The sequence below is a fragment of the Carcharodon carcharias genome, chromosome 12 (assembly GCF_017639515.1).
Source record: "Carcharodon carcharias isolate sCarCar2 chromosome 12, sCarCar2.pri, whole genome shotgun sequence".
NCBI classification, from domain to species: Eukaryota; Metazoa; Chordata; class Chondrichthyes; order Lamniformes; family Lamnidae; genus Carcharodon; species Carcharodon carcharias.
The window spans coordinates 149,747,101-149,819,189 of record NC_054478.1 but is presented as its reverse complement, the minus strand read 5'-3'; positions in this window follow the sequence as shown (position 1 = coordinate 149,819,189).

Below are 72,089 nucleotides of genomic sequence, written 5' to 3'. Positions count from 1 at the left end.
TGACTTTATTTACCCTGTGCCAGTTTGCCCGGGGTTCAGGTAGTAATCCCGGGATTATTACCTTGTAGGTTCTGCTTTCTAATTTAGTTCCTAACTGTTCAAATTCTTTCAGCAGAACCTCCTTTCTAGTCCTATCAGTATTGTTGGTACCGACATGGACGACAACAACTGGATCCCTACCCCCTCCTACTCTAAGTTCCTTTTCAGCCCTGAGGAGATGTCCTTAACCCTGGCACCGGGCAGGCAACACAGTCTTCAGGACTCATGCTCACGGCTGCAGAGAACAGTACCCATCCCCTTAATTATACTGTCCCCTACCACTACTACATTCCCATTTCCTCCCCCCACCACTTGAATGGTTCCCTGAAATACGGTGCCGTGGTCAGTTCGTTCATCCTCCCTGCAGTCCCCACTCTCACCCACACAGCTTGCAAGACCCTCATAACTGTTGGACAGCTGAGGGGCTGAGGCTCCCCAAACGCTACCCCCTGGGTCCCCATACCTGCCTCACCTGCAGTCATACCCTCCTGACCCTGATCACAGACCAAATTTGAATTACCTAAACCTGTGTGGTGTGACTGCCTCCTGGAGCAGAGTGTCCAGGTAAATCTCCCCCTCCCTGATGTGAGGCTATGTCTGCAGCTCAGACTCCAGCTCCTTAACGTGGATCCGAAGTTCCTCGAGCTGCAAACATTTACTCCAGATGTGTTCATTCTGGTTCACCTTGGTGACAAGCAACAACCCACATGCTGCAGCAGCAATACATCACCCATCCTGCCATTGATATTGTATTTTATTCAATTTATTAATGAATTACTCTACTATCCCCACTTTTTAGATTTTATTATAATTAATTTTTATACACACCAGTATTGATCTTATACTTAACAAGCTAACTTTAAGAAAAGGAGAAAAAATAACTAGAGCTCTGAAAACAAACTAAATACCCTACTTCACTTTAAAGACTAGAAATTATTACCAATTCTACTCACCAATCAGCTGCTCTTCATGTTCGTTTCCCTCTCGCGCTTTCTAATGATCTCACATTCTTCTCTCTCTCTCTCACTGTGAATGACCAGGCTGTATTTCTCTCACTCTCTCACTGTAAATGACCACGCTGTTACTCTCATACTATCACATTGTAAATGACCACATTGTTTCTCTCACACTCTCTCACTGTAAATGGCCCAGCTGTTTCTCTCATATACTCTCACTATAAATGACCACGCTGTTTCTCTCAAACTCTCTCACTGTAAATGACCATTCTGTTTCTCTCACACTCTCTCACTGTAAATGACCACACTGTTTATCTCACACTCTCTCACTGTAAATGACCACACTGTTACTCTTACATTCTCTCGCTGTAAATGGCCCCACTGTTTCTCTCACACTCTCTCGCTGTAAATGGCCCCACTGTTTCTCTTACATGATCTGTAAATGACCATGCTGTTTACTTCAAACTCTCTCTCTGTAAATGACCATGCTGTTTCTCTCACATTCTCTGGAAATGGCGACACTGTTTCTCTTAGACGACCTTGCTGTAAATGACCATGCTGTTTCCCTCACATTCTCTCTCGCTGTAAATGGCCCCGCTGTTTCTCTCACACTCTCTCGCTGTAAATGGCCCCACTGTTTCTCTCACATGATCTGTAAATGACCATGCTGTTTACTTCAAACTCTCTCTCTGTAAAAGACCACGCTGTTTCTCTCACACTCTCTGGAAATGGAGACACTGTTTCTCTTAGACGACCTTGCTGTAAATGACCATGCTGTTTCCCTCACATTCTCTCTCGCTGTAAATGGCCCCGCTGTTTCTCTCACGCTCTCACTGTAAATAACCACACTGTTTCTCTCACACTCTCTTGCTGTAAATACCCACAATGTTACTGTAATGCTCTCTCCTTGTAAATGAACCTACTGATTCTCTCACACTCTCTCGCTGTAAATGACCAAGCTGTTCTCTCACACTCTCTGCAAATGACCACACTGTTATCTAATACTCTCTTACTGTAAATGATCCTGCTGTTTCTCTCACACTCTCTCACTGTAAATGACCACACTGTTTCTCTAATACTCTCTTATTGTAAATAACCAAGCTGTTTCTCTCACACTCTCTCACTGTAAATGAACAAGCTGTTTCTCTCACTCTCACTGTAAATGACCACGCCGTTTCTCTCACTCTCACTGTAAATGACCACGCTGTTTCTCTCACTCTCTCACTGTGAATAACCACACTGTTTCTCTCATACTCTCTCCCTCTAAATGACCAAGCTGTTTCACTTATACTCTCTCACTGCAAATAACCACGCTGTTTCTCTAACACTGTCTCACTGTAAATGACCACGCTGTTTCTCTCACACTCTCTCACTGTAAATGACCACGCTGTTTCTCTCACACTCTCTCACTGTAAATGGCCCAGCTGTTTCTCTCATACTCATTCCTCATAAATGAACACACTGTTTCTCTCACACTCTCTCACTGTAAATGACCACGCTGTTTCTCTCACAGTCTCTCACTGTAAAGAGCCCAGCTGTTTCTCTCATACTCATTCCTCATAAATAAACACACTGTTTCTCTCACACTCGCTCACTGTAAAGGCCCAAATGTTTCTCTCATACTCTCTCAATGTAAATGACCACGCTGTTTCCCTCATACTCTCTCACTTTAAATGGCCCAGCTGTTTCTCTCATACTCTCTCACTGTAAATGGCCCAGCTGTTTCTCTCATACTCTCTCACCGTAAATCACCCAGCTGTTTCTCTCATACTCTCTCTGTAAATGACCACACTGTTTCTCTCACACTGTCTCACTGTAAATGACCACGACGTTTCTCTCACACTCTCACTGTAAATGACCACATTGTTTCTCTCTCACACTCTCACTGTAAATGACCACACGGTTTCTCTCATTCTCTCACTGTAAATGACCCCAATGTTTCTCTCAAACTCTCTCACTGTAAATGACCCCAATGTTTCTCTCACACCCTTTCACTGTAAATGACCACGCTGTTTATCTCACACTCTCTCACTGTAATTGACCACGCCGTTTCTCTCACACTCTCACTGTAAATGACCACATTGTTTCTCTCTCTCACTCTGTCACTGTAAATGACCACACTGCTTCTCTCACACTGTAAATGACCACGCTGTTTCCCTCTCTCTCTCACTGTAAATGACCATGCTGTTTCTCTCACTCTCTCACTTTAATGACCATGCTGTTTCTCTCACACTCTCTCACTGTAAATGACCACACTGTTTCTCTCACACTCTCTCACTGTAAATGACCACACTGTTTCTCTCACAAGCACTCACTGTAAATGCCCATGCAGTTTCTCTCACTTACACACTGTAATTGACCACGCCGTTTCTCTTACCCTCTCACTATAAATGACCACGCTGTTTCCCTCTCTCACTCACTGTAAATTACAATGCTATTTGTCTCACTCTCTCACTTTATTGACCATGCTGTTTCGCTCATTCTCACTGTAAATGAACACGTTGTTTCTCTCACATTCTCTCAACGTAAATGACCACAATGTTTCTCTCACACTCTGCCACTGTAAATGACCACGCTGTTTCACTCACACTCTCTCGCTGTAAATGACAACAATGTTTCTCTCACACACTCTTACTGTAAATTACCACACTGTTACTCTCTCATTGTCTCACTGTAAATGACCACGCTATTTCCCTCTCTCTCTCACTGTAAATGAACACGCAATTTCTCTCACTCCCTCACTTTAATGACCATGCTGTTTCTCTCACTCTCTCACTGTAAATGACCACGCTGTTTCTCTCACAGTCTCTCACTGTAAAGAGCCCAGCTGTTTCTCTCATACTCATTCCTCATAAATAAACACACTGTTTCTCTCACACTCGCTCACTGTAAAGGCCCAAATGTTTCTCTCATACTCTCTCAATGTAAATGACCACGCTGTTTCCCTCATACTCTCTCACTTTAAATGGCCCAGCTGTTTCTCTCATACTCTCTCACTGTAAATGGCCCAGCTGTTTCTCTCATACTCTCTCACCGTAAATCACCCAGCTGTTTCTCTCATACTCTCTCACTGTAAATGACCACACTGTTTCTCTCACACTGTCTCACTGTAAATGACCACGACGTTTCTCTCACACTCTCACTGTAAATGACCACATTGTTTCTCTCTCACACTCTCACTGTAAATGACCACACGGTTTCTCTCATTCTCTCACTGTAAATGACCCCAATGTTTCTCTCAAACTCTCTCACTGTAAATGACCCCAATGTTTCTCTCACACCCTTTCACTGTAAATGACCACGCTGTTTATCTCACACTCTCTCACTGTAATTGACCACGCCGTTTCTCTCACACTCTCACTGTAAATGACCACATTGTTTCTCTCTCACACTCTGTCACTGTAAATGACCACACTGCTTCTCTCACACTGTAAATGACCACGCTGTTTCCCTCTCTCTCTCACTGTAAATGACCATGCTGTTTCTCTCACTCTCTCACTTTAATGACCATGCTGTTTCTCTCACACTCTCTCACTGTAAATGACCACACTGTTTCTCTCACACTCTCTCACTGTAAATGACCACACTGTTTCTCTCACAAGCACTCACTGTAAATGCCCATGCAGTTTCTCTCACTTACACACTGTAATTGACCACGCCGTTTCTCTTACCCTCTCACTATAAATGACCACGCTGTTTCCCTCTCTCACTCACTGTAAATTACAATGCTGTTTGTCTCACTCTCTCACTTTATTGACCATGCTGTTTCGCTCATTCTCACTGTAAATGAACACGTTGTTTCTCTCACATTCTCTCAATGTAAATGACCACAATGTTTCTCTCACACTCTGCCACTGTAAATGACCACGCTGTTTCACTCACACTCTCTCGCTGTAAATGACAACAATGTTTCTCTCACACACTCTTACTGTAAATTACCACACTGTTACTCTCTCATTGTCTCACTGTAAATGACCACGCTATTTCCCTCTCTCTCTCATTGTAAATGAACACGCAATTTCTCTCACTCCCTCACTTTAATGACCATGCTGTTTCTCTCACTCTCTCACTGTAAATGACCACGCTGTTTCTCTCACACTCTCACTGTAAATGACCAAATTGTTTCTCTCTCACACTCTCTCACTGTAAATGACCCCAATGTTTCTCTCACACCCTGTCACTGTAAATGACCACGCTGTTTCCCTCACACACTCTCACTGTAAATGACCACGCTGGTTCCCTCACACACTCTCACTGTAAATGACCACGCTGGTTCCCTCACACACTCTCACTGTAAATGACCACGCTGTTTCCCTCACACACTCTCTTTCTCCCTCTCTTTCTCACTGTAAATGAACACGCTGTTTCTCTCACTCTCTTACTTTAATGACCATGCTGTTTCTCTCACTCTCTCACTGTAAATGACCACACTGTTTCTCTCACACTCTCACTGTAAATGATCACATTGTTTCTCTCTCAGACTCTCTCACTGTAAATGACCACATGGTTTCTCTCACTCTCTCATTGTAAATGAATACATTATTTCTCTCACACTCTCACACTGTAAATGATCCCAATGTTTCTCTCACACCCTGTCACTGTAAATGACCACGCTGTTTCCCTCACAATCTCTCACTGTAATTTACCACGCCGTTTCTCTCACACTCTCGCTGTAACTGACCACATTGTTTCACTCTCACACTCTCTCACTGTAAAGGACCACACTGTTTCTCTCACAGTCTCTTACTGTAAATGACCACACTGTTTCTCTCACACTCTCTCACTGTAAATGACCACACTGTTTCCCACTCTCTCTCACTGTAAATGACTACGCTGTTTCTCTCACTCTCTCACTTTAATGACCATGCTGTTTCTCTCACACTCTCTCACTATAAATGACCACACTGTTTCTCTTACAGTCTCACTGTAAATGACAACAATGTTTCTTTCACACAGTCTTACTGTAAATGACCACGCTGGTTCCCTCACACACTCTCACTGTAAATGACCATGCTGTTTCCCTCACACACTCTCACTCTAAATGACCACGCTGTTTCCCTCACACACTCTCACTGTAAATGACCACGCTGTTTCCCTCACACACTCTGTAAATGACCACGCTGGTTCCCTCACAATCTCTCACTGTAATTTACCACGCCGTTTCTCTCACACTCTCGCTGTAACTGACCACATTGTTTCACTCTCACACTCTCTCACTGTAAAGGACCACACTGTTACTCTCACTCTCTCACTGTAAATGACCACACTGTTAATCTCTCACTCCCTCACTGTAAATGACCACACTGTTAATCTCACTCACTCAATGTAAATGAACACATAGATTCTCTCACACTCTCTCTCTGTAAATGATCACACTCTTCCTCTCACAATCTCTCACTGTAAATGACCACACTGTTTCTCTCACACTCTCTCACTGTAAATGACCACACTGTTTCTCTCACACTCTCTCACTGTAAATGACTACACTGTTTCTCTCACTCTCTCACTTTAATGACCATGCTGTTTCTCTCACACTCTGTCACTGTAAATGACCACGCTTTTTCTCTCACACTCTCTCACTGTAAATGAAAAACTGTTTCTCTTACACTCTCACTGTAAATGACAACAATGTTTCTTTCACACACTCTTACTGTAAATGACCACGCTGTTTCCCTCATACTCTCTCACTGTAAATGACCACGCTGTTTCTCACACTCTCTCACTTTAATGACCATGCTGTTTCTCTCCCTCTCTCACTGTAAATGACCACACTGTTTCTCTCACACTCTCTCACTGTAAATGACCACGCTGTTTCTCTCACTCTCTCACTGTAAATGACCACGCTGTTTCTCTCACACTCTCTCACTGTAAATGGCCCAGCTGTTTCTCTCATACTCATTCCTCATAAATGAACACACTGTTTCTCTCACACTCGCTCACTGTAAATGGCCCAGCTGTTTCTCTCACACTCTCACTGTAAATGACCACACGGTTTCTCTCATTCTCTCACTGTAAATGACCCCAATGTTTCTCTCTCACACCCTTTCACTGTAAATGACCACACTGTTTATCTCACACTCTCTCACTGTAATTGACCACGCCGTTTCTCTCACACTCTCACTGTAAATGACCACATTGTTTCTCTCTCACACTCTGTCACTGTAAATGACCACACTGCTTCTCTCACACTGTAAATGAGCACGCTGTTTCCCTCTCTCTCACTGTAAATGACCATGATGTTTCTCTCACTCTCTCACTTTAATGACCATGCTGTTTCTCTCACACTCTCTCACTGTAAATGACCAAGCTGTTTCTCTTACACTCTCACTGTAAATGCCCATGCAGTTTCTCTCACTTACACAATGTAATTGACCACGCTGTTTCTCTTACCCTCTCACTATAAATGACCACGCTGTTTCCCTCACTCACTCACGGTAAATTACAATGCTGTTTGTCTCACTCTCTCACTTTAATGACCATGCTGTTTCGCTCATTCTCTCACTGTAAATGAACACGTTGTCTCTCTCACATTCTCTCATTGTAAATGACCACAATGTTTCTCTCACACTCTGCCACTGTAAATGACCATGCTGTTTCACTCACACTCTCTCGCTGTAAATGACAACAATGCTTCTCTCACACACTCTTACTGTAAATGACCACGCTGTTTCCCTCATAATCTCTCACTGTAAATGACCACGCTGTTTCTCTCACACTCTCTCACTGTAAATGACCACGCTGTTTCTCTCACACTATCGCACTGTAAATGACCACACTGTTACTCTCTCATTGTCTCACTGTAAATGACCACGCTATTTCCCTCTCTTTCTCACTGTAAATGAACACGCTGTTTCTCTCACTCTCTCACTTTAATGACCATGCTGTTTCTCTCACTCTCTCACTGTAAATGACCACGCTGTTTATCTCACACTCTCACTGTAAATGATCACATTGTTTCTCTCTCAGACTCTCTCACTGTAAATGACCACATGGTTTCTCTCACTCTCTCATTGTAAATGAATACATTATTTCTCTCACACTCTCACACTGTAAATGATCCCAATGTTTCTCTCACACCCTGTCACTGTAAATGACCACGCTGTTTCCCTCACAATCTCTCACTGTAATTTACCACGCCGTTTCTCTCACACTCTCGCTGTAACTGACCACATTGTTTCACTCTCACACTCTCTCACTGTAAAGGACCACACTGTTTCTCTCACAGTCTCTTACTGTAAATGACCACACTGTTTCTCTCACACTCTCTCACTGTAAATGACCACACTGTTTCCCACTCTCTCTCACTGTAAATGACTACGCTGTTTCTCTCACCCTCTCACTTTAATGACCATGCTGTTTCTCTCACACTCTGTCACTATAAATGACCACACTGTTTCTCTTACAGTCTCACTGTAAATGACAACAATGTTTCTTTCACACACTCTTACTGTAAATGACCACGCTGTTTCCCTCATACTCTCTCAATGTAAATGACAACGCTGTTTCTCTCACACTCTCTCACTGTAAATGACCACGCAGTTTCTCTCACACTCTCACTGTAAATGACCACGCTGTTTCTCTCAAACTCTCTCACTGTAAATGACCACACTGTTACTCTCTCATTGTCTCACTGTAAATGACCACGCTATTTCCCTCTCTCTCTCACTGTAAATGAACACGCTGTTTCTCACAGTCTCTCACTTTAATGACCATGCTGTTTCTCACACTCTCTCACTGTAAATGACCACACTGTTTCTCTCACACTCTCTCACTGTAAATGACCCAGATGTTTCTCTCATACTCACTCCTTGTAAATGACCACACTGTTTCTCTCACACTCGCTCACTGTAAATGGCCCAGCAGTTTCTCTCATATTCTCTCAATGTTAATGACCATGCTGTTTCCCTCATACTCACTTAAGGTAAAAGGGCCAGCTGTTTCTATCATACTCTCTCACTGTAAATGACCACACCATTTCTCTCTAACACTCACTCACTGTAAATGACCACATTGTTTCTCTCACTCTCTCATTGTAAATGAATACATTATTTCTCTCACACTCTCTCACTGTAAATGACCCCAATGTTTCTAGCACACCCTTTCACTCTAGTGACCACGATGTTTCCCTCACACACTCTCACTGTAAATGACCACGCTGTTTCTCTCACACTCTCTCACTGTAATTTACCACACTATTTCTCTCACACTCTCGCTGTAATTGAGCACATTGTTTCACTCTCACACTCTCTCACTGTAAAGGACCACACTGTTTCTCTCACACTCTCTCACTGTAAATGACAACGCTGTTTCTCTCACTTTAATGACCATGCTGTTTCTCTCACACTGTCACTGTAAATGACCACACTGTTTCTCTCACACTCTCTCACTGTAAATGAAAAACTGTTTCTCTTACACTCTCACTGTAAATGACCACACTGTTTCTCTCACAAGCTCTCACTGTAAATGCCCATGCTGTTTCTCTCACTCTCTCACTGTAAATGACCAAGCCAATTCTCTCAAACTCTCACTATAAATGACCATGCTGTTTCCCTCTCTCTCTCACTGTAAATTACCACGCTGTTTTTCTCATTCTCTCACTGTAAATGACCACACTGTTTCTCTCACACTCTCTCACTGTAAATGACCACGCTGTTTCTCTCACACACTCACTGTAAATGACCACACTGTTTCTCTCACACTCGCTCACTGTAAATGGCCCAGCTGTTTCTCTCATATTCTCACTGTAAATGACCATGCTGTTTCCGTCATACTCTCTCACTGTAAATGGCCCAGCTGTATCAATCATACTCTCTCACTGTAAATGACCACACTGTTTCTCTCACACTGTCTCACTGTAAATGACCACGCCGTTTCTCTCACACTCTTACTGTAAATGAGCACATTGTTTCTCTCTCACACTCTCTCACTGTAAATGACCATATGGTTTCTCTCACTCTCTCATTGTAAATGACCACACTGTTTCTCTCACACTCTCTCACTGTAAATGACAACGCTGTTTCTCTCACTCTCTGACTTTAATGACCATGCTGTTTCTCTCACTCTCTCACTTTAATGACCATGCTGTTTCTCTCAAATACTCACTGTAAATGACCACGCCATTTCTCTCACATTCTCATTATAAATGACCACGCTGTTTACCTCTCTCTCTCTCACTGTAAATGACCACGCTGTTTCTCTCACTCTCTCACTGTAAATGACCACGCTGTTTCTCTCACACTCTCTCACTGTAAATGAACACGCTGTTTCTCTCACTCTCTCACTGTAAATGACCTCACTGTTTCTCTCACACTCTCACTTTAATGACCATGCTGTTTCACTCACTCTCTCACTCTAAATGACCACACTGTTTCTCTCACACTCTCTCACTCTAAATGGCCCAGCTGTTTCTCTCATACTCATTCCTCATAAATGAACACACTGTTTCTCTCACACTCGCTCACTGTAAAGGCCCAACTGTTACTCTCATACGCATTCCTCATAAATGAACACACTGTTTCACTCACACTCGCTCACTGTAAATGGCCCAGCTGTTTCTCTCATACTCATTCCTCATAAATGAACACTCTGTTTCTCTCACACTTGCACACTTTAAAGGCCCAACTGTTTCTCTCATACTCTCTCAATGTAAATGACCACGCTGTTTCCCTCATACTCCCTCACTGTAAATGGCCCAGCTGTTTCTCTCACACTCTCTCACTGTAAATGATCACATGGTTTCTCTCATTCTCTCACTGTAAATGACCACGCTGTTTCTCTCACACTCTCTCACTGCAAATGATCACATGGTTTCTCTCATTCTCTCACTGTAAATGACCACGCTGTTTCCCTCACACTCACTCACTGTAAATGACCACGCTGTTTATCTCACACTCTCTCACTGTAATTGACTACGCCGTTTCCCTCACACGCTCACTGTAAATGACCACACTGCTTCTCTCACAGTATAAATGACCAAGCTGTTTCCCTCTCTCTCTCACTGTAAATGACCACGCTGTTTCTCTCACACTCTCTCACTGTTAATGACCACGCTGTTTCTCTCACACTCTGTCACTGTAAATGACTACACGGTTTCTCTCAAACTCTCTCACTGTAAATGACCAAGCTGTTTCTCTTACACTCTCTCACTGTAAATGACCACACTGTTTCTCTCATAAACTCTCTCACTATAAATGCCCATGCTGTTTCTCTCAATTACTCAATGTAATTGACCACGCCGTTTTTCTCACACTCTCACTATAAATGACCACGCTGTTTCCCTCTCTCTCTCACTGTAAATTACCACGCTGTTTCTCTCAATCTCTCACTTTAATGACCATGCTGTTTCTCTCATTCTCTCACTGTAAATGAACACGTTGTTTCTCTCACATTCTCTCATTGTAAATGACCACAATATTTCTCTCACACTCTGTCACTGTAAATGATCACGCTGTTTCTCTCATACTCTCACACTGTAAATGACCACGCTGTTTCTCTCACAAGCTCTCACTGTAAATGCCCATGCTGTTTCTCTCACATACTCACTGTAATTGACCACGCCGTTCCTCTTACACTCTCACTATAAATGACCATGCTGTTTCCCTCTCACACTCACTGTAAAATACCACGCTGTTTCTCTCACTCTCTCACTTTAATGACCTTGCTGTTTCTCACATTCTCTCACTGTAAATGAACACGTCGTTTCACTCACTTTATCTCATTGTAAATGACCACAATGTTTCTCTCACACTCTGTCACTGTAAATGACCACACTGTTTCACTCAAAATCTCTAGATGTAAATGACAACAATGTTTCTCTCACAAACTCTGACTGTAAATGACCACGGTGTTTCCCTCATACTCTCTCACTATAAATGACCACGCTGTTTCTCTCACAAACTCACTGTAAATGACCACGCTGTTTCTCTCACACTATCCCACTGTAAATGACCACACTGTTATTCTCTCACTGTTGCACTGTAAATGACCAAGCTGTTTCCCTCTCTCACTCACTGTAAATGAACACGCTGTTTCTCCCACTCTCTCACTTTAATGACGATGCTGTTTCTCTCACTCTCTCACTGTAAATGACCACACTGTTTCTCTCACACTCTCTCACTGTAAATGACCACGCTATTTCTCTCACACTCTCACTGTAAATGCCCGTGCTGTTTCTTTCACTTACGCAATGTAATTGACCACACCGCTTCTCTCACACTCTCACACTGTAAATGACCACGCTGTTTCCCTCTCTCTCTCACTGTAAATGACCACGCTGTTTCTCTCACTCACTCACTGTAAATGACCTCGCTGTTTCTCTCACTCACTCAATGTAAATGACCACGCTGTTTCTCTCACTCACTCACTGTAAGTGACCACACTGTTACTCTCTCACTCTCTCACTGTAAATGACCACGATGTTTCTCTCACAATCCCTCACTGCAAATGCCCACGCTGTTTCTCTCACAAACTCACTGTAATTGACCACTCCGTTTCTCTCACTCTCTCACTGTAAACGACCACGCTATTTCTCTCACACTCTCACTGTAAATGCCCGTGATGTTTCTCTCACTTACGCAATGTAATTGACCACACCGCTTCTCTCACACTCTCACTGTAAATGACCAAATTGTTTCACTCTCACACTCTCTCACTCTAAATGACCACACTGTTTCTCTCACACTCTCTCACTGTAAATGACCACGCTGTTTCTCTCACACACTCACTCTAAATGACCACACTGTTTCTCTCACACTCGCGCACTGTAAATGGCCCAGCTGTTTCTCTCATATTCTCACTGTAAATGACCATGCTGTTTCCCTCATACTCTCTCACTGTAAATGGCCCAGCTGTATCAATCATACTCTCTCACTGTAAATGACCTCACTGTTTCTCTCACAATGTCTCACTGTAAAGGACCACGCCGTTTCTCTCACACTCTTACTGTAAATGAGCACATTGTTTCTCTCTCACACTCTCTCACTGTAAATGACCATATGGTTTCTCTCACCCTCTCATTGTAAATGACCACACTGTTTCTCTCACACTTTCTCACTGTAAATGACAACACTGTTTCTCTCACTCTCTCACTTTAATGACCATGCTGTTTCTCTCACTCTCTCACTTTAATGACCATGCTGTTTCTCTCACTTAGTCACTGTAAATGACCACGCCATTTCTCTCACATTCTCACTATAACTGACCACGCTGTTTCCCTCTCTCTCTCTCACTGTAAATGACCACGCTGTTTCTCTCAAACTCTCTCACTGTAAATGACCACGCTGTTTCTCTCACACTCTTACTGTAAATGAACACGCTGTTTCTCTCACTCTCTCACTGTAAATGACCTCACTGTTTCTCTCACTCTCTCACTTTAATGCCCATGCTGTTTCTCTCACTCTCTCACTGTAAATAACCACACTGTTTCTCTCACACTCACTCACTCTAAATGGCCCAGCTGTTTCTCTCATACTCATTCCTCATAAATGAACACCCTGTTTCTCTCACACTCGCTCACTGTAAAGGCCCAACTGTTACTCTCATACGCATTCCTCATAAATGAACACACTGTTTCACTCACACTCGCTCACTGTAAATGGCCCAGCTGTTTCTCTCATACTCATTCCTCATAAATGAACACACTGTTTCTCTCACACTTGCTCACTTTAAAGGCCCAACTGTTTCTCTCATACTCTCTCAATGTAAATGACCACGCTGTTTCCCTCATACTCCCTCACTGTAAATGGCCCAGCTGTTTCTCTCACACTCTCTCACTGTAAATGATCACATGGTTTCTCTCATTCTCTCACTGTAAATGACCACGCTGTTTCTCTCACACTCTCTCACTGCAAATGATCACATGGTTTCTCTCATTCTCTCACTGTAAATGACCACACTGTTTATCTCACACTCTCTCACTGTAAATGATCACATGGTTTCTCTCATTCTCTCACTGTAAATGACCACGCTGTTTCCCTCACACTCACTCACTGTAAATGACCACACTGTTTCTCTCACAAACTCTCTCACTATAAATGCCCATGCTCTTTCTCTCAATAACTCACTGTAATTGACCATGCCGTTTTTCTCACACTCTCACTATAAATGACCACGCTGTTACCCTCTCTTTCTCAATGTAAATTACCACGCTGTTTCTCTCACTCTCTCACTTGAATGACCATGCTGTTTCGCTCATTCTCTCACTGTAAATGAACACCTTGTTTCTCTCACATTCTCTCATTGTAAATGACCACAATGTTTCTCTTACACTCTGTCACTGTAAATGACCACGCTGTTTCTCTCACACTCGCTCACTGTAAATGGCCCAGCTGTTTCTCTCACATACTCACTGTAATTGACCACGCCGTTCCTCTTACACTCTCACTATAAATGACCATGCTGTTTCCCTCTCTCACTCACTGCAAATTACCACGCTGTTTCTCTCACTCTCTCACTTTAATGACCTTGCTGTTTCTCTCATTCTCTCACTGTAAATGAACACGTTGTTTCTCTCACATTATCTCATTGTAAATGACCACAATGTTTCTCTCACACTCTGTCACTGTAAATGACCACACTGTTTCACTCACAATCTCTAGATGTAAATAACAACAATGTTTCTCTCACAAACTCTTACTGTAAATGACCACCGTGTTTCCCTCATACTCTCACACTGTAAATGACCACGCTGTTTCTCTCACAATCTCTCACTGCAAACGCCCACGCTGTTTCTCTCACATACTCACTGTAATTGACCCACGCCGTTTCTCTCACACTCTCACTGTAAATGACCACGCTGTTTCTCTCACACCCTCACTGTAAATGACCACGCTGTTTCTCTCAAACTATCCCACTGTAAATGACCACACTGTTACTCTCTCACTGTCGCACTGTAAATGACCACGCTGTTTCCCTCTCTCACTCACTGTAAATGACCACGCTGTTTCTCTCACACTCTCACTGTAAATGACCATGCTGTTTCTCTCACACTATCCCACTGTAAATGACCACACTGTTACTCTCTCACTGTCGCACTGTAAATGACCACGCTGTTTCCCTCGCTCACTCACTGTAAAAGAACACGCTGTTTCTCTCACTCTCTCACTTTAATGACCATGATGTTTCTCTCACTCTCTCACTGTAAATGACCACACTGTTTCTCTCAAACTATCCCACTGTAAATGACCACGCTGTTTCTCTCACGCTCTCACTGTAAATGCCTGTGCTGTTTCTCTCACTTACGCAATGTCATTGACCACACCGCTTCTCTCACACTCTCACTGTAAATGACCAAATTGTTTCACTCTCACACTCTCTCACTGTAAATGACCACACTGTTTCTCTCACACTCTCACACTGTAAATGACCACGCTGTTTCTCTCACAATCTCTCACTGCAAACGCCCACGCTGTTTCTCTCACATACTCACTGTAATTGACCCACGCCGTTTCTCTCACACTATCACTGTAAATGACCACGCTGTTTCTCTCACACCCTCACTGTAAATGACCACGCAGTTTCTCTCAAACTATCCCACTGTAAATGACCACACTGTTACTCTCTCACTGTCGCACTGTAAATGACCACGCTGTTTCCCTCTCTCACTCACTGTAAATGACCACGCTGTTTCTCTCACACTCTCACTGTAAATGACCATGCTGTTTCTCTCACACTATCCCACTGTAAATGACCACACTGTTACTCTCTCACTGTCGCACTGTAAATGACCACGCTGTTTCCCTCTCTCACTCACTGTAAATGACCACGCTGTTTCTCTCACACTCTCACTGTAAATGACCATGCTGTTTCTCTCACACTATCCCACTGTAAATGACCACACTGTTACTCTCTCACTGTCGCACTGTAAATGACCACGCTGTTTCCCTCGCTCACTCACTGTAAAAGAACACGCTGTTTCTCTCACTCTCTCACTTTAATGACCATGCTGTTTCTCTCACTCTCTCACTGTAAATGACCACACTGTTTCTCTCACATTCTCTCACTTTAAATGACCACGCTATTTCTCTCACACTCTCAATGTAAATGCCCGTGCTGTTTCTCTCACTTACGCAATGTAATTGACCACACCGCTTCTCTCACACTCTCACTGTAAATGACCAAATTGTTTCACTCTCACACTCTCTCACTGTAAATGACCACACTGTTTCTCTCACACTCTCACACTGTAAATGACCACGCGGTTTCCCTCTCTCTCTCACTGTAAATGAACACGCTGTTTCTCTCACTCACTCACTGTAAATGACCACACTGTTTCTCTCACTCACTCACTGTAAGTGACCACACTGTTACGCTCTCAATCTCTCACTGTAAATGACCACGCTGTTTCTCTCACAATCTCTCACTGCAAATGCCCACGCTGTTTCTCTCACATACTCACTGTAATTGACCACGCCGTTTCTCTCACTCTCTCACTGTAAATGACCACGCTATTTCTCTCACACTCTCACTGTAAATGCCCGTGCTGTTTCTCTCACTTACGCAATGTAATTGACCACACCGCTTCTCTCACACTCTCACTGTAAATGACCAAATTGTTTCACTCTCATACTCTCTCACTGTAAATGACCACACTGTTTCTCTCACACACTCACTGTAAATGACCACACTGTTTCTCTCACACTCGCTCACTGTAAATGGCCCAGCTGTTTCCCTCATACTCTCTCACTGTAAATGGCCCAGCTGTATCAATCATACTCTCTCACTGTAAATGAAAACACTGTTTCTCTCACACTGTCTCACTGTAAATGACCACGCCGTTTCTCTCACACTCTTACTGTAAATGAGCACATTGTTTCTCTCTCACACTCTCTCACTGTAAATGACCATATGGTTTCTCTCACTCTCTCATTGTAAATGACCACACTGTTTCTCTCACACTCTCTCACTGTAATTGACAATGCTGTTTCTCTCACTCTCTTACTTTAATGACCATGCTAATTCTCTCAATCTCTCACTTTAATGACCATGCTGTTTCTCTCACTTAATCACTGTAAATGACCACGCCATTTCTCTCACATTCTCACTATAAATGACCACGCTGTTTCCCTCTCTCTCTCACACTGTAAATGACCACGCTGTTTCTCTCACACTCTCTCACTGTAAATGACCACGCTGTTTCTCTCACACTCTCACTGTAAATGACCACGCTGTTTCTCTCACACTCTCTCACTGTAAATGAACACGCTGTTTCTCTCACTTTCTCACTTTAATGACCATGCTGTTTCTCTCACTCTCTCACTGTAAATGACCACACTGTTTCTCTCACACTCTCTCACTGTAAATGACCACGCTATTTCTCTAAGACTCTCACTGTAAATGCCCGTGCTGTTTCTCTCACTTACGCAATGTAATTGACCACACCGCTTCTCTCACACTCTCACTGTAAATGACCAAATTGTTTCACTCTCACACTCTCTCACTGTAAATGACCACACTGTTTCTCTCACACTGTAAATGACCACGCTGTTTCCCTCTCTCTCTCACTGTAAATGACCACGCTGTTTCTCTCACACTCCCTCACTGTAAATGACCACGCTGTTTCTCTCACACTCTCACTGTAAATGAACACGCTGTTTCTCTCACTCTCTCACTGTAAATGACCTCACTGTTTCTCTCACTCTCTCACTTTAATGCCCATGCTGTTTCTCTCACTCTCTCACTGTAAATGACCACACTGTTTCTCTCACACTCACTCACTCTAAATGGCCCAGCTGTTTCTCTCATACTCATTCCTCGTAAATGAACACACTGTTTCTCTCACACTCGCTCACTATAAAGGCCCAACTGTTACTCTCATACGCATTCCTCATAAATGAACACACTGTTTCACTCACACTCGCTCACTGTAAATGGCCCAGCTGTTTCTCTCATACTCATTCCTCATAAATGAACACACTGTTTCTCTCACACTTGCTCACTTTAAAGGCCCAACTGTTTCTCTCATACTCTCTCAATGTAAATGACCACGCTGTTTCCCTCATACTCCCTCACTGTAAATGGCCCAGCTGTTTCTCTCACACTCTCTCACTGTAAATGATCACATGGTTTCTCTCATTCTCTCACTGTAAATTACCACGCTGTTTCTCTCACACTCTCTCACTGCAAATGATCACATGTTTCTCTCATTCTCTCACTGTGAATGACCACGCTGTTTCTCTCACACTCTCTCACTGCAAATGATCACGTGGTTTCTCTCATTCTCTCACTGTAAATGACCACGCTGTTTCCCTCACACTCACTCACTGTAAATGACCACACTGTTTCTCTCACAAACTCTTTCATTATAAAAGCCCATGCTCTTTCTCTCAATAACTCACTGTAATTGACCATGCCGTTTTTCTCACACTCTCACTATAAATGACCACGCTGTTACCTTCTCTCTCTCAATGTAAATTACCACGCTGTTTCTCTCACTCTCTCACTTGAATGACCATGCTGTTTCGCTCATTCTCTCACTGTAAATGAACACCTTGTTTCTCTCACATTCTCTCATTGTAAATGACCACAATGTTTCTCTCACACTCTGTCACTGTAAATGATCACGCTGTTTCTCTCACACTCTCTCACTGTAAATGACCACTCTCTTTCTCTCACACTCTCACTGTAAATGCCCGTGCTGTTTCTCTCACTTACACAATGTAATTGACCACACCGCTTCTCTCACACTCTCACTGTAAATGACCAAATTGTTTCACTCTCACACTCTCTCACTGTAAATGACCACACTGTTTCTCTCACACTCTCACACTGTAAATGACCACGCTAATTCTCTCACAATCTCTCACTGCAAACGCCCACGCTGTTTCTCTCACATACTCACTGTAATTGACCCACGCCATTTCTCTCACACTCTCACTGTAAATGACCACGCTGTTTCTCTCACACCCTCACTGTAAATGACCACGCTGTTTCTCTCACACTATCGCACTGTAAATGACCACACTGTTACTCTCTCACTGTCGCACTGTAAATGACCACGCTGTTTCCCTCTCTCACTCACTGTAAATGACCACGCTGTTTCTCTCACACTCTCACTGTAAATGACCATGCTGTTTCTCTCACACTATCCCACTGTAAATGACAACACTGTTACTCTCTCACTGTCGCACTGTAAATGACCAACCTGTTTCCCTCGCTCACTCACTGTAAAAGAACACGCTGTTTCTCTCACTCTCTCACTTTAATGACCATGCTGTTTCTCTCACTCTCTCACTGTAAATGACCACACTGTTTCTCTCACACTCGCTCACTTTAAATGACCACTCTATTTCTCTCACACTCTCACTGTAAATGCCCGTGCTGTTTCTCTCACTTACGCAATGTAATTGACCACACCGCTTCTCTCACACTCTCACTGTAAATGACCACACTGTTTCTCTCACACTCTCACACTGTAAATGACCACGCTGTTTCCCGCTCTCTCTCACTGTAAATGACCACGCTGTTTCTCTTACTCACTCACTGTAAATGACCACGCTGTTTCTCTCACTCACTCACTGTAAATGACCACGCTTGTTCTCTCACTCACTCACTGTAAGTGACCACACTGTTACGCTCTCAATCTCTCACTGGAAATGACCACGCTGTTTCTCTCACAATCTCTCACTGCAAATGCCCACGCTGTTTCTCTCACATACTCACTGTAATTGACTACGCCGTTTCTCTCACTCTCTCACTGTAAATGACCACGCTATTTCTCACACACTCTCACTGTAAATGCCCGTGCTGTTTCTCTCACTTACGCAATGTAATTGACCACACCGCTTCTCTCACACTCTCACTGTAAATGACCAAATTGTTTCACTCTCACACTCTCTCACTGTAAATGACCACACTGTTTCTCTCACACACTCACTGTAAATGACCACACTGTTTCTCTCACACTCGCTCACTGTAAATGGCCCAGCTGTTTCTCTCATATTCTCACTGTAAATGGCCATGCTGTTTCCCTCATACTCTCTCACTGTAAATGGCCCAGCTGTATCAATCATACTCTCTCACTGTAAATGACCACACTGTTTCTCTCACACTGTCTCACTGTAAATGACCGAGCCGTTTCTCTCACACCCTTACTGTAAATGAGCACATTGTTTCTCTCTCACACTCTCTCACTGTAAATGACCATATGGTTTCTCTCACTCTCTCATTGTAAATGACCACACTGTTTCTCTCACACTCTCTCACTGTAATTGACAATGCTGTTTCTCTCACTCTCTCACTTTAATGACCATGCTAATTCTCTCAATCTCTCACTTTAATGACGACGCCATTTCTCTCACATTCTCACTATAAATGACCACGCTGTTTCCCTCTCTCTCTCACACTGTAAATGACCACGCTGTTTCTCTCACACTCTCTCACTGTAAATGACCACGCTGTTTCTCTCACACTCTCACTGTAAATGACCACGCTGTTTCTCTCACACTCTCTCACTGTAAATGAACACGCTGTTTCTCTCACTCTCTCACTTTAATGACCATGCTGTTTCTCTCACTCTCTCACTGTAAATGACCACACTGTTTCTCTCACACTCTCTCACTGTAAATGACCACGCTATTTCTCTCACACTCTCACTGTAAATGCCCGTGCTGTTTCTCTCACTTACGCAATGTAATTGACCACACCGCTTCTCTCACACTCTCACTGTAAATGACCAAATTGTTTCACTCTCACACTCTCTCACTGTAAATGACCACAATGTTTCTCTCACACTGTAAATGACCACGCTGTTTCTCTCACTCACACACTGTAAATGACCACGCTGTTTCTCTCACTCACTCACTGTAAATGACCGCACTGTTTCTCTCTCTCTCTCACTGTAAATGACCACACTGTTTCTCTCACACTCTCACACTGTAAATGACCACGCTGTTTCTCTCACAATCTCTCACTACAAACGCACACGCTGTTTCTCTCACATACTCACTTTAATTGACCCACGCCATTTCTCTCACACTCTCACTGTAAATGACCACGCTGTTTCTCTCACACCCTCACTGTAAATGACCACGCTGTTTCTCTCACACTATCCCACTGTAAATGACCACACTGTTACTCTCTCACTGTCGCACTGTAAATGACCACGCTGTTTCCCTCTCTCACTCACTGTAAATGACCATGCTGTTTCTCTCACACTATCCCACTGTAAATGACAACACTGTTACTCTCTCACTGTCGCACTGTAAATGACCAAGCTGTTTCCCTCGCTCACTCACTGTAAAAGAACACGCTGTTTCTCTCACTCTCTCACTTTAATGACCATGCTGTTTCTCTCACTCTCTCACTGTAAATGACCACACTGTTTCTCTCACACTCTCTCACTTTAAATGACCACGCTATTTCTCTCACACTCTCACTGTAAATGCCCGTGCTGTTGCTCTCACTTACGCAATGTAATTGACCACACCGCTTCTCTCACACTCTCACTGTAAATGACCAAATTGTTTCACTCTCACACTCTCTCACTGTAAATGACCACACTGTTTCTCTCACACTCTCACACTGTAAATGAACACGCTGTTTCCCACTCTCTCTCACTGTAAATGACCACGCTGTTTCTCTCACTCACTCACTGTAAATGACCATGCTGGTTCTCTCACTCACTCACTGTAAGTGACCACACTGTTACGCTCTCAATCTCTCACTGTAACTGACCACGCTGTTTCTCTCACAATCTCTCACTGCAAATGCGCACGCTGTTTCTCTCACATACTCACTGTAATTGACTACGCCGTTTCTCTCACTCTCTCACTGTAAATGACCACGCTATTTCTCACACACTCCCACTGTAAATGCCCATGCTGTTTCTCTCACTTACGCAATGTAATTGACCACACCGCTTCTCTCACACTCTCACTGTAAATGACCAGATCGTTTCACTCTCACACTCTCTCACTGTAAATGACCACACTGTTTCTCTCACACACTCACTGTAAATGACCACACTGTTTCTCTCACACTCGCTCACTGTAAATGGCCCAGCTGTTTCTCTCATATTCTCACTGTAAATGGCCATGCTGTTTCCCTCATACTCTCTCACTGTAAATGGCCCAGCTGTATCAATCATACTCTCTCACTGTAAATGACCACACTGTTTCTCTCACACTGTCTCACTGTAAATGACCACGCCGTTTCTCTCACACCCTTACTGTAAATGAGCACATTGTTTCTCTCTCACACTCTCTCACTGTAAATGACCATATGGTTTCTCTCACTCTCTCATTGTAAATGACCACACTGTTTCTCTCACACTCTCTCAATGTAAATGACAACGCTGTTTCTCTCACTCTCTCACTTTAATGACCATGCTGTTTCTCTCACTCTCTCACTTTAATGACCATGCTATTTCTCTCACTTACTCACTGTAAATGACCACGCCATTTCTCTCACATTCTCACTATAAATGACCACGCTGTTTCCCTCTCTTTCTCTCAGTGTAAATGACCACGCTGTTTCTCTCACACTCTCTCACTGTAAATGACCACGCTGTTTCTCTCACTCTCTCACTGTAAATGACCACGCTGTTTCTCTCACACTCTCAGTGTAAATGACCACACTGTTTCTCTCACACTCACTCACTCTAAATGGCCCAGCTGTTTCTCTCATACTCATTCCTCATAAATGAACACACCGTTTCTCTCAAACTCGCTCACTGTAAAGGCCCAACTGTTACTCTCATACGCATTCCTCTTAAATGAACAGTGTTTCTCTCACACTTGCTCACTTTAAAGGCCCAACTGTTTCTCTCATATTCTCTCAATGTAAATGACCACGCTGTTTCCCTCATACTCCCTCACTGTAAATGGACCAGCTGTTTCTCTCACACTCTCTCACTGTAAATGATCACATGGTTTCTCTCATTCTCTCACTGTAAATGACCACGCTGTTTCCCTCACACTCACTCACTGTAAATGACCACACTGTTTCTCTCACAAACTCTCTCACTATAAATGCCCATGCTCTTTCTCTCAATAACTCACTGTAATTGACCATGCCGTTTTTCTCACACTCTCACTATAAATGACCACGCTGTTACCCTCTCTCTCTCAATGTAAATTACCACGCTGTTTCTCTCACTCTCTCACTTGAATTACCATGCTGTTTCGCTCATTCTCTCACTGTAAATGAACACCTTGTTTCTCTCACATTCTCTCATTGTAAATGACCACAATGTTTCTCTCACACTCTGTCACTGTAAATGATCACGCTGTTTCTCTCACACTCTCTCACTGTAAATGACCACTCTCTTTCTCTCACACTCTCACTGTAAATGCCCGTGCTGTTTCTCTCACTTACACAATGTAATTGACCACACCGCTTCTCTCACACTCTCACTGTAAATGACCAAATTGTTTCACTCTCACACTCTCTCACTGTAAATGACCACACTGTTTCTCTCACACTCTCACATTGTAAATGACCACGCTAATTCTCTCACAATCTCTCACTGCAAACGCCCACGCTGTTTCTCTCACATACTCACTGTAATTGACCCACGCCATTTCTCTCACACTCTCACTGTAAATGACCACGCTGTTTCTCTCACACCCTCACTGTAAATGACCACGCTGTTTCTCTCACACTATCGCACTGTAAATGACCACACTGTTACTCTCTCACTGTCGCACTGTAAATGACCACGCTGTTTCCCTCTCTCACTCACTGTAAATGACCACGCTGTTTCTCTCACACTCTCACTGTAAATGACCATGCTGTTTCTCTCACACTATCCCACTGTAAATGACAACACTGTTACTCTCTCACTGTCGCACTGTAAATGACCAACCTGTTTCCCTCGCTCACTCACTGTAAAAGAACACGCTGTTTCTCTCACTCTCTCACTTTAATGACCATGCTGTTTCTCTCACTCTCTCACTGTAAATGACCACACTGTTTCTCTCACACTCGCTCACTTTAAATGACCACTCTATTTCTCTCACACTCTCACTGTAAATGCCCGTGCTGTTTCTCTCACTTACGCAATGTAATTGACCACACCGCTTCTCTCACACTCTCACTGTAAATGACCACACTGTTTCTCTCACACTCTCACACTGTAAATGACCACGCTGTTTCCCGCTCTCTCTCACTGTAAATGACCACGCTGTTTCTCTTACTCACTCACTGTAAATGACCACGCTGTTTCTCTCACTCACTCACTGTAAATGACCACGCTTGTTCTCTCACTCACTCACTGTAAGTGACCACACTGTTACGCTCTCAATCTCTCACTGGAAATGACCACGCTGTTTCTCTCACAATCTCTCACTGCAAATGCCCACGCTGTTTCTCTCACATACTCACTGTAATTGACTACACCGTTTCTCTCACTCTCTCACTGTAAATGACCACGCTATTTCTCACACACTCTCACTGTAAATGCCCGTGCTGTTTCTCTCACTTACGCAATGTAATTGACCACACCGCTTCTCTCACACTCTCACTGTAAATGACCAAATTGTTTCACTCTCACACTCTCTCACTGTAAATGACCACACTGTTTCTCTCACACACTCACTGTAAATGACCACACTGTTTCTCTCACACTCTCTCACTGTAAATGGCCCAGCTGTATCAATCATACTCTCTCACTGTAAATGACCACACTGTTTCTCTCACACTGTCTCACTGTAAATGACCATGCCGTTTCTCTCACACTCTTACTGTAAATGAGCACATTGTTTCTCTCTCACACTCTCTCACTGTAAATGACCATATGGTTTCTCTCACTCTCTCATTGTAAATGACCACACTGTTTCTCTCACACTCTCTCACTGTAATTGACAATGCTGTTTCTCTCACTCTCTCACTTTAATGACCATGCTAATTCTCTCAATCTCTCACTTTAATGACGACGCCATTTCTCTCACGTTCTCACTATAAATGACCACGCTGTTTCCCTCTCTCTCTCACACTGTAAATGACCACGCTGTTTCTCTCACACTCTCTCACTGTAAATGACCACGCTGTTTCTCTCACACTCTCACTGTAAATGACCACGCTGTTTCTCTCACACTCTCTCACTGTAAATGAACACGCTGTTTCTCTCACTCTCTCACTTTAATGACCATGCTGTTTCTCTCACTCTCTCACTGTAAATGACCACACTGTTTCTCTCACACTCTCTCACTGTAAATGACCACGCTATTTCTCTCACACTCTCACTGTAAATGCCCGTGCTGTTTCTCTCACTTACGCAATGTAATTGACCACACCGCTTCTCTCACACTCTCACTGTAAATGACCAAATTGTTTCACTCTCACACTCTCTCACTGTAAATGACCACAATGTTTCTCTCACACTGTAAATGACCACGCTGTTTCTCTCACTCACACACTGTAAATGACCACGCTGTTTCTCTCACTCACTCACTGTAAATGACCGCACTGTTTCTCTCTCTCTCTCACTGTAAATGACCACACTATTTCTCTCACACTCTCACACTGTAAATGACCACGCTGTTTCTCTCACAATCTCTCACTACAAACGCACACGCTGTTTCTCTCACATACTCACTTTAATTGACCCACGCCATTTCTCTCACACTCTCACTGTAAATGACCACGCTGTTTCTCTCACACCCTCACTGTAAATGACCACGCTGTTTCTCTCACACTATCCCACTGTAAATGACCACACTGTTACTCTCTCACTGTTGCACTGTAAATGACCACGCTGTTTCCCTCTCTCACTCACTGTAAATGACCATGCTGTTTCTCTCACACTATCCCACTGTAAATGACAACACTGTTACTCTCTCACTGTCGCACTGTAAATGACCAAGCTGTTTCCCTCGCTCACTCACTGTAAAAGAACACGCTGTTTCTCTCACTCTCTCACTTTAATGACCATGCTGTTTCTCTCACTCTCTCACTGTAAATGACCACACTGTTTCTCTCACACTCTCTCACTTTAAATGACCACGCTATTTCTCTCACACTCTCACTGTAAATGCCCGTGCTGTTTCTCTCACTTACGCAATGTAATTGACCACACCGCTTCTCTCACACTCTCACTGTAAATGACCAAATTGTTTCACTCTCACACTCTCTCACTGTAAATGACCACACTGTTTCTCTCACACTCTCACACTGTAAATGAACACGCTGTTTCCCACTCTCTCTCACTGTAAATGACCACGCTGTTTCTCTCACTCACTCACTGTAAATGACCATGCTGGTTCTCTCACTCACTCACTGTAAGTGACCACACTGTTACGCTCTCAATCTCTCACTGTAACTGACCACGCTGTTTCTCTCACAATCTCTCACTGCAAATGCGCACGCTGTTTCTCTCACATACTCACTGTAATTGACTACGCCGTTTCTCTCACTCTCTCACTGTAAATGACCACGCTATTTCTCACACACTCCCACTGTAAATGCCCATGCTGTTTCTCTCACTTACGCAATGTAATTGACCACACCGCTTCTCTCACACTCTCACTGTAAATGACCAGATCGTTTCACTCTCACACTCTCTCACTGTAAATGACCACACTGTTTCTCTCACACACTCACTGTAAATGACCACACTGTTTCTCTCACACTCGCTCACTGTAAATGGCCCAGCTGTTTCTCTCATATTCTCACTGTAAATGGCCATGCTGTTTCCCTCATACTCTCTCACTGTAAATGGCCCAGCTGTATCAATCATACTCTCTCACTGTAAATGACCACACTGTTTCTCTCACACTGTCTCACTGTAAATGACCACGCCGTTTCTCTCACACCCTTACTGTAAATGAGCACATTGTTTCTCTCTCACACTCTCTCACTGTAAATGACCATATGGTTTCTCTCACTCTCTCATTGTAAATGACCACACTGTTTCTCTCACACTCTCTCACTGTAAATGACAACGCTGTTTCTCTCACTCTCTCACTTTAATGACCATGCTGTTTCTCTCACTCTCTCACTTTAATGACCATGCTATTTCTCTCACTTACTCACTGTAAATGACCACGCCATTTCTCTCACATTCTCATTATAAATGACCACGCTGTTTCCCTCTCTTTCTCTCAGTGTAAATGACCACGCTGTTTCTCTCACACTCTCTCACTGTAAATGACCACGCTGTTTCTCTCACTCTCTCACTGTAAATGACCACGCTGTTTCTCTCACACTCTCAGTGTAAATGACCACACTGTTTCTCTCACACTCACTCACTCTAAATGGCCCAGCTGTTTCTCTCATACTCATTCCTCATAAATGAACACACCGTTTCTCTCAAACTCGCTCACTGTAAAGGCCCAACTGTTACTCTCATACGCATTCCTCTTAAATGAACACAGTGTTTCTCTCACACTTGCTCACTTTAAAGGCCCAACTGTTTCTCTCATATTCTCTCAATGTAAATGACCACGCTGTTTCCCTCATACTCCCTCACTGTAAATGGACCAGCTGTTTCTCTCACACTCTCTCACTGTAAATGATCACATGGTTTCTCTCATTCTCTCACTGTAAATGACCACGCTGTTTCCCTCACACTCACTCACTGTAAATGACCACACTGTTTCTCTCACAAACTCTCTCACTATAAATGCCCATGCTCTTTCTCTCAATAACTCACTGTAATTGACCATGCCGTTTTTCTCACACTCTCACTATAAATGACCACGCTGTTACCCTCTCTCTCTCAATGTAAATTACCACGCTGTTTCTCTCACTCTCTCACTTGAATTACCATGCTGTTTCGCTCATTCTCTCACTGTAAATGAACACCTTGTTTCTCTCACATTCTCTCATTGTAAATGACCACAATGTTTCTCTCACACTCTGTCACTGTAAATGATCACGCTGTTTCTCTCACACTCTCTCACTGTAAATGACCACTCTCTTTCTCTCACACTCTCACTGTAAATGCCCGTGCTGTTTCTCTCACTTACACAATGTAATTGACCACACCGCTTCTCTCACACTCTCACTGTAAATGACCAAATTGTTTCACTCTCACACTCTCTCACTGTAAATGACCACACTGTTTCTCTCACACTCTCACATTGTAAATGACCACGCTAATTCTCTCACAATCTCTCACTGCAAACGCCCACGCTGTTTCTCTCACATACTCACTGTAATTGACCCACGCCATTTCTCTCACACTCTCACTGTAAATGACCACGCTGTTTCTCTCACACCCTCACTGTAAATGACCACGCTGTTTCTCTCACACTATCGCACTGTAAATGACCACACTGTTACTCTCTCACTGTCGCACTGTAAATGACCACGCTGTTTCCCTCTCTCACTCACTGTAAATGACCACGCTGTTTCTCTCACACTCTCACTGTAAATGACCATGCTGTTTCTCTCACACTATCCCACTGTAAATGACAACACTGTTACTCTCTCACTGTCGCACTGTAAATGACCAACCTGTTTCCCTCGCTCACTCACTGTAAAAGAACACGCTGTTTCTCTCACTCTCTCACTTTAATGACCATGCTGTTTCTCTCACTCTCTCACTGTAAATGACCACACTGTTTCTCTCACACTCGCTCACTTTAAATGACCACTCTATTTCTCTCACACTCTCACTGTAAATGCCCGTGCTGTTTCTCTCACTTACGCAATGTAATTGACCACACCGCTTCTCTCACACTCTCACTGTAAATGACCACACTGTTTCTCTCACACTCTCACACTGTAAATGACCACGCTGTTTCCCGCTCTCTCTCACTGTAAATGACCACGCTGTTTCTCTTACTCACTCACTGTAAATGACCACGCTGTTTCTCTCACTCACTCACTGTAAATGACCACGCTTGTTCTCTCACTCACTCACTGTAAGTGACCACACTGTTACGCTCTCAATCTCTCACTGGAAATGACCACGCTGTTTCTCTCACAATCTCTCACTGCAAATGCCCACGCTGTTTCTCTCACATACTTACTGTAATTGACTACGCCGTTTCTCTCACTCTCTCACTGTAAATGACCACGCTATTTCTCACACACTCTCACTGTAAATGCCCGTGCTGTTTCTCTCACTTACGCAATGTAATTGACCACACCGCTTCTCTCACACTCTCACTGTAAATGACCAAATTGTTTCACTCTCACACTCTCTCACTGTAAATGACCACACTGTTTCTCTCACACACTCACTGTAAATGACCACACTGTTTCTCTCACACTCTCTCACTGTAAATGGCCCAGCTGTATCAATCATACTCTCTCACTGTAAATGACCACACTGTTTCTCTCACACTGTCTCACTGTAAATGACCATGCCGTTTCTCTCACACTCTTACTGTAAATGAGCACATTGTTTCTCTCTCACACTCTCTCACTGTAAATGACCATATGGTTTCTCTCACTCTCTCATTGTAAATGACCACACTGTTTCTCTCACACTCTCTCACTGTAATTGACAATGCTGTTTCTCTCACTCTCTCACTTTAATGACCATGCTAATTCTCTCAATCTCTCACTTTAATGACGACGCCATTTCTCTCACATTCTCACTATAAATGACCACGCTGTTTCCCTCTCTCTCTCACACTGTAAATGACCACGCTGTTTCTCTCACACTCTCTCACTGTAAATGACCACGCTGTTTCTCTCACACTCTCACTGTAAATGACCACGCTGTTTCTCTCACACTCTCTCACTGTAAATGAACACGCTGTTTCTCTCACTCTCTCACTTTAATGACCATGCTGTTTCTCTCACTCTCTCACTGTAAATGACCACACTGTTTCTCTCACACTCTCTCACTGTAAATGACCACGCTATTTCTCTCACACTCTCACTGTAAATGCCCGTGCTGTTTCTCTCACTTACGCAATGTAATTGACCACACCGCTTCTCTCACACTCTCACTGTAAATGACCAAATTGTTTCACTCTCACACTCTCTCACTGTAAATGACCACAATGTTTCTCTCACACTGTAAATGACCACGCTGTTTCTCTCACTCACACACTGTAAATGACCACGCTGTTTCTCTCACTCACTCACTGTAAATGACCGCACTGTTTCTCTCTCTCTCTCACTGTAAATGACCACACTGTTTCTCTCACACTCTCACACTGTAAATGACCACGCTGTTTCTCTCACAATCTCTCACTACAAACGCACACGCTGTTTCTCTCACATACTCACTTTAATTGACCCACGCCATTTCTCTCACACTCTCACTGTAAATGACCACGCTGTTTCTCTCACACCCTCACTGTAAATGACCACGCTGTTTCTCTCACACTATCCCACTGTAAATGACCACACTGTTACTCTCTCACTGTTGCACTGTAAATGACCACGCTGTTTCCCTCTCTCACTCACTGTAAATGACCATGCTGTTTCTCTCACACTATCCCACTGTAAATGACAACACTGTTACTCTCTCACTGTCGCACTGTAAATGACCAAGCTGTTTCCCTCGCTCACTCACTGTAAAAGAACACGCTGTTTCTCTCACTCTCTCACTTTAATGACCATGCTGTTTCTCTCACTCTCTCACTGTAAATGACCACACTGTTTCTCTCACACTCTCTCACTTTAAATGACCACGCTATTTCTCTCACACTCTCACTGTAAATGCCCGTGCTGTTTCTCTCACTTACGCAATGTAATTGACCACACCGCTTCTCTCACACTCTCACTGTAAATGACCAAATTGTTTCACTCTCACACTCTCTCACTGTAAATGACCACACTGTTTCTCTCACACTCTCACACTGTAAATGAACACGCTGTTTCCCACTCTCTCTCACTGTAAATGACCACGCTGTTTCTCTCACTCACTCACTGTAAATGACCATGCTGGTTCTCTCACTCACTCACTGTAAGTGACCACACTGTTACGCTCTCAATCTCTCACTGTAACTGACCACGCTGTTTCTCTCACAATCTCTCACTGCAAATGCGCACGCTGTTTCTCTCACATACTCACTGTAATTGACTACGCCGTTTCTCTCACTCTCTCACTGTAAATGACCACGCTATTTCTCACACACTCCCACTGTAAATGCCCATGCTGTTTCTCTCACTTACGCAATGTAATTGACCACACCGCTTCTCTCACACTCTCACTGTAAATGACCAGATCGTTTCACTCTCACACTCTCTCACTGTAAATGACCACACTGTTTCTCTCACACACTCACTGTAAATGACCACACTGTTTCTCTCACACTCGCTCACTGTAAATGGCCCAGCTGTTTCTCTCATATTCTCACTGTAAATGGCCATGCTGTTTCCCTCATACTCTCTCACTGTAAATGGCCCAGCTGTATCAATCATACTCTCTCACTGCAAATGACCACACTGTTTCTCTCACACTGTCTCACTGTAAATGACCACGCCGTTTCTCTCACACCCTTACTGTAAATGAGCACATTGTTTCTCTCTCACACTCTCTCACTGTAAATGACCATATGGTTTCTCTCACTCTCTCATTGTAAATGACCACACTGTTTCTCTCACACTCTCTCACTGTAAATGACAACGCTGTTTCTCTCACTCTCTCACTTTAATGACCATGCTGTTTCTCTCACTCTCTCACTTTAATGACCATGCTATTTCTCTCACTTACTCACTGTAAATGACCACGCCATTTCTCTCACATTCTCATTATAAATGACCACGCTGTTTCCCTCTCTTTCTCTCAGTGTAAATGACCACGCTGTTTCTCTCACACTCTCTCACTGTAAATGACCACGCTGTTTCTCTCACTCTCTCACTGTAAATGACCACGCTGTTTCTCTCACACTCTCAGTGTAAATGACCACACTGTTTCTCTCACACTCACTCACTCTAAATGGCCCAGCTGTTTCTCTCATACTCATTCCTCATAAATGAACACACCGTTTCTCTCAAACTCGCTCACTGTAAAGGCCCAACTGTTACTCTCATACGCATTCCTCTTAAATGAACACAGTGTTTCTCTCACACTTGCTCACTTTAAAGGCCCAACTGTTTCTCTCATATTCTCTCAATGTAAATGACCACGCTGTTTCCCTCATACTCCCTCACTGTAAATGGACCAGCTGTTTCTCTCACACTCTCTCACTGTAAATGATCACATGGTTTCTCTCATTCTCTCACTGTAAATGACCACGCTGTTTCCCTCACACTCACTCACTGTAAATGACCACACTGTTTCTCTCACAAACTCTCTCACTATAAATGCCCATGCTCTTTCTCTCAATAACTCACTGTAATTGACCATGCCGTTTTTCTCACACTCTCACTATAAATGACCACGCTGTTACCCTCTCTCTCTCAATGTAAATTACCACGCTGTTTCTCTCACTCTCTCACTTGAATTACCATGCTGTTTCGCTCATTCTCTCACTGTAAATTAACACCTTGTTTCTCTCACATTCTCTCATTGTAAATGACCACAATGTTTCTCTCACACTCTCTCACTGTAAATGACCACGCTCTTTCTCTCACACTCTCACTGTAAATGCCCGTGCTGTTTCTCTCACTTACGCAATGTCATTGACCACACCGCTTCTCTCACACTCTCACTGTAAATGACCAAATTGTTTCACTCTCACAATCTCTCACTGTAAATGACCACACTGTTTCTCTCACACTCTCACACTGTAAATGACCACGCTGTTTCTCTAACAATCTCTCACTACAAACGCCCACGCTGTTTCTCTCACATACTCACTGTAATTGACCCACGCCATTTCTCTCACACTCTCACTGTAAATGACCACGCTGTTTCTCTCACTCCCTCACTGTAAATGACCACGCTGTTTCTCTCACACTATCCCACTGTAAATGACCACACTGTTACTCTCTCTCTGTCGCACTGTAAATGACCACGCTGTTTCCCTCTCTCACTCACTGTAAATGACCACGCTGTTTCTCTCACACTCTCACTGTAAATGACCATGCTGTTTCTCTCACACTATCCCACTGTAAATGACAACACTGTTACTCTCTCACTGTCGCACTGTAAATGACCAAGCTGTTTCCCTCGCTCACTCACTGTAAAAGAACACGCTGTTTCTCTCACTCTCTCACTTTAATGACCATGCTGTTTCTCTCACTCTCTCACTGTAAATGACCACACTGTTTCTCTCACACTCTCTCACTTTAAATGACCACGCTATTTCTCTCACACTCTCACTGTAAATGCCCGTGCTGTTTCTCTCACTTACGCAATGTAATTGACCACACCGCTTCTCTCACACTCTCACTGTAAATGACCAAATTGTTTCACTCTCACACTCTCTCACTGTAAATGACCACACTGTTTCTCTCACACTCTCACACTGTAAATGACCACGCTGTTTCCCACTCTCTCTCACTGTAAATGACCACGCTGTTTCTCTTACTCACTCACTGTAAATGACCACGCTGTTTCTCTCACTCACTCACTGTAAATGACCATGCTGTTTCTCTCACTCACTCACTGTAAGTGACCACACTGTTACGCTCTCAATCTCTCACTGTAAATGACCACGCTGTTTCTCTCACAATCTCTCACTGCAAATGCGCACGCTGTTTCTCTCACATACTCACTGTAATTGACTACGCCGTTTCTCTCACTCTCTCACTGTAAATGACCACGCTATTTCTCACACACTCTCACTGTAAATGCCCGTGCTGTTTCTCTCACTTACGCAATGTAATTGACCACACCGCTTCTCTCACACTGTCACTGTAAATGACCAAATTGTTTCACTCTCACACTCTCTCACTGTAAATGACCACACTGTTTCTCTCACACTGTCTCACTGTAAATGACCACGCCGTTTCTCTCACACTCTTACTGTAAATGAGCACATTGTTTCTCTCTCACACTCTCTCACTGTAAATGACCATATGGTATCTCGCACTCTCTCATTGTAAATGACCGCACTGTTTCTCTCACACTCTCTCACTGTAATTGACAATGCTGTTTCTCTCACTCTCTCACTTTAATGACCATGCTAATTCTCTCAATCTGTCACTTTAATGACCATGCTGTTTCTCTCACTTAATCACTGTAAATGACCACGCCATTTCTCTCACATTCTCACTATAAATGACCACGCTGTTTCCCTCTCTCTCTCACACTGTAAATGACCACGCTGTTTCTCTCACACTCTCTCACTGTAAATGACCACGCTGTTTCTCTCACACTCTCACTGTAAATGACCACGCTGTTTCTCTCACACTCTCTCACTGTAAATGAACACGCTGTTTCTCTCACTCTCTCACTTTAATGACCATGCTGTTTCTCTCACTCTCTCACTGTAAATGACCACACTGTTTCTCTCACACTCTCTCACTGTAAATGACCACGCTATTTCTCTAAGACTCTCACTGTAAATGCCCGTGCTGTTTCTCTCACTTACGCAATGTAATTGACCACACCGCTTCTCTCACACTCTCACCGTAAATGACCAAATTGTTTCACTCTCACACTCTCTCACTGTAAATGACCACAATGTTTCTCTCACACTGTAAATGACCACGCTGTTTCCCTCTCTCTCTCACTGTAAATGACCACGCTGTTTCTCTCACTCACACACTGTAAATGACCACGCTGTTTCTCTCACTCACTCACTGTAAATGACCGCGCTGTTTCTCTCTCTCACTCACTGTAAATGACCACGCTGTTTCTCTCACACTATCACACTGTAACTGACCACAGTTACTCTCTCACTGTCGCACTTCAAATGACCACGCTGTTTCCCTCTCTCACTCACTGTAAATGAACACGCTGTTTCTTTCACACACTCACTGTAAATGACCACACTGTTTCTCTCACACTCGCTCACTGTAAATGGCCCAGCTGTTTCTCTCATATTCTCACTGTAAGTGACCATGCTGTTTCCCTCTTACTCTCTCACTGTAAATGGCCCAGGGTATCAATCATACTCTCTCACTGTAAATGACCACACTGTTTCTCTCACACTGTCTCACTGTAAATGACCACGCCGTTTCTCTCACACTCTTACTGTAAATGAGCACATTGTTTCTCTCTCACACTCTCTCACTGTAAATGACGATATGGTTTCTCTCACTCTCTCATTGTAAATGACCACACTGTTTCTCTCACACTCTCTCACTGTAAATGGACAACGCTGTTTCTCTCACTCTCTCACTTTAATGACCATGCTGTTTCTCTCACTCTCTCACTTTAATGACCATGCTGTTTCTCTCACTTACTCACTGTAAATGACCACGCCATTTCTCTCACATTCTCACTATAAATGACCACGCTGTTTCCCTCTCTTTCTCTCACTGTAAATGACCACGCTGTTTCTCTCACACTCTCTCACTGTAAATGACCACGCTGTTTCTCTCACACTCTCACTGTAAATGACCACACTGTTTCTCTCACACTCGCTCACTCTAAATGGCCCAGCTGTTCCTCTCATACTCATTCCTCATAAATGAACACACTGTTTCTCTCACACTCGCTCACTGTAAAGGCCCAACTGTTACTCTCATACGCATTCCTCATAAATGAACACACTGCTTCACTCACACTCGCTCACTGTAAATGGCACAGCTGTTTCTCTCATACTCATTCCTCATAAATGAACACAGTGTTTCTCTCACACTTGCTCACTTTAAAGGCCCAACTGTTTCTCTCATATTCTCTCAATGTAAATGACCACACTGTTTCCCTCATACTCCCTCACTGTAAATGGCCCAGCTGTTTCTCTCACACTCTCTCACTGTAAATGATCACATGGTTTCTCTCATTCTCTCACTGTAAATGACCACGCTGTTTCTCTCACACTCTCTCACTGCAAATGATCACATGGTTTCTCTCATTCTCTCACTGTAAATGACCACACTGTTTCCCTCACACTCACTCACTGTAAATGACCACGCTGTTTATCTCACACTCTCTCACTGTAATTGACTACGCCGTTTCCCTCACACGCTCACTGTAAATGACCACACTGCTTCTCTCACAGTATAAATGACCAAGCTGTTTCCCTCTCTCTTTCACTGTAAATGACCATGCTGTTTCTCTTACACTCTCTCACTGTAAATGACCACACTGTTTCTCTCACAAACTCACTCACTATAAATGCCCATGCTGTTTCTTTCAATTACTCACTGTAATTGACCACGCCGTTTTTCTCACACTCTCACTATAAATGACCATGCTGTTTCCCTCTCTCTCTCACTGTAAATTACCACGCTGTTTCTCTCACTCTCTCACTTTAATGACCATGCTGTTTCGCTCATTCTCTCACTGTAAATGAACACGTTGTTTCTCTCACATTATCTCATTGTAAATGACCACAATGTTTCTCTCACACTCTGTCACTGTAAATGACCACACTGTTTCACTCACAATCTCTAGATGCAAATGACAACATTGTTTCTCTCACAAACTCTTACTGTAAATGACCACGCTGTTTCCCTCATACTCTCTCACTGTAAATGACCACACTGTTACTCTCTCACTGTCGCACTGTAAATCACCACGCTGTTTCCCTCTCTCACTCACTGTAAATGAACACGCTGTTTCTCTCACACACTCACTGTCAATGACCACACTGTTTCTCTCACACTCGCTCACTGTAAATGGCCCAGCTGTTTCTCTCATATTCTCACTGTAAATGGCCATGCTGTTTCCCTCTTACTCTCTCACTGTAAATGGCCCAGGGTATAAATGATACTCTCTCACTGTAAATGACCACACTCTTTCTCTCACACTGTCTCACTGTAAATGACCACGCCGTTTCTCTCACACTCTTACTGTAAATGAGCACATTGTTTCTCTCTCACACTCTCTCACTGTAATTGACAATGCTGTTTCTCTCACTCTCTCACTTTAATGACCATGCTAATTCTCTCAATCTCTCACTTTAATGACCATGCTGTTGCTCTCACTTAATCACTGTAAATGACCACGCCATTTCTCTCACATTCTCACTATAAATGACCACGCTGTTTCCCTCTCTCTCTCACACTGTAAATGACCACGCTGTTTCTCTCACACTCTCTCACTGTAAATGACCACGCCATTTCTCTCACATTCTCACTATAAATGACCACGCTGTTTCCCTCTCTCTCTCACACTGTAAATGACCACGCTGTTTCTCTCACACTCTCTCACTGTAAATGACCACGCTGTTTCTCTCACACTCTCACTGTAAATGACCACGCTGTTTCTCTCACACTCTCTCACTGTAAATGAAAACGCTGTTTCTCTCACTCTCTCACTTTAATGACCATGCTGTTTCTCTCACTCTCTCACTGTAAATGACCACACTGTTTCTCTCACACTCTCTCACTGTAAATGACCACGCTATTTCTCTCACACTCTCACTTTAAATGCCCGTGCTGTTTCTCTCACTTACGCAATGTAATTGACCACACCGCTTCTCTCACACTCTCACTGTAAATGACCAAATTGTTTCACTCTCACACTCTCACTGTAAATGACCACACTGTTTCTCTCACACTCTCACACTGTAAATGACCACGCTGTTTTCCTCTCTCTCTCAGTGTAAATGACCACGCTGATTCTCTCGCTCACACACTGTACATGACCACGCTGTTTCTCTCACTCACTCACTGTAAATGACCGCGCTGTTTCTCTCACTCACACTGTAAATGACCACGCTGTTTCTCTCACACTATCACACTGTAAATGACCACACTGTTACTCTCTCACTGTCGCACTGTAAATGACCATGCTGTTTCCCTCTCTCACTCACTGTAAATGACCACAATGTTTCTCTCACACTCGCTCACTGCAAATGGCCCAGCTGTTTCTCTCATATTCTCACTGTAAATGACCATGCTGTTTCCCTCTTACTCTCTCACTGTAAATGGCCCAGCTGTATCAATCATACTCTCTCACTGTAAATGACCACACTGTTTCTCTCACACTGTCTCACTGTAAATGACCACGCCATTTCTCTCACACTCTTACTGTAAATGAGCACATTGTTTCTCTCTCACACTCTCTCACTGTAAATGACGATATGGTTTCTCTCACTCTCTCATTGTAAATGACCACACTGTTTCTCTCACACTCTCTCACTGTAAATGACAACGCTGTTTCTCTCACTCTCTCACTTTAATGACCATGCTGTTTCTCTCACTCTCTCACTTTAATGACCATGCTGTTTCTCTCACTTACTCACTGTAAATGACCACGCCATTTCTCTCACATTCTCACTATAAATGACCACGCTGTTTCCCTCTCTTTCTCTCACTGTAAATGACCACGCTGTTTCTCTCACACTCTCTCACTGTAAATGACCACGCTGTTTCTCTCACTCTCTCACTGTAAATGACCACGCTGTTTCTCTCACACTCTCACTGTAAATGACCACGCTGTTTCTCTCACTCTCTCAGTGTAAATGACCACACTGTTTCTCTCACACTCACTCACTCTAAATGGCCCAGCTCTTTCTCTCATACTCATTCCTCATAAATGAACACTCTGTTTCTCTCACACTCGCTCACTGTAAAGGCCCAACTGTTACTCTCATATGCATTCCTCATAAATGAACACACTGCTTCACTCACACTCGCTCACTGTAAATGGCCCAGCTGTTTCTCTCATACTCATTCCTCATAAATGAACACACTGTTTCTCTCACACTTGCTCACTTTAGAGGCCCAACTGTTTCTCTCATATTCTCTCAATGTAAATGACCACGCTGTTTCCCTCATACTCCCTCACTGTAAATGGCCCAGCTGTTTCTCTCACACTCTCTCACTGTAAATGATCACATGGTTTCTCTCATTCTCTCACTGTAAATGACCACGCTGTTTCTCTCACACTCTCTCACTGCAAATGATCACATGGTTTCTCTCATTCTCTCACTGTAAATGACCACACTGTTTCCCTCACACTCACTCACTGTAAATGACCACGCTGTTTATTTCACACTCTCTCACTGTAATTGACTACGCAGTTTCCCTCACACGCGCACTGTAAATGACCACACTGCTTCTCTCACAGTATAAATGACCAAGCTGTTTCCCTCTCTCTCTCACTGTAAATGACCACGCTGTTTCTCTTACACTCTCTCACTGTAAATGACCACACTGTTTCTCTCACAAACTCACTCACTATAAATGCCCATGCTGTTTCTTTCAATTATTCACTGTAATTGACCACGCCGTTTTTCTCACACTCTCACTATAAATGACCACGCTGTTTCCCTCTCTCTCTCACTGTAAATTACCACGCTGTTTCTCTCACTCTCTCACTTTAATGACCATGCTGTTTCGCTCATTCTCTCACTGTAAATGACCACAATGTTTCTCTCACACTCTGTCACTGTAAATGACCACACTGTTTCACTCACAATCTCTAGATGCAAATGGCAACATTGTTTCTCTCACAAACTCTTACTGTAAATGACCACGCTGTTTCCCTCATACTCACTCACTGTAAATGACCACGCTGTTTCTCTCACACTCTCACTTTAATGACCATGCTGTTTTCCTCATACTCTCTCACTGTAAATGACCACGCTGTTTCTCTCACACTCTCACTTTAATGACCATGCTGTTTCTCTCACTCTCTCACTTTAATGACCATGCTGTTTCTCTCACTTACTCACTGTAAATCACCACGCCATTTCTCTCACATTCTCACTATAAATGACCACGCTGTTTCCCTCTCTCTCTCACTGTAAATGACCACGCTGTTTCTCTCATACTCTCTCACTGTAAATGACCACGCTGTTTCTCTCATACTCTCTCACTGTAAATGACCACGCTGTTTCTCTCACACTCTCACTGTAAATGACCACACTGTTTCTCTCACACTCACTCACTCTAAATGGCCCAGCTGTTTCTCTCATACTCATTCCTCATAAATGAACACACTGTTTCTCTCACACTCGCTCACTGTAAAGGCCCAACTGTTAATCTCGTACGCATTCCTCATAAATGAACACACTGCTTCACTCACACTCGCTCATTGTAAATGGCCCAGCTGTTTCTCTCATACTCATTCCTCATAAATAAACAAACTGTTTCTCTCACACTTGCTCACTTTAGAGGCCCAACTGTTTCTCTCATATTCTCTCCATGTAAATGACCACGTTGTTTCCCTCATACTCCCTCACTGTAAATGGCATAGCTGTTTCTCTCACACTCTCTCACTGTAAATGATCACATGGTTTCTCTCATTCTCTCACTGTAAATGACCACGCTGTTTCTCTCACACTCTCTCACTGCAAATGATCACATGGTTTCTCTCATTCTCTCACTGTAAATGACCACACTGTTTCCCTCACACTCACTCACTGTAAATGACCACGCTGTTTATCTCACACTCTCTCACTGTAATTGACAACGCCATTTCCCTCACACGCGCACTGTAAATGACCACACTGCTTCTCTCACAGTATAAATGACCAAGCTGTTTCCCTCTCTCTCTCACTGTAAATGACCACGCTGTTTCTTTACACTCTCTCACTGTAAATGACCACACTGTTTCTCTCACAAACTCACTCACTATAAATGCCCATGCTGTTTCTTTCAATTACTCACTGTAATTGACCGCGCCGTTTTTCTCACACTCTCACTATAAATGACCACGCTGTTTCCCTCTCTCTCTCATTGTAAATTACCACGCTGTTTCTCTCACTCTCTCACTTTAATGACCATGCTGTTTCGCTCATTCTCTCACTGTAAATGAACACGTTGTTTCTCTCACATTATCTCATTGTAAATGACCACAATGTTTCTCTCACACTCTGTCACTGTAAATGACCACACTGTTTCACTCACAATCTCTAGATGCAAATGACAACATTGTTTCTCTCACAAACTCTTACTGTAAATGACCACACTGTTTCCCTCATACTCACTCACTGTAAATGACCACGCTGTTTCTCTCACACTCTCACTGTAAATGACCACGCTGTTTCTCTCACATTTTGCACTGTAAATGACCACACTGTTACTCTCTCACTGTCGCACTGTAAATGACCACGCTGTATCCCTCTCTCACTCACTGTAAATGAACACGCTGTTTCTCTCACACACTCACTGTAAATGACCACACTTTCTCTCACACTCGCTGACTGTAAATGGCCCAGCTGTTTCTCTCATATTCTCACTGTAAATGACCATGCTGTTTCCCTCTTACTCTCTCACTGTAAATGGCCCAGGGTATCAATCATACTCTCTCACTGTAAATGACCACACTGTTTCTCTCACACTGTCTCACTGTAAATGACCACGCCGTTTCTCTCACACTCTTACTGTAAATGAGCACATTGTTTCTCTCTCACACTCTCTCACTGTAAATGACCATATGGTTTCTCTCACTCTCTCATTGTAAATGACCACACTGTTTCTCTCACACTCTCTCACTGTAAATGACAACGCTGTTTCCCTCACTCTCTCACTTTAATGACCATGCTGTTTCTCTCACTCTCTCACTTTAATGACAATGCTGTTTCGCTCATTCTCTCACTGTAAATGAACACGTTGTTTCTCTCACATTATCTCATTGTAAATGACCACAATGTTTCTCTCACACTCTGTCACTGTAAATGACCACACTGTTTCACTCACAATCTCTAGATGCAAATGACAACATTGTTTCTCTCACAAACTCTTACTGTAAATGACCACGCTGTTTCCCTCATACTCTCTCACTGTAAATGACCACGCTGTTTCTCTCACACTCTCACTGTAAATGACCACGCTGTTTCTCTCACACTATTGCACTGTAAATGACCACACTGTTACTCTCTCACTGTCGCACTGTAAATGACCACGCTGTATCCCTCTCTCACTCACTGTAAATGAACACGCTGTTTCTCTCATACACTCACTGTAAATGACCACACTTTCTCTCACACTCGCTGACTGTAAATGGCCCAGCTGTTTCTCTCATATTCTCACTGTAAATGACCATACTGTTTCCCTCTTACTCTCTCACTGTAAATGGCCCAGGGTATCAATCATACTCTCTCACTGTAAATGACCACACTGTTTCTCTCACACTGTCTCACTGTAAATGACCACGCCGTTTCTCTCACACTCTTACTGTAAATGAGCACATTGTTTCTCTCTCACACTCTCTCACTGTAAATGACCATATGGTTTTTCTCACTCTCTCATTGTAAATGACCACACTGTTTCTCTCACACTCTCTCACTGTAAATGACAACGCTGTTTCCCTCACTCTCTCACTTTAATGACCATGCTGTTTCTCTCACTCTCTCACTTTAATGACCAGGCTGTTTCTCTCACTTAATCACTGTAAATGACCACGCCATTTCTCTCACATTCTCACTATAATTGACCATGCTGTTTCCCTCTCTATCTCTCACTGTAAATGACCACGCTGTTTCTCTCACACTCTCTCACTGTAAATGACCACGCTGTTTCTCTCACACTCTCACTGTAAATGACCACACTGTTTCTCTCACACTCACTCACTCTAAATGGCCCAGCTGTTTCTCTCATACTCATTCCTCATAAATGAACACACTGTTTCTCTCACACTCGCTCACTGTAAAGGCCCAACTGTTAATCTCATACGCGTTCCTCATAAATGAACACACTGCTTCACTCACACTCGCTCATTGTAAATGGCCCAGCTGTTTCTCTCATACTCATTCCTCATAAATGAACACACTGTTTCTCTCACACTTGCTCACTTTAGAGGCCCAACTGTTTCTCTCATATTCTCTCAATGTAAATGACCACGCTGTTTCCCTCATACTCCCTCACTGTAAATGGCCCAGCTGTTTCTCTCACACTCTCTCACTGTAAATGATCACATGGTATCTCTCATTCTCTCACTGTAAATGACCACGCTGGTTCTCTCACACTCTCTCACTGCAAATGATCACATGGTTTCTCTCATTCTCTCACTGTAAATGATCACAGTGTTTCCCTCACACTCACTCACTTTAGATGACCACGCTGTTTATCTCACACTCTCTCACTGTAATTGACTACGCCGTTTCCCTCACACGCGCACTGTAAATGACCACACTGCTTCTCTCACAGTATAAATGACCAAGCTGTTTCCCTCTCTCTCTCACTGTAAATGACCACACTGTTTCTCTCACAAACTCTCTCACTATAAATGCCCATGCTGTTTCTTTCAATTACTCACTGTAATTGACCACCCCGTTTTTCTCACACTCTCACTATAAATGACCACGCTGTTTCCCTCTCTCTCTCTCACTGTAAATTACCATGCTGTTTCTCTCTCTCTCTCACTTTAATGACCATGCTGTTTCGCTCATTCTCTCACTGTAAATGAACACGTTGTTTCTCTCACATTATCTCATTGTAAATGACCACAATGTTTCTCTCACACTCTGTCACTGTAAATGAAAACACTGTTTCACTCACAATCTCTAGATGCAAATGACAACATTGTTTCTCTCACAAACTCTTACTGTAAATGACCATGCTGTTTCCCTCATAATCTCTCACTGTACTTGACCATGCTGTTTCTCTCACTCTCTCACTTTAATCACCATGCTGTTTCTCTCACTCTCTCACTTTAATGACCATGCTGTTTCTCTCACTTACTCACTGTAAATGGCCACGCCATTTCTCTCACATTCTCACTATAAATGACCACGCTGTTTACCTCTCTCTCTCTCACTGTAAATGACCACGCTGTTTCTCTCACACTCTCTCACTGTAAATGACCCGCTGTTTCTCTCACACTCTCACTGTAAATGACCACACTGTTTCTCTCACACTCGCTCACTGTAAAGGCCCAACTGTTACTCTCATACGCATTCCTCATAATTGAACACACTGTTTCACTCACACTCGCTCACTGTAAATGGCCCAGCTGTTTCTCTCATACTCATTCCTCATAAATGAATACAGTGTTTCTCTCACACTTGCTCACTTTAAAGGCCCAACTGTTTCTCTCATATTCTCTCAATGTAAATGACCACACTGTTTCCCTCATACTCCCTCACATTAAATGGCCCAGCTGTTTCTCTCACACTCTCTCACTGTAAATGATCACATGGTTTCTCTCATTCTCTCACTGTAAATGACCACGCTGTTTCTCTCACACTCTCTCACTGCAAATGATCACATGGTTTCTCTCATTCTCTCACTGTAAATGACCACACTGTTTCCCTCACACTCACTCACTGTAAATGACCACGCTGTTTATCTCACACTCTCTCACTGTAATTGACTACGCCGTTTCCCTCACACGCTCACTGTAAATGACCACACTGCTTCTCTCACAGTATAAATGACCAAGCTGTTTCCCTCTCTCTCTCACTGTAAATGACCACGCTGTTTCTCTTACACTCTCTCACTGTAAATGACCACACTGTTTCTCTCACAAACTCACTCACTATAAATGCCCATGCTGTTTCTTTCAATTACTCACTGTAATTGACCACGCCGTTTTTCTCACTCTCTCACTATAAATGACCACGCTGTTTCCCTCTCTCTCTCACTGTAAATTACCACGCTGTTTCTCTCACTCTCTCACTTTAATGACCATGCTGTTTCGCTCATTCTCTCACTGTAAATGAACACGTTGTTTCTCTCACATTATCTCATTGTAATAGACCACAATGTTTCTCTCACACTCTGTCACTGTAAATGACCACACTTTTTCACTCACAATCTCTAGATGTAAATGACAACATTGTTTCTCTCACAAACTCTTACTGTAAATGACCACGCTGTTTCCCTCATACTCTCTCACTGTAAAGGACCACGCTGTTTCTCTCACATTCTCACTGTAAATGACCACGCTGTTTCTCTCACACTATCGCACTGTAAATGACCACACTGTTACTCTCTCACTGTCGCACTGTAAATGACCACGCTGTTTCCCTCTCTCACTCACTGTAAATGAACACGCTGTTTCTCTCACTCTCTCACTTTAATGACCATGCAGTTTTTCTCACTCTCTCACTGTAAATTACCGCACTGTTTCTCTCACACTCTCTCACTGTAAATGACCACGCTATTTCTCTCACACTCTCACTGTAAATGCCCGTGCTGTTTCTCTCACTTACGCAATGTAATTGACCACACCGCTTCTCTCACACTCTCACTGTAAATGACCAAATTGTTTCACTCTCACACTCTCTCACTGTAAATGACCACACTGTTTCTCTCACACTCTCACACTGTAAATGACCACGCTGTTTCTCTCACTCACTCACTGTAAATGACCACGCTGTTTCTCTCACTCACTCACTGTAAATGACCACGCTGTTTCTCTCACTCACTCACTGTAAGTGACCACACTGTTAATCTCTCACTCTCTCAATGTAAATGACCACGCTGTTTCTCTCACAATCTCTCACTGCAAATGCGCACGCTGTTTCTCTCACATACTCACTGTAATTGACCACGCCATTTCTCTCACTCTCTCACTGTAAATGACCACGCTATTTCTCTCACACTCTCACTGTAAATGCCCGTGCTGTTTCTCTCAATTACGAAATGTAATTGACCACACCGCTTCTCTCACACTGTCACTGTAAATGACCAAATTGTTTCACTCTCACACTCTCTCACTGTTAATGACCACACTGTTTCTCTCACACTCTCTCACTGTAAATGACCTCGCTGATTCTCTCACACACTCACTGTAAATGACCACACTGTTTCTCTCACACTCGCTCACTGTAAATGGCCCAGCTGTTTCTTCCATATTCTCACTGTAAATGACCATGCTGTTTCCCTCATACTCTCTCACTGTAAATGGCCCAGCTGTATCAATCATACTCTCTCACTGTAAATGACCACACTGTTTCTCTCACACTGTCTCACTGTAAATGACCACGCCGTTTCTCTCACACTCTTACTGTAAATGAGCACATTGTTTCTCTCTCACACTCTCTCACTGTAAATGACCATATGGTTTCTCTCACTCCCTCATTGTAAATGACCACACTGTTTCTCTCACACTCTCTCACTGTAAATGACAACGCTGTTTCTCTCACTCTCTCACTTTAATGACCATGCTGTTTCTCTCACTCTCTCACTTTAATGACCATGCTGTTTCTCTCACTTACTCACTGTAAATGACCACGCCATTTCTCTCACATTCTCACTATAAATGACCACGCTGTTTCCCTCTCTCTCTCTCACTGTAAATGACCACGCTGTTTCTCTCACACTCTCTCACTGTAAATGACCACGCTGTTTCTCTCACACTCTCACTGTAAATGACCACGCTGTTTCTCTCACACTTTCTCACTGTAAATGAACACGCTGTTTCTCTCATTCTCTCACTGTAAATGACCTCACTGTTTCTCTCACTCTCTCACTTTAATGACCATGCTGATCTCTCACTCTCTCACTGTAAATGACCACACTGTTTCTCTCACACTCTCTCACTCTAAATGGCCCAGCTGTTTCTCTCATACTCATTCCTCATAAATGAACACACTGTTTCTCTCACACTCGCTCACTGTAAAGGCCCAAGTGTTACTCTCATACGCATTCCTCATAAATGAACACACTGTTTCACTCACACTCGCTCACTGTAAATGGCCCAGCTGTTTTTCTCATACTCATTCCTCATAAATGAACACACTGTTTCTCTCACACTTGCTCACTTTAAAGGCCCAACTGTTTCTCTCATACTCTCTCAATGTAAATGACCACACTGTTTCCCTCATTCTCCCTCACTGTAAATGGCCCAGCTGTTTCTCTCACACTCTCTCACTGTAAATGATCACATGGTTTCTCTCATTCTCTCACTGTAAATGACCACGCTGTTTCTCTCACACTCTCTCACTGCAAATGATCACATGGGTTCTCTCATTCTCTCACTGTAACTGACCACGCTGTTTCCCTCACACTCACTCACTGTAAATGACCACGCTGTTTATCTCACACTCTCTCACTGTAATTGACTACGCCGTTTCCCTCACACGCTCACTGTAAATGACCACACTGCTTCTCTCACAGTATAAATGACAAAGCTGTTTCCCTCTCTCTCTCACTGTAAATGACCACATTGTTCCTCTCACACTCTCTCACTGTAAATGACCACGCTGTTTCTCTCACACTCTGTCACTGTAAATGACCACACTGTTTCTCTCAAACTCTCTCACTGTAAATGACCAAGCTGTTTCTCTTAGACTCTCACTGTAAATGACCACACTGTTTCTCTCACAAACTCTCTCACTATAAATTCCCATGCTGTTTCTTTCAATTACTCACTGTAATTGACCACGCCGTTTTTCTCACACTCTCACTATAAATGACCACGCTGTTTCCCTCTCTCTCTCACTGTAAATTACCACGCTGTTTCTCTCACTCTCTCACTTTAATGAACATGCTGTTTCGCTCATTCTCTCACTGTAAATGAACACGTTGTTTCTCTCACATTATCTCATTGTAAATGACCACAATGTTTCTCTCACACTCCGTCACTGTAAATGACCACACTGTTTCACTCACAATCTCTAGATGTAAATGACAACAATGTTTCTCTCAAAAACTCTTACTGTAAATGACCACGCTGTTTCCCTCATACTCTCTCACTGTAAATGACCACGCTGTTTCTCTCACACTCTCACTGTAAATGAACACGCTGTTTCTCTCACACTATCACACTGTAAATGACCACAGTGTTACTCTCTCACTGTCGCACTGTAAATGACCACGCTGTTTCCCTTTCTCACTCACTGTAAATGAACACGCTGTTTCTCTCACTCTCTCACTTTAATGACCATGCTGTTTCCCTCTCTCACTCACTGTAAATGACCACGCTGTTTCTCTCACACTCTCACTGTAAATGACCATGCTGTTTCTCTCACTTACGCAATGTAATTGACCACACCGCTTCTCTCACACTCTCACTGTAAATGACCAAATTGTTTCACTCTCACACTCTCTCACTGTAAATGACCACACTGTTTCTCTCACACTCTCGCACTCTAAATGACTACGCTGTTTCTCTCACACTCTCTCACTGTAAATGGACCAGCAGCTTCTCTCATACTCCCTCACTGTAAATGACCACACTGCTTCTCTCAATCTCTAATTGTAATTGGCCCCTCCATTTCTATTGCAATCTCTTTCTATAATTGACCACATTGTTTCTCTCACACTCTCTCACTGTAAATGGAACAGCTGCTTCTCTCATACTCACTCCTTGTAATGACCACACTGTTCTTCTCAATCTCTCACTGTAAATGGCGCCTCCACTTCTATTGCAATCTCTTTCTATGAATGACCACATTGTTTCTCTTACACTTTCTCACTGTAAATGGCCCTGCTGTTTCTTTCATACCCTCTCACTGTAAATGGCCCAGCTGTTTCTCTCATACTCTCTCACTGTAAATGGCACAGGTGTTTCCCTCTCTCTCTCACTGTAAATGATCATGCAGTTTCTCTCACTCTCTCACTGTAAATGACCACACTGTTTCTCTCACACTCTCTCATTTTAAATGGCCCAGATGTTTCCCTCTCTCTCTTACTGTAAATGATCATGCAGTTTCTCACGCTGTATCACTGTAAATGACCACACTGTTTCTTTCAAACTCTCTCACTTTCAATGAGCACCTTGTTTCTCTCACTGTAAATGAACATGTAGTTTCTCTCACTCTCTCTCACTGTAAATGACCACATTGTTTCTCCAACACTCTCTCAATGTAAATGACCACACTGTTTCCCTCTCTCTCACTCTAAATGACCACGCTCTTTTACTCTCTCTCTTACAGTAAATGACCACGCCGTTTCTCTCAAACTCTCACTATAAATGAACACGCTGTTTCCCTCTCTCTCTCACTGTAAATTACCACGCTGTTTCTCTCACTCTCTCACTTTAATGACCATGCTGTTTCGCTAATTCTCTCACTGTAAATGAACACGTTGTTTCTCTCACATTCTCTCATTGTAAATGACCACAATGTTTCTCTCACACTCTGTCACTGTAAATGACCACACTGTTTCACTCACACTATCTCGCTGAAAATGACAACAATGTTTCTCTCACACTCTCACTGTAAATGACCACGCTGTTTCTCTCACACTCTCACTGTAAATGACCACACTGTTACTCTCTCACTGTCTCACTGTAAATGACCACACTGTTTTCCTCTCTCTCTCACTGGAAATGAACACGCTGTTTCTCTCACTCTCTCACTTTAATGACCATGCTGTTTTTCTCACTCTCTCACTTTAAATGACCAGACTGTTTCTCTCACACTCGCTCACTGTAAATGGCCCAGCTGTTTCTCTCATACTCTATCACTGTAAATTAATACACTGTTTCCCTCATACTCTCTCACTGTAAATCACCCAGCTGTTTCTATCATACTCTCTCACTGTAAATGACCACACTGTTTCTCTCACACTGTCTCACTGTAAATGACCACGCCGTTTCTCTCACACTCTCACTGTAAATGAGCACATTGTTTCTCTCTCACACTCTCTCACTGTAAATGAATACATTATTTCTCTCAAACTCTCTCACTTTAAATGACCCCAATGTTTCTCTCACACCCTGTCTCTGTAAATGACCACGCTGTTTCCCTCACACTCTCTCACTGTAAATGACCACCCCGTTTCTCTCACACTCTCACTGCAACTGAGCACATTGTTTCACTCTCACACTCTCTCACTGTAAAGGACCACACTGTTTCTCTCACATTCTCTCACTGTAAATGACCAAAAGTTTCTCTTACATTCTCACGGTAAATGACCACACTGTTTCTCTCACAACCTCTCACTGTAAATGCCCATGCTGTTTCTCTCACTTACTCACTGTAATTGACCAATCCATTCCTCTTACGCCCTCACTATAAATAACCAAGCTGTTTCCCTCTCTTTCTCACTGTAAATGAACACGCTGTTTCTCTCACTCTCTCACTTTATTGACCATGCTGTTTCTCTCATTCTCTCACTGTAAATGATCACGTTGTTTCTCTCACATTCTCTCATTGTAAGTGACCACAATGTTTCTCTCACATTCTGTCAATGTAAATGACCACACTGTTTCACTCACAATCTCTAGCAGTAAATGACAACAATGTTTCTCTCACACACTCTTACTGTAAATGACCACGCTGTTTCCCTCACACTCTCTCACTGTAAATGACCACGCTGTTTCTCTCACACTCTCTCACTGTAAATGACCACGCTGTTTCTCTCACACTCTCACTGTAAATGACCACGCTGTATCTCTCACACTCTCTCACTGTAAATGACCACACTGTAACTCTCTCACAGTCGCACTGTAAATGACCACACTGTTTCCCTCTCTCACTCATTGTAAATGAACACGCTGTTTCTCTCACTCTCTCTCACTGTAAATGACCACACTGTTTCTCTCACACTCTCTCACTGTAAATGACCACGCTATTTCTCTCACACTCTCACTGTAAATGCCCGTGCTGTTTCTCTCACTTACGCAATGTAATTGACCACACCGCTTCTCTCACACTCTTACCGTAAATGATCACATTGTTTCTCTCACACTCTCTCACTCTAAATGACAACACTGTTTCTCTCACACTCTCTCTGTAAATGACCACGCTGTTTCCCTCTCTCTCTCACTGTAAATGACAACGTTGTTTCTCTCACTCTCTCACTTTAATGTCCATGCTGTTTCTTTCACTCACTCACTGTAAATGACCACGCTGTTTCTCTCACACTCTCACTGTAAATGACCACACTGTTTCTCTCACAATCCCTTACTGCAAATGCCCACGCTGTTTCTCTCACATACTCACTGTAATTGACCACGCCGTTTCTCTTACACTCTCACTGTAAATGACCACGCTGTTTCCCTCTCTCTCTCACTGTAAACGAACACGCTCTTTCTCTCACTCGCTCACTGTAAATGGACCAGCAGCTTCTCTCATACTCTCTCACTGTACATGACCACACTGTTTCTCTCATACTCTCTCACTGTAAATGGCCCAGCTGTTTCTCTCATACTCACTGACTGTACATGACCATGCAGTTTCTCTCATTTTCTCTCACTGTAAATGGCCCAGCTGTTTCTCTCATACTGTCTCACTGTAAATGGCCCAGCTGTTTCTCTCATACTCTCTCATTGTAAGTGGCCCAGCTGTTTCTCTCATACTCTCTCACTTTAAATGACCACACTGTTTCTCTTACACTCTCTCACTGTAAATGGCCCAGCTGTTTCTCTCATACTCTCTCACCGTAAATGGCCCAGCTGTTTCTCTCATACTCACTCACTGTACATGACCATGCAGTTTCTCTCATACTCTCTCACTGTAAATGTCCCAGCTGTTTCTTTCTTACTCTCTCACTGTAAATGGCCCAGCTGCTTCTCTCATACTCTCTCACTGTAAATTACCATACTGTTTCTCTTACACTCTCTCACTGTGAATGGCCCAGCTGTTTCTCTCATACTCTCTCACTGTAAATGACCCAACTGTTTCTCTTACACTCTCTCATTTTAAGTGGCCCAGCTGCTTCTCTCATACTCTCTCACTGTAAATGACCACACTGTTTCTCTTACACTCTCTCACTGTAAATGGCCCAGCTGCTTCTCTCATACTCTCTCACTGTAAATGACCACACTGTTTCTCTCACATACTCAATGTAAATGACCACGTCGTTTCTCTCACACTCTCACTGTAAATGACCACATTGTGTCTCTCTCACACTCTCTCACTCTAAATGACCACACTGTTTCTCTCACGCTCTCTCACTGTAAATGACCACACTGTTTCTCTCACACTCTCTCACTGTAAATGACCACACTGTTTCACTCACACTCCCTCACTGTAAATGACCACACTGTTTCTCTCAATCTGTAACTGTAAGTGGCCCCTCCATTTCTATTGCAATCTCTTTCTATAATTGACCACATTGTTTCTCTCACACTCTCACTGTAAATGGAACAGCTGCTTCTCTCATACTCACTCCTTGTAATGACCACACTGTTCCTCTCAATCTCTTACTGTAAACGGCGCCTCCATTTCTATTGCAATCTCTTTCTATAAATGACCACATTGTTTCTCTCACACTCTCTCACTGTAAATGGCCCAGGTGTTTCCCTCTCTCTCTCACTGTAAATGATCATGCAGTTTCTCTCACTCTATCACTGTAAATGACCAAACTGTTTCTTTCAAACTCTCTCACTGTCAATGAGCACACTGTTTCTCTCACTGTAAATGAACATGTAGTTTATCTCACACTCCCTCACTGTAAATGACCACATTGTTTCTCTCACTCTCTCACTTTAATGACCATGCTGTTTCTCTCACTCTCTCACTGTGAATTACCATGTTGTTTCTCTCACAATCTCTCACTGTAATTGCCAACGCTGTTTCTCTCACATACTCACTGTAATTGACCACGCTGTTTCTCTCACACTCTCACTGTAAATGACCACGCTGTTTCTCTCACACTCTCTCACTGCAAATGATCACATGGGTTCTCTCATTCTCTCACTGTAAATGACCACGCTGTTTCCCTCACACTCACTCACTGTAAATGACCACGCTGTTTATCTCACACTCTCTCACTGTAATTGACTACGCCGTTTCCCTCACACGCTCACTGTAAATGACCACACTGCTTCTCTCACAGTATAAATGACAAAGCTGTTTCCCTCTCTCTCTCACTGTAAATGACCACATTGTTCCTCTCACACTCTCTCACTGTAAATGACCACGCTGTTTCTCTCACACTCTGTCACTGTAAATGATCACACTGTTTCTCTCAAACTCTCTCACTGTAAATGACCAAGCTGTTTCTCTTAGACTCTCACTGTAAATGACCACACTGTTTCTCTCACAAACTCTCTCACTATAAATTCCCATGCTGTTTCTTTCAATTACTCACTGTAATTGACCACGCCGTTTTTCTCACACTCTCACTATAAATGACCACGCTGTTTCCCTCTCTCTCTCACTGTAAATTACCACGCTGTTTCTCTCACTCTCTCACTTTAATGAACATGCTGTTTCGCTCATTCTCTCACTGTAAATGAACACGTTGTTTCTCTCACATTATCTCATTGTAAATGACCACAATGTTTCTCTCACACTCTGTCACTGTAAATGACCACACTGTTTCACTCACAATTTCTAGATGTAAATGACAACAATGTTTCTCTCAAAAACTCTTACTGTAAATGACCACGCTGTTTCCCTCATACTCTCTCACTGTAAATGACCACGCTGTTTCTCTCACACTCTCACTGTAAATGAACACGCTGTTTCTCTCACACTATCACACTGTAAATGACCACAGTGTTACTCTCTCACTGTCGCACTGTAAATGACCACGCTGTTTCCCTTTCTCACTCACTGTAAATGAACACGCTGTTTCTCTCACTCTCTCACTTTAATGACCATGCTGTTTCCCTCTCTCACTCACTGTAAATGACCACGCTGTTTCTCTCACACTCTCACTGTAAATGACCATGCTGTTTCTCTCCCTTACGCAATGTAATTGACCACACCGCTTCTCTCACACTCTCACTGTAAATGACCAAATTGTTTCACTCTCACACTCTCTCACTGTAAATGACCACACTGTTTCTCTCACACTCTCACACTCTAAATGACCACGCTGTTTCCCTCTCTCTCTCACTGTAAATGGACCAGCAGCTTCTCTCATACTCCCTCACTGTAAATGACCACACTGCTTCTCTCAATCTCTAATTGTAATTGGCCCCTCCATTTCTATTGCAATCTCTTTCTATAATTGACCACATTGTTTCTCTCACACTCTCTCACTGTAAATGGAACAGCTGCTTCTCTCATACTCACTCCTTGTAATGACCACACTGTTCTTCTCAATCTCTCACTGTAAATGGCGCCTCCACTTCTATTGCAATCTCTTTCTATGAATGACCACATTGTTTCTCTTACACTTTCTCACTGTAAATGGCCCTGCTGTTTCTTTCATACCCTCTCACTGTAAATGGCCCAGCTGTTTCTCTCATACTCTCTCACTGTAAATGGCCCAGCTGTTTCTCTCATACTCTCTCACTGTAAATGGCACAGGTGTTTCCCTCTCTCTCTCACTGTAAATGATCATGCAGTTTCTCTCACTCTCTCACTGTAAATGACCACACTGTTTCTCTCACACTCTCTCATTTTAAATGGCCCAGATGTTTCCCTCTCTCTCTTACTGTAAATGATCATGCAGTTTCTCACGCTGTATCACTGTAAATGACCACACTGTTTCTTTCAAACTCTCTCACTTTCAATGAGCACCTTGTTTCTCTCACTGTAAATGAACATGTAGTTTCTCTCACTCTCTCTCACTGTAAATGACCACATTGTTTCTCCAACACTCTCTCAATGTAAATGACCACACTGTTTCCCTCTCTCTCACTCTAAATGACCACGCTCTTTTACTCTCTCTCTTACAGTAAATGACCACGCCGTTTCTCTCAAACTCTCACTATAAATGAACACGCTGTTTCCCTCTCTCTCTCACTGTAAATTACCACGCTGTTTCTCTCACTCTCTCACTTTAATGACCATGCTGTTTCGCTAATTCTCTCACTGTAAATGAACACGTTGTTTCTCTCACATTCTCTCATTGTAAATGACCACAATGTTTCTCTCACACTCTGTCACTGTAAATGACCACACTGTTTCACTCACACTATCTCGCTGAAAATGACAACAATGTTTCTCTCACACTCTCACTGTAAATGACCACGCTGTTTCTCTCACACTCTCACTGTAAATGACCACACTGTTACTCTCTCACTGTCTCACTGTAAATGACCACACTGTTTTCCTCTCTCTCTCACTGGAAATGAACACGCTGTTTCTCTCACTCTCTCACTTTAATGACCATGCTGTTTTTCTCACTCTCTCACTTTAAATGACCAGACTGTTTCTCTCACACTCGCTCACTGTAAATGGCCCAGCTGTTTCTCTCATACTCTATCACTGTAAATTAATACACTGTTTCCCTCATACTCTCTCACTGTAAATCACCCAGCTGTTTCTATCATACTCTCTCACTGTAAATGACCACACTGTTTCTCTCACACTGTCTCACTGTAAATGACCACGCCGTTTCTCTCACACTCTCACTGTAAATGAGCACATTGTTTCTCTCTCATACTCTCTCACTGTAAATGAATACATTATTTCTCTCAAACTCTCTCACTTTAAATGACCCCAATGTTTCTCTCACACCCTGTCTCTGTAAATGACCACGCTGTTTCCCTCACACTCTCTCACTGTAAATGACCACCCCGTTTCTCTCACACTCTCACAGCAACTGAGCACATTGTTTCACTCTCACACTCTCTCACTGTAAAGGACCACACTGTTTCTCTCACATTCTCTCACTGTAAATGACCAAAAGTTTCTCTTACATTCTCACGGTAAATGACCACACTGTTTCTCTCACAACCTCTCACTGTAAATGCCCATGCTGTTTCTCTCACTTACTCACTGTAATTGACCAAGCCATTCCTCTTACGCCCTCACTATAAATAACCAAGCTGTTTCCCTCTCTTTCTCACTGTAAATGAACACGCTGTTTCTCTCACTCTCTCACTTTATTGACCATGCTGTTTCTCTCATTCTCTCACTGTAAATGATCACGTTGTTTCTCTCACATTCTCTCATTGTAAGTGACCACAATGTTTCTCTCACATTCTGTCAATGTAAATGACCACACTGTTTCACTCACAATCTCTAGCAGTAAATGACAACAATGTTTCTCTCACACACTCTTACTGTAAATGACCACGCTGTTTCCCTCACACTCTCTCACTGTAAATGACCACGCTGTTTCTCTCACACTCTCTCACTGTAAATGACCACGCTGTTTCTCTCACACTCTCACTGTAAATGACCACGCTGTATCTCTCACACTCTCTCACTGTAAATGACCACACTGTAACTCTCTCACAGTCGCACTGTAAATGACCACACTGTTTCCCTCTCTCACTCATTGTAAATGAACACGCTGTTTCTCTCACTCTCTCTCACTGTAAATGACCACACTGTTTCTCTCACACTCTCTCACTGTAAATGACCACGCTATTTCTCTCACACTCTCACTGTAAATGCCCGTGCTGTTTCTCTCACTTACGCAATGTAATTGACCACACCGCTTCTCTCACACTCTTACCGTAAATGATCACATTGTTTCTCTCACACTCTCTCACTCTAAATGACAACACTGTTTCTCTCACACTCTCTCTGTAAATGACCACGCTGTTTCCCTCTCTCTCTCACTGTAAATGACAACGTTGTTTCTCTCACTCTCTCACTTTAATGTCCATGCTGTTTCTTTCACTCACTCACTGTAAATGACCACGCTGTTTCTCTCACACTCTCACTGTAAATGACCACACTGTTTCTCTCACAATCCCTTACTGCAAATGCCCACGCTGTTTCTCTCACATACTCACTGTAATTGACCACGCCGTTTCTCTCACACTCTCACTGTAAATGACCACGCTGTTTCCCTCTCTCTCTCACTGTAAACGAACACGCTCTTTCTCTCACTCGCTCACTGTAAATGGACCAGCAGCTTCTCTCATACTCTCTCACTGTACATGACCACACTGTTTCTCTCATACTCTCTCACTGTAAATGGCCCAGCTGTTTCTCTCATACTCACTGACTGTACATGACCATGCAGTTTCTCTCATTTTCTCTCACTGTAAATGGCCCAGCTGTTTCTCTCATACTGTCTCACTGTAAATGGCCCAGCTGTTTCTCTCATACTCTCTCATTGTAAGTGGCCCAGCTGTTTCTCTCATACTCTCTCTTTAAATGACCACACTGTTTCTCTTACACTCTCTCACTGTAAATGGCCCAGCTGTTTCTCTCATACTCTCTCACCGTAAATGGCCCAGCTGTTTCTCTCATACTCACTCACTGTACATGACCATGCAGTTTCTCTCATACTCTCTCACTGTAAATGTCCCAGCTGTTTCTTTCTTACTCTCTCACTGTAAATGGCCCAGCTGCTTCTCTCATACTCTCTCACTGTAAATTACCATACTGTTTCTCTTACACTCTCTCACTGTAAATGGCCCAGCTGTTTCTCTCATACTCTCTCACTGTAAATGACCCAACTGTTTCTCTTACACTCTCTCATTTTAAGTGGCCCAGCTGCTTCTCTCATACTCTCTCACTGTAAATGACCACACTGTTTCTCTCACATACTCAATGTAAATGACCACGTCGTTTCTCTCACACTCTCACTGTAAATGACCACATTGTGTCTCTCTCACACTCTCTCACTCTAAATGACCACACTGTTTCTCTCACGCTCTCTCACTGTAAATGACCACACTGTTTCTCTCACACTCTCTCACTGTAAATGACCACACTGTTTCACTCACACTCCCTCACTGTAAATGACCACACTGTTTCTCTCAATCTGTAACTGTAAGTGGCCCCTCCATTTCTATTGCAATCTCTTTCTATAATTGACCACATTGTTTCTCTCACACTCTCACTGTAAATGGAACAGCTGCTTCTCTCATACTCACTCCTTGTAATGACCACACTGTTCCTCTCAATCTCTTACTGTAAACGGCGCCTCCATTTCTATTGCAATCTCTTTCTATAAATGACCACATTGTTTCTCTCACACTCTCTCACTGTAAATGGCCCAGGTGTTTCCCTCTCTCTCTCACTGTAAATGATCATGCAGTTTCTCTCACTCTATCACTGTAAATGACCAAACTGTTTCTTTCAAACTCTCTCACTGTCAATGAGCACACTGTTTCTCTCACTGTAAATGAACATGTAGTTTATCTCACACTCCCTCACTGTAAATGACCACATTGTTTCTCTCATTCTCTCACTTTAATGACCATGCTGTTTCTCTCACTCTCTCACTGTGAATTACCATGTTGTTTCTCTCACAATCTCTCACTGTAATTGCCAACGCTGTTTCTCTCACATACTCACTGTAATTGACCACGCTGTTTCTCTCACACTCTCACTGTAAATGACCACGCTGTTTCTCTCACACTCTCTCACTGCAAATGATCACATGGGTTCTCTCATTCTCTCACTGTAAATGACCACGCTGTTTCCCTCACACTCACTCACTGTAAATGACCACGCTGTTTATCTCACACTCTCTCACTGTAATTGACTACGCCGTTTCCCTCACACGCTCACTGTAAATGACCACACTGCTTCTCTCACAGTATAAATGACAAAGCTGTTTCCCTCTCTCTCTCACTGTAAATGACCACATTGTTCCTCTCACACTCTCTCACTGTAAATGACCACGCTGTTTCTCTCACACTCTGTCACTGTAAATGACCACACTGTTTCTCTCAAACTCTCTCACTGTAAATGACCAAGCTGTTTCTCTTAGACTCTCACTGTAAATGACCACACTGTTTCTCTCACAAACTCTCTCACTATAAATTCCCATGCTGTTTCTTTCAATTACTCACTGTAATTGACCACGCCGTTTTTCTCACACTCTCACTATAAATGACCACGCTGTTTCCCTCTCTCTCTCACTGTAAATTACCACGCTGTTTCTCTCACTCTCTCACTTTAATGAACATGCTGTTTCGCTCATTCTCTCACTGTAAATGAACACGTTGTTTCTCTCACATTATCTCATTGTAAATGACCACAATGTTTCTCTCACACTCTGCCACTGTAAATGACCACACTGTTTCACTCACAATCTCTAGATGTAAATGACAACAATGTTTCTCTCAAAAACTCTTACTGTAAATGACCACGCTGTTTCCCTCATACTCTCTCACTGTAAATGACCACGCTGTTTCTCTCACACTCTCACTGTAAATGACCACGCTGTTTCTCTCACACTATCACACTGTAAATGACCACAGTGTTACTCTCTCACTGTCGCACTGTAAATGACCACGCTGTTTCCCTTTCTCACTCACTGTAAATGAACACGCTGTTTCTCTCACTCTCTCACTTTAATGACCATGCTGTTTCCCTCTCTCACTCACTGTAAATGACCACGCTGTTTCTCTCACACTCTCACTGTAAATGACCATGCTGTTTCTCTCACTTACGCAATGTAATTGACCACACCGCTTCTCTCACACTCTCACTGTAAATGACCAAATTGTTTCACTCTCACACTCTCTCACTGTAAATGACCACACTGTTTCTCTCACACTCTCACACTCTAAATGACCACGCTGTTTCCCTCTCTCTCTCACTGTAAATGGACCAGCAGCTTCTCTCATACTCCCTCACTGTAAATGACCACACTGCTTCTCTCAATCTCTAATTGTAATTGGCCCCTCCATTTCTATTGCAATCTCTTTCTATAATTGACCACATTGTTTCTCTCACACTCTCTCACTGTAAATGGAACAGCTGCTTCTCTCATACTCACTCCTTGTAATGACCACACTGTTCTTCTCAATCTCTCACTGTAAGTGGCGCCTCCACTTCTATTGCAATCTCTTTCTATGAATGACCACATTGTTTCTCTTACACTTTCTCACTGTAAATGGCCCTGCTGTTTCTTTCATACCCTCTCACTGTAAATGGCCCAGCTGTTTCTCTCATACTCTCTCACTGTAAATGGCCCAGCTGTTTCTCTCATACTCTCTCACTGTAAATGGCACAGGTGTTTCCCTCTCTCTCTCACTGTAAATGATCATGCAGTTTCTCTCACTCTCTCACTGTAAATGACCACACTGTTTCTCTCACACTCTCTCATTTTAAATGGCCCAGATGTTTCCCTCTCTCTCTTACTGTAAATGATCATGCAGTTTCTCACGCTGTATCACTGTAAATGACCACACTGTTTCTTTCAAACTCTCTCACTTTCAATGAGCACCTTGTTTCTCTCACTGTAAATGAACATGTAGTTTCTCTCACTCTCTCTCACTGTAAATGACCACATTGTTTCTCCAACACTCTCTCAATGTAAATGACCACACTGTTTCCCTCTCTCTCACTCTAAATGACCACGCTCTTTTACTCTCTCTCTTACAGTAAATGACCACGCCGTTTCTCTCAAACTCTCACTATAAATGAACACGCTGTTTCCCTCTCTCTCTCACTGTAAATTACCACGCTGTTTCTCTCACTCTCTCACTTTAATGACCATGCTGTTTCGCTAATTCTCTCACTGTAAATGAACACGTTGTTTCTCTCACATTCTCTCATTGTAAATGACCACAATGTTTCTCTCACACTCTGTCACTGTAAATGACCACACTGTTTCACTCACACTATCTCGCTGAAAATGACAACAATGTTTCTCTCACACTCTCACTGTAAATGACCACGCTGTTTCTCTCACACTCTCACTGTAAATGACCACACTGTTACTCTCTCACTGTCTCACTGTAAATGACCACACTGTTTTCCTCTCTCTCTCACTGGAAATGAACACGCTGTTTCTCTCACTCTCTCACTTTAATGACCATGCTGTTTTTCTCACTCTCTCACTTTAAATGACCAGACTGTTTCTCTCACACTCGCTCACTGTAAATGGCCCAGCTGTTTCTCTCATACTCTATCACTGTAAATTAATACACTGTTTCCCTCATACTCTCTCACTGTAAATCACCCAGCTGTTTCTATCATACTCTCTCACTGTAAATGACCACACTGTTTCTCTCACACTGTCTCACTGTAAATGACCACGCCGTTTCTCTCACACTCTCACTGTAAATGAGCACATTGTTTCTCTCTCACACTCTCTCACTGTAAATGAATACATTATTTCTCTCAAACTCTCTCACTTTAAATGACCCCAATGTTTCTCTCACACCCTGTCTCTGTAAATGACCACGCTGTTTCCCTCACACTCTCTCACTGTAAATGACCACCCCGTTTCTCTCACACTCTCACTGCAACTGAGCACATTGTTTCACTCTCACACTCTCTCACTGTAAAGGACCACACTGTTTCTCTCACATTCTCTCACTGTAAATGACCAAAAGTTTCTCTTACATTCTCACGGTAAATGACCACACTGTTTCTCTCACAACCTCTCACTGTAAATGCCCATGCTGTTTCTCTCACTTACTCACTGTAATTGACCAAGCCATTCCTCTTACGCCCTCACTATAAATAACCAAGCTGTTTCCCTCTCTTTCTCACTGTAAATGAACACGCTGTTTCTCTCACTCTCTCACTTTATTGACCATGCTGTTTCTCTCATTCTCTCACTGTAAATGATCACGTTGTTTCTCTCACATTCTCTCATTGTAAGTGACCACAATGTTTCTCTCACATTCTGTCAATGTAAATGACCACACTGTTTCACTCACAATCTCTAGCAGTAAATGACAACAATGTTTCTCTCACACACTCTTACTGTAAATGACCACGCTGTTTCCCTCACACTCTCTCACTGTAAATGACCACGCTGTTTCTCTCACACTCTCTCACTGTAAATGACCACGCTGTTTCTCTCACACTCTCACTGTAAATGACCACGCTGTATCTCTCACACTCTCTCACTGTAAATGACCACACTGTAACTCTCTCACAGTCGCACTGTAAATGACCACACTGTTTCCCTCTCTCACTCATTGTAAATGAACACGCTGTTTCTCTCACTCTCTCTCACTGTAAATGACCACACTGTTTCTCTCACACTCTCTCACTGTAAATGACCACGCTATTTCTCTCACACTCTCACTGTAAATGCCCGTGCTGTTTCTCTCACTTACGCAATGTAATTGACCACACCGCTTCTCTCACACTCTTACCGTAAATGATCACATTGTTTCTCTCACACTCTCTCACTCTAAATGACAACACTGTTTCTCTCACACTCTCTCTGTAAATGACCACGCTGTTTCCCTCTCTCTCTCACTGTAAATGACAACGTTGTTTCTCTCACTCTCTCACTTTAATGTCCATGCTGTTTCTTTCACTCACTCACTGTAAATGACCACGCTGTTTCTCTCACACTCTCACTGTAAATGACCACACTGTTTCTCTCACAATCCCTTACTGCAAATGCCCACGCTGTTTCTCTCACATACTCACTGTAATTGACCACGCCGTTTCTCTCACACTCTCACTGTAAATGACCACGCTGTTTCCCTCTCTCTCTCACTGTAAACGAACACGCTCTTTCTCTCACTCGCTCACTGTAAATGGACCAGCAGCTTCTCTCATACTCTCTCACTGTACATGACCACACTGTTTCTCTCATACTCTCTCACTGTAAATGGCCCAGCTGTTTCTCTCATACTCACTGACTGTACATGACCATGCAGTTTCTCTCATTTTCTCTCACTGTAAATGGCCCAGCTGTTTCTCTCATACTGTCTCACTGTAAATGGCCCAGCTGTTTCTCTCATACTCTCTCATTGTAAGTGGCCCAGCTGTTTCTCTCATACTCTCTCACTTTAAATGACCACACTGTTTCTCTTACACTCTCTCACTGTAAATGGCCCAGCTGTTTCTCTCATACTCTCTCACCGTAAATGGCCCAGCTGTTTCTCTCATACTCACTCACTGTACATGACCATGCAGTTTCTCTCATACTCTCTCACTGTAAATGTCCCAGCTGTTTCTTTCTTACTCTCTCACTGTAAATGGCCCAGCTGCTTCTCTCATACTCTCTCACTGTAAATTACCATACTGTTTCTCTTACACTCTCTCACTGTAAATGGCCCAGCTGTTTCTCTCATACTCTCTCACTGTAAATGACCCAACTGTTTCTCTTACACTCTCTCATTTTAAGTGGCCCAGCTGCTTCTCTCATACTCTCTCACTGTAAATGACCACACTGTTTCTCTTACACTCTCTCACTGTAAATGGCCCAGCTGCTTCTCTCATACTCTCTCACTGTAAATGACCACACTGTTTCTCTCACATACTCAATGTAAATGACCACGTCGTTTCTCTCACACTCTCACTGTAAATGACCACATTGTGTCTCTCTCACACTCTCTCACTCTAAATGACCACACTGTTTCTCTCACGCTCTCTCACTGTAAATGACCACACTGTTTCTCTCACACTCTCTCACTGTAAATGACCACACTGTTTCACTCACACTCCCTCACTGTAAATGACCACACTGTTTCTCTCAATCTGTAACTGTAAGTGGCCCCTCCATTTCTATTGCAATCTCTTTCTATAATTGACCACATTGTTTCTCTCACACTCTCACTGTAAATGGAACAGCTGCTTCTCTCATACTCACTCCTTGTAATGACCACACTGTTCCTCTCAATCTCTTACTGTAAACGGCGCCTCCATTTCTATTGCAATCTCTTTCTATAAATGACCACATTGTTTCTCTCACACTCTCTCACTGTAAATGGCCCAGGTGTTTCCCTCTCTCTCTCACTGTAAATGATCATGCAGTTTCTCTCACTCTATCACTGTAAATGACCAAACTGTTTCTTTCAAACTCTCTCACTGTCAATGAGCACACTGTTTCTCTCACTGTAAATGAACATGTAGTTTATCTCACACTCCCTCACTGTAAATGACCACATTGTTTCTCTCACTCTCTCACTTTAATGACCATGCTGTTTCTCTCACTCTCTCACTGTGAATTACCATGTTGTTTCTCTCACAATCTCTCACTGTAATTGCCAACGCTGTTTCTCTCACATACTCACTGTAATTGACCACGCTGTTTCTCTCACACTCTCACTGTAAATGACCACGCTGTTTCTCTCAATCTCTCACTGTAAATGGACCAGCAGCTTCTCTCTTACACTCTCACTGTAAATGACCACACTGTTTCTCTTACACTGTCTCACTGTAAATGACCACACTGTTTCTCTCAATCTCTAATTGTAATTGGCCCCTCCATTTCTATTGCAATCTCTTTCTATAAATGACCACATTGTTTCTCTCACACTCTCTCACTGTAAATGGCCCAGCTGTTTCTCTCATACTCTCTCACTGTAAATGGCCCTGCTGTTTCTCACATACTCTCTCACTGTAAATGGCTTCCCTCTCTCTCTCACTGTAAATGATCATGCAGTTTCTCTCACTCTATCACTGTAAATGACCACACTGTTTCACTCACACTCTCTCATTGTAAATGGCCCAGGTGTTTCCCTCTCTCTCTTACTGTAAATGATCATGCAGTTTCTCTCACTCTATCACTGTAAATGACCACACTGTTTCTTTCAAACTCTCTCACTGTCAATGAGCACACTGTTTCTCTCACTGTAAATGAACATGTAGTTTCTCTCACACTCTCTCACTGTAAATGACCACACTGTGTCTCTCACACTCTCTCACTGTAAATGACCACGCTGTTTCTCTCACACTCTCACTGTAAATGAACACGCTGTTTGACTCTCTCTCTCACTGTAAATTACCACGCTGTTTCTCTCACTCTCTCACTTTAATGACCATGCTGTTTCGCTAATTCTCTCACTGTAAATGAACACGTTGTTTCTCTCACATTCTCTCATTGTAAATGACCACAATGTTTCTCTCACACTCTGTCACTGTAAATGACCACACTGTTTCTCTCACAGTCTCTCTCTGAAAATGACAACAATGTTTCTCTCACACTCTCTCACTGGAAATGAACATGCTGTTTCTCTCACTCTCTCACTTTAATGACCACACTGTTTCTCTCACACTCTCTCACTGTAAATGACCCAGCTGTTTCTCTCATACTCACTCCTTGTAAATGACCACACTGTTTCTCTCACACTCGCTCACTGTAAATGGCCCAGCTGTTTCTCTCATACTCTATCACTGTAAATTAATACACTGTTTCCCTCATACTCTCTCACTGTAAATCACCCCGCTGTTTCTATCATACTCTCTCACTTTAAATGACCACACTGTTTCTCTCACACTGTCTCACTGTAAATGACCACGCCGTTTCTCTCACACTTTCACTGTAAATGAGCATATTGTTTCTCTCTCACACTCTCTCACATTAAATGAATACATTATTTCTCTCAAACTCTCTCACTTTAAATGACCCCAATGTTTCTCTCACACCCTGTCTCTGTAAATGACCACGCTGTTTCCCTCACACTCACTCACTGTAAATGACCACCCCGTTTCTCTCACACTCTCACTGCAACTGAGCACATTGTTTCACTCTCACACTCTCTCACTGTCAAGGACCAAACTGTTTGTCTCACACTCTCTCACTGTAAATGACCAACTGTTTCTCTTACACTCTCACGTTAAATGACCACGCTGTTTCTCTCACACTCTCTCACTTTAAAGGACCACACTGTTTCTCTCACACTCTCTCACTGTAAATGACCACACTTTTTCTCTTACGCTCTCACTGTAAATGACCAACTGTTTCTCTTACACTCTCACTGTAAATGACCACACTGTTTCTCTAACAAGCTCTCACTGTAAATGCCCATGCTGTTTCTCTCACTTACTCACTGTAATTGACCACACCATTCCTCTTACAATCTCACTATAAATGACCACGCTGTTTCCCTCTCTTTCTCACTGTATATTACCATGCTCTTTCTCTCACTATCTCACTTTAATGACCATGCTGTTTCTCTCATTCTCTCACTGTAAATGATCACATTGTTTCTCTCACATTCTCTCATTGTAAATGACCATGCTGTTTCTCTCACACTCTGTCACTGTAAATGACTACACTGTTACTCTCTCACTCTCTCACTGTAAATGACCACACTGTTTTTATCACATTCTCTCACTGTAAATGACCACACTGTTACTCTTTCACTCTCTCACTGTAAATGACCACACTGTTTTCTCACTCTCTCATTGCAAATGAACACGTAATTTCTCTCAAACTCTCTCACTGTAAATGATCACACTGTTTCTCTCACACTCTCTCACTGTAAATGAACACACTGTTTCCCTCACTCTCTCACTGTAAATGAACACATAGTTTATCTAACAAACTCTCACTGTAAATGACCATTCTGTTTCTCTCACACTCTCTCACTGTAAATGACCACACTGTTACTCTCACTCTCTCACTGTAAATGACCACACTGTTAATGTCTCACTCTCTAACTGTAAGTGACATCACTGTTTCTCTCACTATCTCACTGTAAATGAACACATAGTTTCTCTCTCACTCTCTCACTGTAAATGACCTCACTGTTTCTCTCACTCTCTCTCAGTGTAAATTACCACACTGTTTCTCTCACTCTCTCTCTGTAAATGAACACGTAGATTCTCTCACACTCTCTCACTGTAAATGACCACTTTATTTCTCCCTCACTTTCAATGACCACACCGTTTCTCTCATACTCACTCACAGTAAATGGTCCAGCTGTTTCTCTCATACACTCTCATGGTAAATTGCCCAGCTGTTTCTCTCATACTCTCTCACTGTAAATGACCACACTGTTTCTCTCACACTCTGTCACTGTAAATGACCACACTGTTTTCTGACTCTCTCATTGCAAATGAACACGTAGTTTGTCTCACAATCTCTCACTGTAAATGACCACACTGTTTCTCTCACACTCTCTCACTGCAAATGACCACACTGTTTCTCACACTCTCTCACTGGAAATGAACACGTAGTTTCTCTAAAAATCTCTCACTGTAAATGAACATTCTGTTTCTCTCCCACTCTCTCACTGTAAATGACCACACTGTTTCTCTCACACTCTCTCACTGTAAATGACCACACTGTTACTCTCACTCTCTCACTGTAAATGACCACACTGTTAATGTCTCACTCTCTAACTGTAAGTGACATCACTGTTTCTCTCACTATCTCACTGTAAATGAACACATAGTTTCTCTCTCACTCTCTCACTGTAAATGACCTCACTGTTTCTCTCACTCTCTCTCAGTGTAAATTACCACACTGTTTCTCTCACTCTCTCTCTGTAAATGAACACGTAGATTCTCTCACACTCTCTCACTGTAAATGACCACTTTATTTCTCCCTCACTTTCAATGACCACAACGTTTCTCTCATACTCACTCACAGTAAATGGTCCAGCTGTTTCTCTCATACACTCTCATGGTAAATTGCCCAGCTGTTTCTCTCATACTCTCTCACTGTAAATGACCACACTGTTTCTCTCACACTCTGTCACTGTAAATGACCACACTGTTTTCTGACTCTCTCATTGCAAATGAACACGTAGTTTGTCTCACAATCTCTCACTGTAAATGACCACACTGTTTCTCTCACACTCTCTCACTGCAAATGACCACACTGTTTCTCACACTCTCTCACTGGAAATGAACACGTAGTTTCTCTAAAAATCTCTCACTGTAAATGAACATTCTGTTTCTCTCCCACTCTCTCACTGTAAATGACCACAATGTTTCTCTCACACTCTCTCACTGTAAATGACCACACTGTTAATCTCTCACTCTCTCATTGTAAATGACCTCACTGTTTCTCTCACTCTCTCACTGTAAATGAACACATAGATTCTCTCACACTCTCTCACTGTAAATGATCACACTCTTCCTCTCACAATCTCTCACTGTAAATGACCACACTGTTTCTCTCACACTCTCTCACTGTAAATGACCACACTTCAACTCTCTCTCTCACTGTAAATTTCCACACTGTTACTCTCTCACTCTCTCACTGTAAATGACCTCACTGTTTCTCTCACTCTCTCACTGTAAATGAACACATAGATTCTCTCACAATCTCTCACTGTAATTGACCACACTGTTTCTCTCACACTCTCTCAGGTTAAATAACCGCACTGTTTCTCTCACTCTCTCTCTGTAAATGAACACGGAGATTCTCTCACACTCTCTCACTGTAAACGACTACTTTACTTCTCCTCAATTTCCATGACCGCACCGTTTCTCTCATACGCACTCACTGTAAATGGTCCAGCTGTTTCCCTCATACACTCTCATGGTAAATTGCCCAGCTGTTTCTCTCATACTCTCTCACTGTAAATGACCACACTGTTAATCTCTCACTCTCTCACTGTAAATGACATCACTGTTTCTCTCACTATCTCACTGTAAAAAAACACATATATTCTCTCACACTCTCTCACTGTAAATGATCACACTCTTCCTCTCACAATCTCTCACTGTAAATGACCACACTGTTTCTCTCACACTCTCTCACTGTAAATGACCACAGTGTTTCTCTCAGTCTCTCACTGTAAATGAACACGTAGTTTCTCTAACAATCTCTCACTGTAAATGACCATTCTGTTTCTCTCACACTCTCTCACTGTAAATGACCACACTTTGTCTCTCACACTCTCTCACTGTAAATGACCACACTGTTACTCTCACTCTCTCACTGTAAATGACCACACTGTTAATGTCTCACTCTCTCACTGTAAATGACATCACTGTTTCTCTCACTATCTCACTGTAAATGAACACATAGTTTCTCTCACACTCTCTCACTGTAAATGATCACACTCTTCCTCTCACAATTTCTCACTGTAAATGACCACACTGTTTCTCTCACACTCTCTCACTGTAAATGACCACACTGTAACTCTCACTCTCTCACTGTAAATGACCTCACTGTTTCTCTCACTCTCTCTCAGTGTAAATTACCACACTGTTTCTCTCACTCTTTCTCTGTAAATGAACACGTAGATTCTCTCACACTCTCTCACTGTAAATGACCACTTTATTTCTCCCTCACTTTCAATGACCACACCGTTTCTCTCATACTCACTCACAGTAAATGGTCCAGCTTTTTCTCTCATACACTCTCATGGTAAATTGCCCAGCTGTTTCTCTCATACTCTCTCACTGTAAATGACCACACTGTTTCTCTCACGTTCTCTCACTGCAAATGACCACACTGTTACTCTCTCACTCACTCACTGTAAATGACCAAAGTGTTTCTCTCACATTCTCTCACTGTAAATGACCACACTGTTACTCTCTCACTCTCTCACTGTAAATGACCACACTGTTTTCTGACTCTCTCATTGCAAATGAACACGTAGTTTCTCTCAAACTCTCTCACTGTAAATGACCACACTGTTTCTCTCACACTTTCTCACTGTAAATGACCACACTGTTTCTCTCACTCTCTCACTGTAAATGAACACGTAGTTTGTCTCACAATCTCTCACTGTAAATGACCACACTGTTTCTCTCACACTCTCTCACTGTAAATGACCACACTGTTACTCTCACTCTCTCACTGTAAATGACCACACTGTTAATGTCTCACTCTCTAACTGTAAGTGACATCACTGTTTCTCTCACTATCTCACTGTAAATGAACACATAGTTTCTCTCTCACTCTCTCACTGTAAATGACCTCACTGTTTCTCTCACTCTCTCTCAGTGTAAATTACCACACTGTTTCTCTCACTCTCTCTCTGTAAATGAACACGTAGATTCTCTCACACTCTCTCACTGTAAATGACCACTTTATTTCTCCCTCACTTTCAATGACCACAACGTTTCTCTCATACTCACTCACAGTAAATGGTCCAGCTGTTTCTCTCATACACTCTCATGGTAAATTGCCCAGCTGTTTCTCTCATACTCTCTCACTGTAAATGACCACACTGTTTCTCTCACACTCTGTCACTGTAAATGACCACACTGTTTTCTGACTCTCTCATTGCAAATGAACACGTAGTTTGTCTCACAATCTCTCACTGTAAATGACCACACTGTTTCTCTCACACTCTCTCACTGCAAATGACCACACTGTTTCTCACACTCTCTCACTGGAAATGAACACGTAGTTTCTCTAAAATTCTCTCACTGTAAATGAACATTCTGTTTCTCTCCCACTCTCTCACTGTAAATGACCACACTGTTTCTCTCACACTCTCTCACTGTAAATGACCACACTGTTAATCTCTCACTCTCTCATTGTAAATGACCTCACTGTTTCTCTCACTCTCTCACTGTAAATGAACACATAGATTCTCTCACACTCTCTCACTGTAAATGATCACACTCTTCCTCTCACAATCTCTCACTGTAAATGACCACACTGTTTCTCTCACACTCTCTCACTGTAAATGATCACACTCTTCCTCTCACAATCTCTCACTGTAAATGACCACACTTCAACTCTCTCTCTCACTGTAAATTTCCACACTGTTACTCTCTCACTCTCTCACTGTAAATGACCTCACTGTTTCTCTCACTCTCTCACTGTAAATGAACACATAGATTCTCTCACAATCTCTCACTGTAATTGACCACACTGTTTCTCTCACACTCTCTCAGGTTAAATAACCGCACTGTTTCTCTCACTCTCTCTCTGTAAATGAACACGGAGATTCTCTCACACTCTCTCACTGTAAACGACTACTTTACTTCTCCTCAATTTCCATGACCGCACCGTTTCTCTCATACGCACTCACTGTAAATGGTCCAGCTGTTTCCCTCATACACTCTCATGGTAAATTGCCCAGCTGTTTCTCTCATACTCTCTCACTGTAAATGACCACACTGTTTCTCTCACATTCTCTCACTGTAAATGACCATTCTGTTTGTATCACACTCTCTCACTGTAAATGACATCACTGTTTCTCTCACTATCTCACTGTAAAAAAACACATATATTCTCTCACACTCTCTCACTGTAAATGATCACACTCTTCCTCTCACAATCTCTCACTGTAAATGACCACACTGTTTCTCTCACACTCTCTCACTGTAAATGACCACAGTGTTTCTCTCAGTCTCTCACTGTAAATGAACACGTAGTTTCTCTAACAATCTCTCACTGTAAATGACCATTCTGTTTCTCTCACACTCTCTCACTGTAAATGACCACACTTTGTCTCTCACACTCTCTCACTGTAAATGACCACACTGTTACTCTCACTCTCTCACTGTAAATGACCACACTGTTAATGTCTCACTCTCTCACTGTAAATGACATCACTGTTTCTCTCACTATCTCACTGTAAATGAACACATAGTTTCTCTCACACTCTCTCACTGTAAATGATCACACTCTTCCTCTCACAATTTCTCACTGTAAATGACCACACTGTTTCTCTCACACTCTCTCACTGTAAATGACCACACTGTAACTCTCACTCTCTCACTGTAAATGACCTCACTGTTTCTCTCACTCTCTCTCAGTGTAAATTACCACACTGTTTCTCTCACTCTTTCTCTGTAAATGAACACGTAGATTCTCTCACACTCTCTCACTGTAAATGACCACTTTATTTCTCCCTCACTTTCAATGACCACACCGTTTCTCTCATACTCACTCACAGTAAATGGTCCAGCTTTTTCTCTCATACACTCTCATGGTAAATTGCCCAGCTGTTTCTCTCATACTCTCTCACTGTAAATGACCACACTGTTTCTCTCACGTTCTCTCACTGTAAATGACCACACTGTTACTCTCTCACTCACTCACTGTAAATGACCAAAGTGTTTCTCTCACATTCTCTCACTGTAAATGACCACACTGTTACTCTCTCACTCTCTCACTGTAAATGACCACACTGTTTTCTGACTCTCTCATTGCAAATGAACACGTAGTTTCTCTCAAACTCTCTCACTGTAAATGACCACACTGTTTCTCTCACACTTTCTCACTGTAAATGACCACACTGTTTCTCTCACTCTCTCACTGTAAATGAACACGTAGTTTGTCTCACAATCTCTCACTGTAAATGACCACACTGTTTCTCTCACACTCTCTCACTGTAAATGACCCAGCTGTTTCTCTCATACTCACTCCTTGTAAATGACCACACTGTTTCTCTCACACTCGCTCACTGTAAATGGCCCAGCTGTTTCTCTCATACTCTATCACTGTAAATTAATACACTGTTTCCCTCATACTCTCTCACTGTAAATCACCCCGCTGTTTCTATCATACTCTCTCACTTTAAATGACCACACTGTTTCTCTCACACTGTCTCACTGTAAATGACCACGCCGTTTCTCTCACACTTTCACTGTAAATGAGCATATTGTTTCTCTCTCACACTCTCTCACATTAAATGAATACATTATTTCTCTCAAACTCTCTCACTTTAAATGACCCCAATGTTTCTCTCACACCCTGTCTCTGTAAATGACCACGCTGTTTCCCTCACACTCACTCACTGTAAATGACCACCCCGTTTCTCTCACACTCTCACTGCAACTGAGCACATTGTTTCACTCTCACACTCTCTCACTGTCAAGGACCAAACTGTTTGTCTCACACTCTCTCACTGTAAATGACCAACTGTTTCTCTTACACTCTCACGTTAAATGACCACGCTGTTTCTCTCACACTCTCTCACTTTAAAGGACCACACTGTTTCTCTCACACTCTCTCACTGTAAATGACCACACTTTTTCTCTTACGCTCTCACTGTAAATGACCAACTGTTTCTCTTACACTCTC